Below are 72,089 nucleotides of genomic sequence, written 5' to 3'. Positions count from 1 at the left end.
TTATTTACAGAAAATGAGAAATGACTGAAATAACAAAAAAGATGCAGAGCTTTCAGACCTCAAATAATGCAAAGAAAACAAAAAGTTCATATTCATAAAGTTTTAAGAGTTCAGAAATCAATATTTGGTGGAATAACCCTGATGGTTTTTAATCACAGTTTGTTTTCATGCATCTTGGCATCATGTTCTCCTCCACCAGTCTTACACACTGCTTTTGGATAACTTTATGCTGCTTTACTCCTGGTGCAAAAATTCAAGCAGTTCAGTTGGTTTTGATGACTAAAGAGGTTTTTAATTTGGTAAATCAAAGAAACTTATCATTTTAAATGGTCTCTTATTTTTTACCATATTTCTTTGTATCCTCAGAAAAACAATTGATTTATTGTTTATTGTTTTATATGTATGGTTTGTATTAGACTTTACTGTACATTAAATACTGTATATATTAGGGGAGTGCTATATCGTATCGTACGCAATAGTATCACCAACATTTTTTAATATGGTAAAGGATATTATACCCTGAAATATGGTATCATATCACCCACCCCTAAGTATCACATCAGGATTCTACTTTTTTTGCTATTTTTAGCACAATTTTTTTAACACTGTTTTCATTTCTCATTATATATCTACTAGAGACAGATTATATCTGTCCAGTATCATTTATTTTACTTTAATCCTGGATATATGGAGATATTTGGAGTGCATTATTAATAGTATCATCACATTCTAGATCATTGACTTCTGTTACCAATCTGATAAAATTCTTGTATTTTTTAAATATCTTAGTTAGGGGTGTGCCCTATTTCATATCATATGCAATAATAAAATGTAATTTTCATTTTGTTGCAGTAGTGTATCCTTGAAATAATTTTTTAATTCAGTGTTTTGTCGTATCGCCAAGAGTATCGTTATCGCAAAAATAACATGAAATATCGTGATATTATTTTAGGGCCATATCGCCCACCCCTAGAATGTATATATTGTTTGTATTCTATTCTGATCTCCTGTTTAAAAAGTATTGATAATAATTATTATTATTATTATATGTGCGTAACATCTATCTATCCTTTAATACAACCTTTAATACATGAACGTTGATTCAATGTCAGAATTTTAACACTAACTGATGATGAGCAGTGTTGAATGAAGCTTGTCTAAAGGTTGATTTTCCATCATTAACATTAAAAGAAGATCAAAAGCAGATACTGTATGTATCTATCTATCTGCTGCTTTTTTCTAATTCCCCTTGCCTGTAATAGTATATTGCCTTGTAAAAAAAAAAACCCTATTAATATGCTACTAAGATATTCTCACACTTGCAGACATCCCCTTCTGGCTCCTCTTGCACTTTTTCCAAGAACACTTTCAAAAGCGAAGATCTGCTGGGTTTTATCTCTTAAGGTCACTGCAGGATATAGGAAATCCTGTTAATTAGTGATGGTATTTAATAAATGTAGGTTATGTGTGTAGCATTCGATTCTGTCCCCTGATGTGAGAAATGAATTAGTATAAAATATGTAGTAGAGTCTAATGCAGGCTGGATCCCACGGCTTATGAAAAGTTGATGTATTTTAATATATCCGTGTCTCAGTTAATTCCCAATTTCAGATCAGCATGAGTTTTATTTATTTTATTATTTTTTTATTTTTTTTGGGCTCTGGTTAAAGCTGCTAAAGCGGCTAATGCTAAAGGAGTAAACTGCTAACCTTCTGTTATTACAGCAGCAGAAGGTACACGGTACAATTAACCAGCCACTCAGCCGTGGATCTCTGAGAATCCGCACACAGCTTTAATATAAACCTATATTGTGCAGCAGCATCTGCTGAACCAGGCCTTCACTTCTTTATAGACCCTGTAGATTATTTTAGTGTGTAGAGCTTAAGAATAGCAATTACATGCGCCAAGTGGTCCAGCGCTCTAAATCGCTGCCATTATGAGCAGGAGGTCGCAGGTTCGAAGCAAAATTTGCCCTGCTCCCTCCGGGTGGGTAGATGGCGCTCTCTCCTCACATCACTCCTAGGGTGATGTCTGCAGCACAGGGCGTCTGTGAGCTGATGTATCAGAACCAAGTCGCTGCGCTTTCCTCCGAGTGTTAGCGCTGTGATGCTACTCGGCAATGCTACAGCATCAGCAGCAGCTCGAAAAGAAGCGGTGGCTGACTTCACATGTATCAGAGGAAGCATGTGTTAGTCTTCACCCTCCTGGTGTGTTGGAGCATCACTAGTGATAGGGGGAGTCCTAATGAGTGGGTTGGGTAATTGGCCGTGTAAATTGGGGAGAAAATGGTAAAAATCAGGACTGTGTTTTAGTCAGGACAACTAATATTATTAAGTTGAGTAAACTTACCGGTCAGTACAACTCAACAAAATGAGTTCAGAGAAATTCAACCTGAAAACTTGCCAGTGAAAAAATGTGTGATTTGAATCAACTTTTAGTAAAGTACACTCAGTGTCAATGCTCTTTCTACAGTGTTGGATCATACAGCTTTCCCATAGGCTCCTGGCCACATATATGTGCATATTGGGCGTGGCCTCTACCTTACTTAAGCTACCTTATCCTGGGCGTGCAGTATTATAGAATATGTTTTGGTTGCCAGGCCTCAGTGTTGTAGGCTGTAAGAGCAAGTTACCTTTATTCTGTGTTACTTCTGCTCACAGTATGTTGGCTTATATATATACTAAATAAACTAAATTATTTAAGCCCACAGAACTTGAAAAAACTATTATCATCTAGCTTTGACTCAGTTAAGTTGAAAGAACTTAAAATTCTATGTATTTCTATGTAACTATGTAACTCAACTGAGTCAAATCTAAATGATAACTTGACTGAGTTAAGTTGAGCCAATGAATGTTTTTTAAAAAGCAGTGTTTTGAGCCATTCAGCGCTTTTCTTTTTATCTTTTACCCCCGATGAGGCAAAAGAGCGCCATCTACCCACCCACACTGTAAACCCAGCAAAGTTGAATTTACTTTAAAAAATTGAGGAAACGGTCGCCTTAAAAAAGTGAAGTAATGGGTAATGAAAACTTAAGTAAGCATAACTTAGAACATCAAGTTATTACAACTAAAGAGGAAGTTGATTTAACTTTTTTATTTGTGTTATACTGTAAGATCAGATAAGTTGAGTTTAATTAACTTTTTTAAGGCAAATTTAATATGCTGAATTTTTTAGGTAATGGGGAACAAAAACTTGAGTTAGCAGAAATCAAAACATCAATTTATTACAACTAAAGAGGAAGTTGATTTATCTGTAAGGTAGCCCAGGGGGAATCACTACACACTGATGGTGAGTGTTAGTCAGAAACTGTTGGACACACCCAGTATGCAAATAGATTGTGACAGAAGCCAATGGGAAAGAAGCTGCCAATGGCAACAGACTAAACTAAAAGTATATGTGCCCACAAATGTTTAACGAACTCAAAATAGAGTATTGTTTAGAAATATCCAATTTTATGTAAAACTGACTTAAATCATTTGAGTTCAAACAAGGTATGGGTTTACAGTGCAGAGAAACCAAGGCCAATTGTGCTCTCTCAGGCCTCCTGCAGCTGATGGCGATCATAGTGGCAGCGTTTTAGACCGCTGGACCACTCGGAGCTGCATATAGTAATTTACTAATACAAAAGCAAAGCAGCAGCTGGGATAAGAGATTAAAAATAAAGTTAAGGGTAAAAATGATGAGCTTATTGACCCACAGAAAAGTCATTAGTGAACCTCAGGGGCTAAACAAACTGGGCTATGGGACCAGTGTGGGTTTTTATAGTTTTAATGTCGTAATTTGACCTACAAATGGAGGTAGAGTGGAAATAAAGTGTTTAGCGTTGGCATTGCCTTGTGCATCAAATGAGATTAAAGCTTCATGTGTTTGAAAGCATTTCTTAGGTCAGAAAATGAGACGTATTATTCTAATACCACATTTTCTGTTAGATAAAGTACATTTTGTGCCCTAGATTAACATTGTTCTGCCCTAAATTCACCACACTTGACTGTAAATATGTCACAGACAGCATTTAATACCATTACCACCCACTGTGGACAGTGATAATTACAAGTCCCTGTAAGAGCAGATAAGGGTTATTTGAACGTAATATTTTTACATTTCCATCAAATTACTGTAGAGTACTGTTTATAATGAAGACTGAAGCTTCATGTATCTGAAAGCTGGAGACTGGTAACTCTTGATAAACGTATCCTGTACAACAGAGGAAACCCGGTCCTGATGAGTGCCAGTTTCACCATTATAACATTTTAGATGTTTGTGGTGACTGCACTTGAGGATACTTTCAAAGTTCCTGATATGGCACATCCCTTAATTGTAATATTTTTATATTTCCAACAAATTACTGTAGCATAGCTCTGCTCTGTTTTTAAAATGGAGACTGAGGAAACTCTTACTCTTTTATCCTTTCCTGGGGCGGTCCTGATGAGTGCCAGTTTCACCATTATAACGTTTTAGATGTTTGTGGTGACTGCACTTTGTTTGTAGCTTCGCCCCCTTGTTAGGTCCCAGGTGTTTCCCATTTCCTGTCCTTGTCTGTGTGTATAAATAAATAAATAAAAAAGTCCTGCTTGTTCCTCTGGTATTTGTCTGTGGTTGTGCGTTTTTACGTCAGTCAGGATCTCGGGTTTCTTCGTTTCCGTAGTCCACAGTATTTTCGGATTTGCTTAGGTTGTTTGTGTCTTTGTTTGTTTAGTTCCTCGTTTCTTAATTTGTGTTCCTTCAATAAATCTACTCACATCCCTAACTGTAATATTTTTATATTTCCATTAAATCACCGTAGCATAGCTCAGCTCTGTTTATAAAAGAGACTAAGGAAACTCTTTGTTTGCGGAGACTGCACTTGAGGATACTTTCAAAGTTCTTGAAATTCTTCTTTTTGGATTGACTGACCTTCACTTCTTTTTAAAGTACATTAAAAGAACATTACTCAAATAGAGCTATTCACTGTATTCAATTGTGTACAAATTAACGTAGCATAGCTCAGCTCTGTTTATATAATAGAGGGGCCGAAGCTTCATTTATCTGAAAGCTGTTTTTTTTTTTAGGTCACCTGGGTCTGGAAATGAGGCCCTATTGGCCCTGTTGCTCACCTGTACGTTTGTAGCTCCGCCCCCTTGTTAGGTCCCAGGTGTTTCCCATTTCCTGTCCTTGTCTGTGTGCATAAATTAAAAAGTCCTGCTTATTCCTCTGTTATTTTCCATGGTTGTGCGTTTTTACGTGAGTCAGGATCTCAGGTTTCTTTGTTTCCATAATGGAGGCCGAAGCTTCATGTATCTGAAAGCTGTTTTTTATTTTTTAGGTCACCTGGGTCTGGAAATGAGGCCGGAATCAGGAGACGGATCTGTCGGGTTCTAATAAGAATAAGACATTTTCAGCAGGATGAAAATTTTGTCCTCTAGATCAACATTTAACAAAAAATGCCCTGTCCTACATTCACCGCAGCCGACGGGATTTTTAGCAGCGCGGCGGCGGCGGCTGGTCCCACTTGTCCGTGGCGTCCATAAATTACCTGAGCTGTAAGAGAGTTGGACGTGGAGGGAAGCTTTGTTTGGTGATGGCGATATTGCAGCCGGCGTGTAATGAGGTCATTCATCGTCCTTTGAAGCGCTGGAGCGGGGCGGCTCGGGAACAAAAGGTGGCCGGCAGCGAACCTGACTCATAACGACTGAACAGACAGAGTCGTCCGGGCTAATGGCAGCCTGTCACGCTTCTGATGATTTCTGCACCTCCATTTCGCCGGTTCTGTCCCTGAGCAGTTTGCCTGCATGATGAAGTGCGGATTGAATTCCAGATAGATTGAAGGAGCTTTCTGAATAACGTGGTGTGAAGTGAAAGAATGAGTTTTCGTCAGGCTGGCCGTGACGTGCGGTACATGGCGCGAGGGTTTCACCGCCGCGTGTGGCACGGTTTTGATGGTATTATGTAAATATCGCTGTATTATTACATAATTATCAGTGTTCGCCTGCGTCGCCTCGCTGGGGAGCAGCTGAAATGAAGTACAGCAGATTTATTACATCATGTTTGTTTGGGGCTGACAACACTTCCACACACTTCCTCACACTTTCTCACTTCCTCACACTTCCTCAGGGTCCTACAACAGTAATATGACACTTTGCTCACATTCATCCTGAACTGTAACTCATTTTAGAGAGTGGCCTACACATAAAAACAATATTTTCACTTTTCTGTGAGGCTTGAGATCAATCACTGTAGAAAACATGGAAGCTTTGGCTCCATTCTCTTCTGTTCTGTAGAAATTAAGCCAAAAATCGTCCGCCATGTTGGCAAATTCACAACCAGATTACAACCAGAGCAGTAGAGAGCAGAAACAGAGGCGGAGCCAGAATCACCTACTTATTTAATAGCTCCACCCCCTTATCCCAATCCAAGAATGAAAAAAAAAATTATTACATACAGACATTTTATCTTTTTAATCTATAATATCTGAAAACGCTCCTCATTTCTAAAGTGTTTATCAATTAGAAACATCTGGTCCATGAGGTTGTTTGAACTGTAGTGAACGATAATGAAATAAATAAATAAATAAATAAAATGCTTCTCTGGTGAGCTTTTGTTTATATTTCTCCCCTGTCTCTCTCTCTCTCTCTCTCTCTCTCTGTTCTCGGGCTCCCCATCTCCTTATAAGGGCGTTTTTTTCACGGCTGTGTCCCAATTCCAAAGTTATCCAAAAGCAGTGTGTAAGACTGGTGGAGGAGAATATGATGCCAAGATGCATGAAAAACTGTGATTAAAAACCATCAGGGTTATTCCACCAAATATTGATTTCTGAACTCTTAAAACTTTATGAAAATGAACTTGTTTTCTTTGCTTTATTATGTAAGGTCTGAAAGCTCTATGAATGCTCTAAATTACAATATTTTTATTTGTAATTTGGGAGAAATGTTGTCTGTAGTTTATAGAATAAAACAACAATGTTTATTTTACTCAAACATAAACATAACTGAACGTTATATACACATGCTGGCTGAGGAGCATCCAGGAGAAATCTGGAATCTCTACGCTTTGTTCTACTTGCCTGAAAATGAGAAATTCTTGTAACTTTTTACTGTATTTATGTTTATTTGCATCTGTTTAAATCATGTGTGGTGCTTTTTGTCAGGCAAGAACACTAATAATGCTGAGATAAATGGATTTAAAAAGTGTAATTTGCTTAGGTGCCTAAAATGTTTGCACAGTACTGTACATATGAAAGATCTAAAGTTCATATTCAGCAAGCGAGGCCGTGTTGTAAAACAACCAGCTGCCCAAAAGATCAAATCCAGCTCCCTGCAAACTGTGAGACATATGCTGCAGAGGAACCAGGACTCGGTCTGGGCCCGGTAACTGCTGTTGTGTTGTTCCAGAGGGACGGGGATGACCCCCGCGCCGCGCTACAGCTTCATTACGCCCCGCTTCTAAATAAAGCCTGAATAACTCGCCTTTACTTTATTTATTTAACTCCTACAAAAGATCGGGATCTGCTGCAGGTGTTGTTTAATAAATCATGGCTTTCTGAAACTCGCTTCAAGTGCTGAGAGAGACTCTGCAGCCCTGCCAAATCCATCTGCTTCCATCCAGCCGCCGCCGACACCATATCAACCATCTGAACCATCTCAACCTCACACCTATTAAATTACCCTAATCTGAGGTTAGGGTGAGATTAGCCTGAACCCTCCATCTCCTAATGGAGACATGCTCAAATAAACAAAGCTCTTCATGCAGAGAGAGAAGAGGATTTTTGCATTATTATTATTATTATTATTATTATTATTATTATTATTATTATTATTATTATTAGAATAATTATTGTCAGTTACAGTTCAGTCAATTCTTCTTTGAAGCATATGTGTTTCAGATTTTATCCCAGTTAAAATCATCTTAACATTTTTTCCACGTTTGTCTCAGACAGCCTTCTGAAGTTGTTTGAGTGAATTGGATTTGTATCTGTTTTAATGTTGTTTGATCAATCAGAATTGTATCTGTTATAAATGTGTCTCAGACCTCCTTTATAAAGGGTTTGACTGGTTTGATTTGTACCTGTTTGAATGCGTCTCAGACCATCTCCTGAAGTGGTATGAGTATCAGATTTGTACCTGTTTTAATGCGTCTCAGACCATCTCCTGATGCTGTTTGATTTAATTGATTTGTTTCTGTTTGAAGTGCATCTCAGACCATCTGATGAAGTGGTAGTCTACCCTCACACTACCTCCATCTACCTTACTCTACCTCACTTTACCTCACTCTGTGAGGCATAGTTTTATTATATTATATATATTATATATACATTTTATTATATCAGAACTGTGTATATTTAATAAGAACGAAGTAAAAGACTTTGAGGCGTTGGCTGTGCACCTCGTCCCTCATGTGGACGGGATGGGATATATTTGCATTGTGATTGTTGTAAGTATTCTGTGCAGAATCCAAATATCATACGTTTTAAATTGGACAGCCCTGAACCAGCATCACAGAGCAGATGCAATTATATCAGAGAATAAACGTTCTGTAGAGCGAAAACCCAAAACCACGTAAATCCTACTGATGATCTGCATCACCGCCGCCGCCACTGCCGCCGTCGTTCACACACAGAGAACCTGCAGACGTCTCCAGTCCTGCTCTCAGAACAGCTTCAGCAAACCAGAAGGAATTGATTTCCCTTTTCTCTCAGCCAGACTGATTAAAATAAATGGCAGGATCAAAAAGCTAAGTTTGATTAAAGCCGCACTTTGATGTAGTCGTTTGCCACCTGCGGCTGGGCGTCTATACCCGAGAGGTTCAGGAGACAATCAGGAGCCTGGTGATCCCTTTGAAGCGTCCGCTTAACCCACAGCACATATACAGTATATAAATATATTATAACACAACTGTGCTGCGAAACAAAAGGAAGGTTACCTTTATACTGATTAGGTGTGGACGATATGGGTCTAAAATTATATCAAGACATTTTTTGTGATAACGATATTCTTGACTATATGCCAGTTTATTAGCCAATAAAAGAAAACGAACAAAAAAAACGAGCCAATCAAGAAAAAACACCAAGTGTGTTCAGGTACATTTCTGGAGTTTTGCTTGTTTATCTTGGTAACAGAAAACACAGGAGCTCCACTGACTGAATAAAACCTAGACAGACGCCAACAGTCAGATGTTCATCGCTATCTCGGTAACACCGGCGCTGCACCGAGCCGAGCATACACCCCCACTTATTACACACACATGAACACACAGCAGCACAAACCCAACTTTTACATCAACAATAAACAGAATAGTAAATAAAATAACATTGCTGTTCCCGTAAATGAGCTGCTGGAGCTCCTTCACAGCGTCAACCAGCAGCTCAGTTTCCTCTGCTGAGAAGAGTTTGTTGGACACGTCCAGGTAGCTGCACCGTTACAATAGAGTTTTGCCAGGAAGTGCCAGGAAAAGCAAGGCTACTTTAAATGCACAAACTAGCATTTAGCCTGCAATTAGCCTGAACTCTACTTAATGATGCACTTAATCAACAGCCCATAAAAATGTCCAGAAGAATATAACTCTTCTTCTCAACCGTTCCTCAACAAACCTTACATTAAAAACGGGCTGTTCCTAAAAGTTCCTAGAAATTCCTAGAAATGCCAAAAGCCGGGTCAGTTCTTACCAGAGACTGTAAAAAAAGATGGACGCCGTGTCTCTGTTCCCATTCATTCAATGAAAATGAAGCCAAAATCTTCCTCCATGTTGGCGATCCTGATACCCGAGTCTGCGCAGTAGAGACCAGAGGAGGGAGAAAGACTGTGGAGAGCAGTCTCATTTAAATAACCCCGCCCCTGAGGACTGCCTCGAGGTCACAGGCTGCAGAGCGGAGCAGAGGTCCCGCACATAACTAGCCCTTTTACAATAACCACACCGTTTTTGAATAGAGCTGAGTAACGTTTTAAAAACCGAATTCTGTGGGGATATAAAAATGTAACAATATAAGCAGAGGTTACACTAGCTGCTGCATTTAAATAAAGGAGGTAGAATTACAGTATATTAGAAAAAAACGTGATTGAAAGTTGTTCTGTTTTGCCATTGAAACCTATGGGGATGGGTGGGGTTACACAGCTTTCTGCAACCGAACAGCAGGGGGCGCCCGACCTGTGGTGGCTTCACTTTAGAGAGACGATGCTCTGTCCAGCTATACACAGTCTATGGTTCTTACAGTTTTTACACAGCAAAATTGACGATGTTAAATTAACTATTTAAAAGTTGAATTTAACATTGTTCTAGATAACATATGGTCCCACTCACTATAGTGTTAGAATAACTCTACCACAAGATATAATAAAAAAATTATAAATATAATTCAACACTGCATGGAGTCATACATTAACTCTATTTAACTCTTATCAGTGTGAACACATTCTACCCCACAGGGTAAAAAAAACAACTCTCAAACTTGCTAATTACACATTTATTTTTGTATATATTGTATATATTGTATATATTCACCTTACAAAATGTGAGCTGTACCATGGAATAAATTATTTTTTTATCCTATCTAAGCTGTATTTAGAACAAGAGAGACTGTCAAAAACTGCAAACAAAGCAGTGGTTCTTCCATTATAACACAATAACTCTTGGGTGGAGACACTTATCTACCATCCAACCCAAACCACCACAACTAAATCCTATTTACTTACAAACACATATAAAACACACACACAAACACACTTCTCCCTATAGGCCTGATCTGATGAATAGATCAGTTAAATATGGCCAAAGAGAGCAGACTATATGGAGATGGAAGGTTTCCTTTAGTAAAGAGACCCAAAAGACCAGGGTAAGACCTACCAGCGGCTACAGAACTAAATAAACATGATAAGCGGTTAGCTTACGCTAACTCACGCTGCTGTAGGGCTCGTCAGCCAATCCCTGTAGAGCAGCGCTTTCTAATTAATAAAAAAAAAACATCATTTTTACAGAGGTTTGGTCAAGAAAACGAAAAACAAGACTTTAAAGAACTGCTTAAATTCTGCAACACATCAGTATTGCGACAAATGTCATTATTTTCTTTTTGTAAATTTGGGACGCTGTGTATGTAAATGTACATAGAAACAGAATTCAATGAAAAAAAAAAATTAAAGAAAAAAAAATAATATATATATATATATATATGTATACATAGACATACATACATATTGGGCCTTATTTTAGTGATCTACTGTATAGGTGAGCCATTTACTCATGCACAGTTTAGCTTGATTTATAAAAAACATACAGCTCTCGACAGTAGAAACAGTTACTCCAACAAAAGCAGAATAAACTCTTTTTAATTCCTTTAAATTTAGAGTAAACAATAAATAAGCAGGTGTTTTAAAGCTATTATCCATATAATATAGCTTGTTGTTGTAGTAAAGTATCCTAAAGCTGTCCTCCACTAAAAACAAAAGAAATATATCTGGGGTTGCCAGATTCTACAGGTTCCTCTCACCCATCTCCCTATTTCTATTAGATTTAGGGTGACAGCTATGCAAACTATGCAGAACGAAGTTAATTTACTTACTCACACAGTCTGCCCGGCGGCTCCGACAGCCAATCACAGCGCAGAGAAAGAGGAACAGCTCTATCAACAATGAACCCTAAAGCCCATTTCACTCCTGCTGAATTATGGAGCTGCTGTAACGTAAAGTCGACAGGCAGATGCAGTTAGCATTTTTAATATAAGCAAAGCTTTACAGAGATTTTACCACCATTACTGCAGTTCAGGAGTTCCTATAGCAGCGCTCGCTCGTTTATATACGGCTGTTTAGTCAGTTTAATTGGATCTGAACAGGCTCTGAATCCAGTTGAGTTAAAAGACCCAAAATACCCACAGCTGCACCCAACTTTAATACAACACATGAGAAACGAAAGGTCAAAGATTATTCAAAAAGGCCTAAAACCGGGACTTCCTATTGGCTAGCTGGGCCATGCTAAAGGCTATCGATGGACAAGCTTGGCCACCGGAATGCTAACACTGTGGTAGTGATGTTGGATGATGTTGGATGAGCTTAGTAGCTCGTGTGCTAACGATGCAGTAGCCTCATTGGACAAGGCTGATTTTATCACATGGGAAAAGGCCCATATCTCGATCTGGGACAAGGTCGGTATCTAGCATAGAAATAAAGTTCTACTAGGAGACTCCAGAAGTGAGCATACGAAAAAAGGACTTTTAATCTAGAACAAATCTTTACAGTTAAATTAAATATTTAGATTTGAAGTAAAAGTATTTTATTTGAAGTTAGTATACACAAAAATACCATAGGAATTGTGTATTTGTGGGTTTTTTTTACATTAAAAACATATAAAAACATAAGAACAACATTTTCTTAAATAATTTTAAGACTATACTATTGCAACACTTCATTCAGTGTAAATATAGCAGTGTTATACGTTCAGTAGAAACAAAAAATATCTATAAAACTCACCAAGAGCCTGATTTGGTATGTATTAATAATAAGTGTAACAAAATAAAAATATATAACAAAAATATGCGGTTTATAAACTGCAAACAAACATTTTAAAGCAAATACAGTAAATATCTAAACAAATAAACAAAAAAATTGTATTGTGTAAAAACAGTCAGCGTAACATTTATCAGTTAATTTGAAGTAAAATCTTTGTTTTAAAATATATTTTTAATTTTAATTAGAAGTCTTTGATTTAAAGTAAAATATTTTTATTTGACGTAAAATCCTTTGAAGTAACTGTCATGAAAATATAGTTCTACCAGGAGACAAGAAGGACTTTAAACATGGAAGGACGTTTTAACAGTTTGATCAGAAATGATCTAAAGTAAAATTCTTCTCAGTCAGGTTTTTATTTGGTTTATTTGACTTTTTAGACTGTAACCATGTTCTGTATCATTGTGTGTTCAGTCAATTCATTAGGAAAAACCTGTGGCTGCGACAGGAATCTTATAATCGTATTTTATTATTACTGAAACAGAGAATATGTAACAGTCTGAACAGTCGATTTTAAGCTCTGTTACCTCGGTTTTCCTCCACTGAAGCCCTTACTCACCACTACTTTCCATTTCCTCTTATACTCAAGAGGGATTTTTTACTGTACACACTGTCTTCTTTACTTTTTCTTTACGTTTCAATCAAAGTCATATGAATTCTGATTTTCTTGTCACTTTGCCCTAAATACCACAAATTAAAATGTCCCAGTTTGGAATTGAGAATGTCTGATTGAATATGTTTTTTCTGTTTTCACAAAAACACAAACGACCCATATGAAAATGTTTTCATAGGACAGACGAAAGTCCAAGAACTAAAGTGAACAGGGATAAAAAAGGGATTCTTCAAAGGAATTCTGAGAAATTCAATATATTTGTAGAGTAAAGCATTTCTCCTCCTCCACCAACAACTTTATGAAGCATAACCCAAAACTCTGAACTTTTACTCCATGTCATCCTCTGAGAAACAGAATTAATCACATGACCTATTGGAGGGTGGAAAGTCCGAACAGAAGGGCGTGGAAATGAGAAGGTCTGACATTTATTCTTATTTCCTTTCGATTCCTCCGGAGGATTGATGCTGCAGATATACAGTCGTGGGTTTGAAGCCGTTTGCTTGAAATCTCACAACCAGCATCGCTCAAACCACAGCTTCCAAAAACCGTCCATAAATATTAACACTGCTGTTTCTGCTGAGATGTTCTGTGTCCTTCAGACGGAGGAGAACTCTGAGGAACCTTTCAGGAGAAACAAGGTTTCTGCAGACTTGTGAAGATCCCTGTTAAACTCTGTTTAAAGCAGCATTATGCAGCATTTTTATCTCAAAATTTTAATTTAAATCCAATTTAAACTCAGTATTAATACAACATCATATTTATGGAATCTGAGTAAATATAAAGTTGACTTTTTATCCAATCAGAACAGTGGGATCTTACAGCAGCATACAGCACAGTAACTAGTGGGCGGGGCTTAGACACCAATCTTTACATGTAAACTAATAGTTAAAATCTATAATAACTAAAAATCTTAGTTTCAGGATTTTTGTAATTTAGTAATAATGTAAAAAAAAAAACCTTAAGATGGTTTTCAAATTTTTCCATCAACATTTGAATTTTGTAAGAAAAGTAGGTGGAATTCTAACATCAGATTTGTGTTACAAGATGCAAAAAGGAAAATTCTATAGTTTTCCTGACATCTTGAAGGTGAGGGGCAGAAATGGAAAGCTAAAAATTTGTACAAATTGATGAAAACCCATTTATTTTTTACTATTCTAAAATAGAAGAAGTGAAATAATGAGGTTTTACAAGCGATCAGAAAATTGGTGATAAGGCGCAACCTTCTTCATGTAATAATATAATCATTATAGGTCTAATAATTAATATACTGAATTAATTAATTAAAACTAACCCAGAATAAGACTTAAGTCTAAACCCCAGTCTTTACGCCGCCGCAGCGCCCCCTGCCTCCCGCTGGGAAGGTGTTAATGAGCTTATAAAGGATTGTTATGCTGCTTTATAGCGCTGCTGCTGGAGATACGTGTCAGTCTGGAGTAATAAAGCTGCTGTTAGGATGATAACATGCGCCGCTGAGGATATTACTCCAGAAACGCTACCGGAGGTATACTAACACTGCGGGAACGCAGGGCCGTAACGCGCAGGAACGACCTCGACTGTCACCATAAACCACAGCGCCGGATCCTGCCGTCAGTCAGGGCTGAGTTCTGAGTTCTGAGGAAAGATTAGTGCCGTAACAGAACGAGCCGAAAAGATCACAGAGACAGATCACGCCGACCGGAAACGGATCACGCCGACCGGAAATGGATCACACCGACTGGAGGCGGATCACACCGACCGGAGACGGATCACACCGACCGAAACCGGACCACACCGACCGGAGACGGATCACATCGACTGGAGACGGATCACACCGACTGGAGGCGGATCACACCGACCGGAGACGGATCACACCGACCGAAACCAGACCACACCGACCGGAGACGGATCACATCGACTGGAGACGGATCACACCGACTGGAGGCGGATCACACCGACCGGAGACGGATCACACCGACCGAAACCAGACCACACCGACCGGAGACGGATCACATCGACTGGAGACGGATCACACCGACTGGAGGCGGATCACGCCGTCCGGAGACGGATCACGCCGACCGGAAATGGATCACACCGACCGGAGACGGATCACACCGACCGGAGACGGATCACACCGACTGGAGACGGATCACACCGACCGGAGACGGATCACACCGACTGGAGACGGATCACACCGACCGGAGACGGATCAATTTTTGGTGGAATAACGCTGGTTTTTAATCACAGTTTTTTCATGCATCTTGGCATCATGTTCTCCTCCACCAGTCTTACACACTGCTTTTGGATAACTTCATGCTGCTTTACTCCTGGTGAAAAATTCAAGCAGTTCAGTTTGGTTTGATGGTTTGTGATCATCCATCTTCCTCTTGATTATATTCCAGAGGTTTTCAATTTGGTAAAATCAAAGAAAATCTTTTCTCTTATTTTTTTCCAGAGCTGTATATATATATATATATATACACATGTAGTTGAGCTTCCCTCCAGCCGCTGCTGCTGTTCAGGAGCTCCTACAGTTCCTGCTTCACACCAGTCTTGTCCCTCCTGCCGCCTCCAATCTGCATTTGATTATCCCGGCGCAGTAATCTCGCTCATCCTCCGGCCCGGTGCTCTGCTGGTACTCCGGTATTGTTTGGAATAATGGTTCTGGGACTTACAGGGATTTACACCTGATTATTTTCCCACAAGGCGAATCCTCGTGGACTGACCTTTCAGATCACGCTGCAGCAGCTACAGCAGCTTTCCTCCTCCACCCGACACTGTGTAACCCAGACTCACCCCACCTCTCCCTCTCTCTCTCTCTCTCTTTACTCATTTTTTTGCTCTCTCTCTTTCTGCTCATCCTTTCCCCTTTCTCTGCTTTTCCCCTCTCTCTCTGTCCTGGGACATGATCTCATTCTATCTCTATCTTTGCTCATTTACTTTACTACTAGGCCTCATCTCTCTCTCTCTCTCTCTTTCTATCTCTCTCTCTCTCTCTCTCTTTTCTTTCCTCTTGACTTCATCTCTCTATTTCTCTCACTGTCTTACTACCTATATTCTCATTAAATGGGTTTCCATCCAGATGTTTTTCCCACATAACAAAACCCCAGATCTCTGTGCCACCTGAATTACATCCTCCATATATCTGGGAGTCCAAACACACCAAGCAGTGCAGAGCAATTGATATATATATATATATATATATATATATATATATATATATATATATATATATATAGAGAGAGAGAGAGAGAGAGAATCCTATAGGGAAGTATAGGGGAGTATAAGGGAGTATAGGGATTTTAGGGCAGTATAGAGAATAAGTATATGGTATTAGGCAGTACAGAGAGTATACAGTAGACACCTATACGACCTACAATACCCTATACCCAATGGCAATTATCATATCAAGTGACATAGGTCATTGATGACTATCCTAGTAAAGGAAGTATAGGGTAGTGTAGTGTATAGTGTGTAGTATAGTGAGGAAAAGGGTGGTATTACGTAGTAAAAGAAGTAAAATGTAGTTTATGGGTAGTTTATTCGGCAGAATAAGGTAGTATATGGGTGTTTAGGAAGTAAAGGATAGTATAGGGCAGTAAAGAGTAGTGTATGGGAGTGCATAGTAGTACAGGGGCCTTAGTTCAGTAAAGGGAAGTATGGGAGAGTATGGGGAGAATAGGGGAGTATAGAGTAATGTAGGGGAGTATAGGGACCCTAGTGCAGTATAGGAACATATAGGGAACTGGAGGAGAGTATGGGGGAGTATAGGGAGGGAACATAGGTAAGTATAGGGGACTATGATGGAGTATAGGGCACTATGGGTTGTATAAAGGAGTATGGGGGAGTATAGGGGAATATAGGTAAGTATAGGGGACTATGATGAAGTATAGGGGACTATGGGGGACTATGGGTTGTATAAGGGAGTATGGGGGAGTATAGGGGAATATAGGTAAGTATAGGGGACAATGATGGAGTATAGGGGACTATGGGGGACTATGGGTTGTATAAGGGAGTATGGGGGAGTATAGGGGAATATAGGTAAGTATAGGGGACAATGATGGAGTATAGGGGACTATGGGGGTGTAGAAGGGAGTATGGGGAGAAAAAATGGGCCTTTTTGCATATTTTCTCTATTCTCACATTGCTCCTTTCTTTCTTTCTTTCTTTCTTTCTTTCTTTCTTTCTTTCTTTCTCTCCACTTTGATGATCCCTCCTCTCTCTTTCCCATCTGCTCACCCTTTTCTTATCCTTCCTCATCTCTCTCTCTCACATTCCACCCATTTCCTGTTTTCCATCTCACTCCCGCTCTCTTCCCTTCATCCATCTCTCTGTTTCTCTGCTCATGCTCCTCCTCTTACCCTCCTTTTAGCTTCTCATTAATCATCCTCTCTTTCTCTCTCTCTTTACTTAACACCTTTCTTTTATGATTTCTAGGTTCTCTCTTTCCTTCTCTAATTGTCTATCACTCTCTTTTACCCATTTTCTTTTTTCTCTGCCTTCCATTTCTTCACCACTCCCTCTCTCTCCATTTCTTTTAATCTTTTTCATTTTCTTTCTTCACCTATATATCTCTATTATTCCTCCTTCTCTTCTGTTTTCTCTTTCCTTTTGCCCATTCCTTTCATTTACCTCTGTCTCTTTTTCTTCCATTTTCCCCTTTCCTCTTCTGTCTCTCTCTGCACTCGCTCATACTTTTTTCATCATGTCTTTCTTGTCTCTTTCCCCCAAAATATTTTCTCCTTCTCTTCTATCCCCTTTTTTCTGTGCTTCCCATTACCTTTCTCTCTCTCTTTCTCTCTCTACTTTTTTCCTCTATCTTTATTTTTCTCTCTAATCATTCCTCCCTCTTGTCTTCCCTCTTCTCTCTTTCCTCTTTTTCCCATTCCCCGTCTCTATCTCTTTTTTTACATTCCTTTTCTCCCAATCTGATTACCCCTTTTCTGACTACTAATTCTATCTTTCCTTTCTTATGTCCTCCTTCTCTCTTACCCCCCTAATTCCCAAGTTCCTCCTTCGCTTCTTTCCTCTTTCCTTTACTTCCCATTCCCTCACTCTCTTCATCTCACTCTGTTTACCTCCTTCTCTCTCTCAGTTTGTTTTTTGGGTCCTCCTTCTTTATTGTCCTCTCTAATCATTTCTCCTTCTTTTCTTCCCCCTTTTCTTTTTCCACTTCTATTCATCCCTCCCTCTATCACTTTATTCCTTTTCTCCCCCCCTCTGATCACCCCTTTTCTGTCTACTAATTTCATCTTTCCTTTCTTATGTCCTCCTTTTCTCTTACCCTCTCTAATCATTTCTCCTTCTCTTCTACCCCCCCTCTTTTTCTCTCTCTCTCTCTCTCTCTCTCTCAGCTGGCTCTTGTTTATCGTCGCTGCCTATTTACTTCCCTGACTCATCCGTTTGTCACATCGCAGCTCGGGCCTGGTTTTGACGAGTGCTGCGTTTTGCATAAAAGCCTGGCATTAATCACCTCGCCCTGACAGAGTGGCAGCGGAGCGGAGACGGGCATTACTGACAAAAGTCTCCATTTGCCCCCATGGATATGACATGCCTGCACTGCTGCTGCCTCCCTTTTTCTCTCTCTCTCTTTTTCTCTCTCTTTCCCTCTCTCTCTCTTCACTGCAGTCACTCTGACGAACGGCAGACTTGAATTTCATTAGTCACATTGGCCCTGTTTTGAGCATTGTGCTGCCTCTCTCTCTCTCTCTCTCTCTGTCTCTCTCTCTCTTTCCCTCTCTCGTTCTCTCTCTCTCTCTGTCTGTGCCTGGCAATCTTCAGCACCCTCCGTCCCACCTCCTCTCTTGCGCTCTCTCTCTATCTCTCTTTCACTCTCTCTCTCGCTCTCTCTTCTCCATCCCTCCCTCCACCATCTCTCGATCTCAATGCGCCGCAGCTCCTCCCTCCACCTTGCACAGCCGCGACCCCTCCCTCTCCATCTTCCTTCCTTCCTCAGCCTCCCTCCCTCCCTCTCATCTTCTCTCCCTCACTCTCTCTCGCGCTCTCTCTCGCGCTCTCTCCCGCTCTGCTGGGTACAGCATGTATTTGAGGCACGGGGAGCCGCACCGCTCCTGTTTACATGGCTGCCCGCATCTGGGGCAGGGGCTCGAGTGTAGTGGAGACCGCCGCCAGTCTCCTGCCCTGTGAGCGCCAGCCAGCTTTCAGGAATTGTGTTTTTCAGCCCGACTTTCTTCAAAGGCCTCCTCGGCGCCTCCCCGCCACCCCAGCCCCGTTCGGATCTAAGCGGCGCCCCAGCAGAATGGACCTGCCAAAATTAGACTTCGCTGCATGACGTTTCTGGTAAGGGCACTGCTGCTTCCTTCACCGCGCTCGATGCTGCAATGCCATACTCTGGTAGACGGGTGCAGGGATGCCCTAGCTTTAGTGCACTGTTTGCTTTTAATTTGCATTATTATTTATGGCGAGCCGGCCAGGAGGGGATTATGCTGATATGGGGTCTGGAACAATCAGGGAGAAATATATGTAAATATATATAAATATATAAATAGTATAGGCAAGTATAGGCACATACTATATGTACATACTGTGTATGTATGTGTAGCTATGTATAAATACTGTTATATATGGTCACAAAATTCTTAATTCTTCATTTTAATTACAAGCATGATAGAAATGAAGGCTTGTCCAATTCTATCTATTGGATTACTGGATCTACTCCACATAATCCATCTATTCTTTTGAACTTTTTAATCTTCCTATATATATAAAAAAAGATATGAAGGATATATGTAAAGATATATGTGCCTCTGTAAGTGTGTGTGTGTTTTAGCAACAAAAAAAGAAAAGATATAGAGAGAGTGAGAGAGAGATATATTTATATAAAGAGAGAAAAAACAGAGAGAGAGAGTGAGAAAGCAAAAAAAAGAGAGATAGGGAGAGGTAGAGGGGCTGCATATTCCATTCCATGAATCCATGAATGCATGAATTTGATTTGATACTGTATCGTGGATTGGGATTGGCAGATCAGCATGGATTATCTTGTCCAGGGGAAGATTAATTATCAATCATTGTGTTAATCATCATCCGCCCAGTGCAATATATTGCATAGTCATATTTAGAGTATTTGAATCTTTTTATAAGGAGATTTATATATATAAAAGTATGTTTTTGGGTGCATATATACATGCATATATATATATATATATATATATATATATATATATATATATATATATATATATATATATATATATATATGTGTGTGTGTGTGTGTGTGTGTGTACATATATAGCAAGTATGGTCACCAAATGTAGTTTATGACAAAAATGTGCTAGTCATGATGAAAGAAGATGAGCCTTCTTAATTCTAATATTGTATTAATTGCAGGAATGACAGAAACTAAGGCTTATATATTTGTGTTGACTGGAATATTGTATCTATTGGATCCACCCTTAAACCATCAATTCTTTGAACTTTTGCGTCTTTCTTTATAGAGATATCCATGAAAGGTGATCGTCACATTCTGTTTATGTCAGTATAGCTCAAGTCAGGACAGGAATTAAGGCTTATCCCATGTATCCAATAGTGTTTATTGGATTATTGGATCTACTGTATCAGATCTGCTCTCCCATCATTGTTTTTTTTCATATATGTCATATATGTACAGTATGTGCATATATGCATAAACACTATATATCATACTGTATGTCCATCCATGCTATTGTAGCTATATTTATGGACTCAGCATGAAGGATATATTAATTTCTTTATATGCACAATGTAACAATATGTCCTAGTCATTGCAGTTGAGTCTTCTTAATGCTGGATTGTTTGATTTATTGACAGTAATGGCAGTAATTAAGACTCATCCAATGGTGTGAACTGGATTATTGGATCTAAGATGTTCTTTGAACGTTTCAGTCTTTCTATACTGAGATATAAATGGAATAGATGGATATTCATGAAATACTCTATATTAGTAGAGTATGATTTTTATTGTATACATACATGGAAAAAGCATCCTATTAAGGCATATCCAATGGTGTCAACTGGATTATTGGATATATTTTATTGAATCCACCCTCCATCCCTCTATTCTTTGAACTTTTAAGTCTTTCTATAAAGAGATCTATAAAATGTGTACATCACATACTAAAAAGTATGTTTAAAGCATGTGTACATATATATTACACAATATATAATACTGTGTGTCCATCCATGCTATTGTAGCTATATTTATGGACGCAGAAGGAGGATATTCATTTCTCCATGTGCACAGAAGGTTGATATATAATGAAAATAAGTCATTGCAGTTGAGTCTGCTGAATGCTGGATTGTCTGTATTATTGACATAAATGTCAGAAATTGAGTCTCATCCAATGGTGTCAACTATTCTTTGAACTTTTCAGTCTTTCTATACAGAGATATCCACGAAATGTGCTCATCACATTCTGTTTATATCAGTGCAGCACAAGTTTGAGTGTGTGTATATATATATATATATGGAAAATCATGTTTTCAGGACAGGAATTAAGAATGATCTAGTATATCCAATGGTATTTATTGGATTATTGGACCTACTGTATCAGATCTACTGTTCCATCTTTAATATTTACACTTTTCAGTCTTTCTATATAGAGATATCTCTTTTCAGTGTGTATGTCACATCGATTATGTACTGTATGTCTATCTACAGGACATGTATGTGCATATACACTATATATTTTACTGTATGTCTATCTATAATGAAAACAAGTCCAAGTCATTGCTGAATTGTTTGTATTATTTACAGTTATTACAGGAATATAGGCATATCTAGTTGTGTCAATTGGAATATTGGATATATATTTTATTGGATCCACCTTCTATCCCTCTATTCTCTGAATTTATGATTCTGATTTAGAATGAAAGATATATATTTCTTCATATGCACAGAAAGCATATAGGTAAAAATCAATAGTCATTGCAGGAGAGTCTTCTTAATTCTGGATTTTTTTTAAATATCATTGATATTAACGGCAGGAATTGAGGCTCGTCCAATGGTGTCAACTGGATTATTAGAGAAATATATATATATATATATATATTCTCTATATATTATATAGAGAAATCCATAAAATGTACAGTATCTGCATCCACACTATGTATATATACATATATGTGTGTGTATGTGTCCTTCCATGCCAGTGTAGCTATATTTATGGCCATGAAATATAGCCATAATATTAATTTCTCCATATGGATCCTATTCAGGGCAGGATTTAAGGCTTATCCAGTGTATGGAATAGTGTTTATTGGATTTTTGTATCTACTATTACTATTTAGAAGATTTCAGCCTTACTATATGGAGATATTCATAAAATGTGTATGTTAAATCGGGTATATGAGCAAAATGCAGAAGTATTCATGCTAGTATTGGTATATTTATGGCTACAGAAGGTAGGATACATTAATTTCTTCATATATGGACAAAAAAACATTGCATTGCAGTCATTGCATTGAATCTATTGTACTGTAGTGTTTGAGTCATTTAGAGCATTTATTTACAGAAAACGAGAAATGGCTGAAATAACAAAAAAGATACAGAGCTTTCAGACCTCAAATTATGCAAAAAAATATATATTATAAATAGATTAAAAAAGTTTTAAGAGTTCAGAAATAATCAATATTTGATGGAATAACCCTGGTTTTTAATCACAGTTTTTTTTTCATGCATCTTGGCATCATGTTCTCCTCCACCAGTCTTACACACTGCTTTTGGATAACTTTATGCTGCTTTACTCCTGGTGCAAAAATTCAAGCAGTTCAGTTTGGTGGTTTGATAGCTTGTGATCATCCATCTTCCTCTTTATTATATTCCACTCATCATTTTTAACATGAGAGTGAGCTCTGGTGTTTTTTTTCCAGAGCTGTATATATGTGACCTATTGCATTAAAATGTCAGAGCCCCTAAATGGCCTAAAATGGTAGGAAGAACATGTTTTGTAGAGAACATAGACCTATTTTTCTATTCTAACTTGTGTAAAAAGAGATATATTATGTCAACTTTAAGGCTGATATGTGTCCACCTATGACTATATTTAATATATTAATCTCATTACATGTACAGAAACCATACAGTATATGTAAAACCATGCTATTCAGAACAGGAATTAAGGTTTATCCAGTGTATCCAGTTGTGTCTGTTGGATTATTGGATGTTTCTACTGTATCTGATCTATTCTCCCATCCTTCTTCTATTATTTAGAATGTTTTAGTCCTTCTGTATAGAGACGTCCATGTCTCTATGCTAGTGTTGCTATATTTATAACCAAAGAAAGCAGGAGACATTCCACAGAAAACATATATGGACAAATATGTGTGTGGACAAAGATATAGCATTGCAGTAATTGCATTGAATCTGCTGTAAAGCATTGATGTCTACCTGTGTACGTGTATAATTACAGTATATGTACAGTATGTGCATATATACACCATGCCTATTGTGGTACGCCCCTGGGGTTAGGGGCGTGACCACCGTGACCCGGAAGGAGGAAGCACACAGAGATACACAGACACGGGGAGTAAATTAACTCAAAACATACCTTTATTGGCTTTTAACGCCCTCCACCACACCCAAAAACAACTCAAAAGAACATACTATGGCCCAATGGGGCTCTAGAGTTTCATAGTCTCTTTTTAAAGTGCTGACTACGAGTCCGCGCAGCCTCAGCCCTCCGCTCCCCAGTCAAAGTCCCCAAATGATGGCGGAGGCTGAGTATATATGCCTGTCTCAACTGGCGGCTCAATCAGCCCTCATGCGGGCCAGCTGAGACAGGCATAGCTTTGCGCTCTGGCGTGGGGCGGACCCACAACTCCCCCGCCTCCTCACGCCACACTATATAAATATATGTGTGTGTCCGTCCGTGTTCGTATTGCTATTTTCATTAGCCACCGAATGTAAGATATTTATGTTTCCATATGCACAGACAGCTAGTCATTGCAGAGTAGCCTTAATTCATTGTTTTAATTACATTAAATAAAAATTATTAAGGCTGATCTAGTGTTGTTTACTGGATTTTTGGAACTACTATGTTGGATCTGCTGTATTATATCTACTATATTTCTCCCACCTATAATTTATCTAATATTTTAAACCTTTCAGTCGTTCAATATAGATATATTTATAAAATATGTGTTCTACATTATGTGGAGGAATGGCAGAAATTAAATGGGATATATTTAGCAAAATTCACTTTTTGGGTCACTGGGTGACTGCCCCTATAAACTGGTTGAGAACCTCAGACCGTACAGAGCAGGATAAGCCAGCAGACTTCGTTTGAGGGAGGGATCTATCTAGATGAGGAAGATGTAAGAACTTTCAAAAGATGAATTTTGTGCTTCCATCGCAGTTAAACATGAACTAGCTCGTTCTTGTTTCACATTATGTGCAACGTGTCAACAGCTTATTTGCATAAAAGTGACAGAGAGTGACTGCCCCTAGACTGAAGCCCAGACAGTACAGAGCAGGATTAGCCAACAGACTTCGTCTGAGGGAGGAATCTATATAGATTAGTAAAATGTAAGGTTGAATTTTGTACTTCTATCACAGTTAAGCATGAACTAGCTTGTTCGTGTTTCACGTTCAGCACAAGCTAACTATAGGGTGTGGCCTGCAGCATCTTATTTGCATAAAAGTGACAGAGCCCTTAAATGGCTTGTTCTAAAAGGGACTGAAACTGGTATGAATAGACTGTTTTGTATAGAATATAAACCTATTTTTCTATTATATCTTTGCAAAAATGGTATTTATTGGATATTTGGATTATCTCCCGCCCTCCCTTTATGTATATTTACATGATAGTGTTGTTATATTGATATGTATGATATATTATTTTAATTTCTTTGCATGCACAGAAAACACACGTGAGAAAGAATAGCCTAGTCATTGTAGAGGAGTCTTCTTAATTCATCGTATTAATTACAGTAATGGCAGGAGTTAAGGCTCATCCGATAGTGTGGATTGGATTATTGGATCTTCTGTAATGGATTTACTGTATCTCCCCTCCCCCCCTCTGTTCTGGCGGAGAGTTAGCAGAGCGAGGAAAGCTAGCTGAGCTCCTCCTGTGGCTGAAAAGCACTTTATAGCTCACTCTTGGCCGACCACCAAAAGTGAATTAAGGCAGGAATGCTTTGGCCATCCAGGACTCGTAGACATGCTTCCGCTCTCGCTCTTTAATGGTGTTGTTTTCCATTAGAACGTCCATATTTCATTACCTGCACCCTTTAGCCTCAACATCTCTACAACATGTGTTCACATACAGGGAATTCCAGTTATATAGGGGATATTATATGTATATATCTTTGTATACTGCACAAGGCACATTGTGACGCTCATTGCTATCTTACACCCCGCTAACAGTCTATTTTCACACCTGCCTGGTTTAAATAGCAGCAGAGCTTCTGAATATATCTACACTGATGGGCGTGGTGTTCTGGAAATGAGGTGTATTCAGGTACATTTCTGGAGTTTTGCTTGTTTATCTCGGTAACAGAAAACACAGGAGCTCCACTGACTGAATACAACCTAGACAGACGCCAACAGTCAGACGTTCATCGCTATCTTGGCAATGCAGCAGTGCACAAACCCAACTTTTACATCAACAGTAAACAGAATAGTAAATAAAATAACATTGCTGTTCCCGTAAATGAGCTGCTGGAGCTCCTTCACAGCGTCAACCAGCAGCTCAGTTTCCTCTGCTGAGAAGAGTTTGTTGGACACGTCCAGGTAGCTGCACCGTTAAAATAGCAATCCACCAAAGTCAGAGCTCACCTGATCTACTCTTAAAGAGAATGATGAGCAAGAGGCACTCTGATTGGTTTATTTATTTATACGTTACGTCCAAAATTAACTACACCCATTATTAATGAAGATAATTAGTACATGCCGTTTCTGCACAAGGTGTACTTTTCCCGTCGTTACGATAACAAAGACATAGTGACACAGATTTTACTCATATATTTTATCATATATATTTTACTCATATTAAGCATTATTCTATAAAACAAACCAAATTATCTAGTAATGGATTAACATTTCATGCAGTAAAATGACGTTAAACAAGTAAAAATATTAAGGAATAGATGGAATGATGGTGTAATGAGATATATTACGTATATTTTTAAGATTTAAGATGATTTTACGCCTCAGGACTCCATTTGTTTTGCTCGCTAGTCAAGCAAATGGCCCCTCACTGTTTGTGAATGACTGTAATTCAGATCCTCAGTAATCAGCATCCTGCTCCTCCCTCCCTCCCTTCTTCCCACTCCATCACTCCCATCACACTCCCATCACTTACAGCCCTCTCACCACTCTCACGTTTGTGAATGACTAGGTTTCAGACCCTCAGTGACCCTTCTTTCCCTTCGCAACCTTCCTGTGTGATACAATACCATACAGAATAGTATTATACAATATGATACGATATAATGTAATATAATATGATGTAATATGATATATTATAATATAACCGGATATGATATGGTACTATACAATAAGATATAATATAATACAACATTATATAATAAGATACTATATAATATAATATAATAAAATATGATACCTGTCTTGTCTATGTGCTTCTGCCCTCTGGTTTCATGTCTTGTGTTCCCAGTCACGTGCTTTTTTTAGCACATGGCCTTGTTATGTTACTGTCCTGTCTCCGCCCTAGCCATTAGTGTTATCACCTTGTGTCTTGTTTGTAACCCCGCCCCCTTGTTCACTGGTCCAGGTGTTCCTCACCTGTATATCTTGTATATAAGCGCCTCTGTTTCAGTGCTCCTCGTGTCTTTTGTGTGTTATTTTGCTATGTATGCATCAGGTTTGTTTTTGATTTGAGTATTATTATTAATATTGTTTTCTTAGTTTTGATTTTTTGTTTTTTTGTTCTGGTCTTAGTTATTTAGTTTCCCAGTGCATTTCCAGTGTTTGTTTTCTTTGTTTTTCTTTTGTTTTACTCGTTTCTTTATATTAAATTTATATTTCTGTATTTACATCCATCCTCACATCCTTCCTTTGTGGCAATACTTTACGATATCATATAATATGATAAGATGCAATATAATAAAATATGATTCGATACAATTTAAAGGTATAGAATAGGATATAATACAATATTATATAATATGATACAATGTGATACAATACAATGTGGATATATATATGATATTCTACAATAGAATAGAATATAATACGAAATGACACGATTTGATACAGCATGATATAATGTAATACAATATAATATATGATACAATACGGTACGATATAAAATGATACTGTACAGTATAATATTAAATAAAATTATACAATATGATATACAATTTATACAATTATATCATATATAATAAAATACAATACGATACGATATGATACAAAAAGATATAAGAAAATACAAAATGTTGCAATATCATACAATACAATACGATACAATATAATATACGAAAAGATATAATAAAACACGATACGATACGATATAATACGATATGATACAAAAAGACAATAATATACAATACGATATGTTATGAACAGATATAATAAAATACAATACGATACGATATGATACAAAAAGATATAATAAAATACACTGTGATACGATATGATACAGAACATTATGATGTGTTATGATGTGATAGTGGTTGGAGGATGATGTGATTCGGTGATGCTCAGGCAGGATGTGACAGATCTGCAGGCGATGTGTAAAAACAGTGTTTGGGTGGCAGTGCTGCTCCTCATCCTCCTCCTCCTCCTCTTCCTCCTGCAGCTGAAGATCTGCTGCTCTTCCTCTCAGCAAACCAACCAGCAGCTACACATATTGTAATATATGCAAATATGCAAATGAGCATATAAGCGTGTAGTGAGGAGGAACGCTGCTCAGCCACAAACAACTGCACTACTTACTGCACAGCTACAGCCACCCTGCTGCCACTGTTCCTGTCACAGGCAGGGGGCAGGAGCAGTAGCAGGAGCAGTGGCAGGAGCAGTGGCAGGAGCAGTGGCAGATGGAGTGACTGCAGTGCTTTAGACTGGACTAACAGTATCAGTGTCTGACAGTCGATGGTGATGCAATAAGGATGAATCAATAGGCTGAAATATGAGTTGGATAAGGAGGCGCTGGGCGAGCGAATCCTCCGCTGGTGGTAATAATGGACATTATGATAATGCAGCGCTCTGATAAGGAGATTCTGGATGAGATAAAGGGGCTGAGACGAGTCCGACAAGAGATCTACAGCTGAGAGGGTTCTGGCTTTTGCTCTGTGTTCACATGCATCACATTTGAGTTGATGTTACGCCTTAAAGTGCATCATATCTTCATTTTAGCTTCATGCATATTGTACTTTTTGATACAATTTTAATCTAGCAGCTGTTTTTTACGTTGCATTCACATTTCATTAAGAACGGACCAATAGAAATGCTCTAAAATGGAGAATTTGAAATTAATAAATAATTAAATATGTTTATATTGACCTAATTTATGAGTGAATACAAAATAAAATGATGCTCCACTTGAGTTGAATACATAATTGAGACACGCAGTGTTATTGATGAGCAGCACCAAAAGCAAATTGAGCATCCTCAATAGCGCCCCCTTGTGAATCTTCAGTTGCTAAACAGGAGCGATTGAGTGAGATGCAAGCATTTACAAGGTTCAGTGTTTTATATATAATCATTTAGTGAAGAACTTTTTTTTTACAGGTGAATACTAAACTAAACTACTAAAGTGATTCTTTAATTTAATTGGATAAATGTCCTTCTGAAAGTTAACTCTACTTTAAAGTTGTTTTGTGAAGCTATGTAGTTTTGCGTTGAGAAACCACAATATATTAAACTGCTGCTACATTAGTATATATATATATATATATATATATATATATATATATATATATATATATATAAGTGATGCTCTAATTCAGTTAAATACACAATAAATGTCCTTTAGAAAATGAGGTCACGCAGTGTCGTTGATGCACAGCATCAAAAGCAAATTAAGCACCAATAGCCTGCAGTGTTTTACAAGGTTAAGTGTTCCTAAAGTGCTACTAAACCCTTGAATTTAGAAAAGCTCCATTAATTAACACCTTTCTAAGCAAAAATGCAAAGAAATTGAAACAATTCAGTTGGATAGAAGTTCTTTTGAAGGTTAAGGTTTAGGTTTTTAAATGTTTTTGTTGAACCATGCTAATTCATTCGCACTGAAATGTAAACTGTCTTGTAACATGGTAATAGTATGTTGTCCCATGACTTCTTTCATATCCCATGGAAGCTAAAGCTAAAACCGCATTAACCTGTGGGATACAGTGGCTTGTAAAAGTATTCACACCCCAAATAGAGCACTGGTCACAGGATGGCCCATGGTCACTCTGGAGGAGCTGCAGAGATCCACAGCTCAGGTGGGAGAATCTCTGCAGCCCCTGTTGAAAGAAAGTGACAGTTCAAGTGACATAAATAATATATATATATATTTGCATGGACAACGAAATCTTAGCAGGTTAAATGTTCTAATTTTAAGGCATTAAATATTATTTCCTTCTCTGATAAGACATTTTTCCTTGCTAACTATTATAAGTGTTTACTGTGATTACTTTGCTTATTTTATAAATAATTATCTTAATCAGTCTTGCTAAGAATTTTCACCTTATTTTAACAAATTTAAACTAACTAAAATAAGATCAATAAGTCATTAATTAAGTTATTTTGATTCTTGTGTCCAAATTTAAAGTGATTTTTGCTTGATTTAATTCTTGGTTCACTTCTTTATAGACTTTAAGATGGCCTTTTATATATATATATATTTTAAAATCTTACTAATAAAAATTTGCTAACCCTATTGGCAGATTTTTTTGTTTAATATAAGTATACATGTCTTAATTTACTTAAACGAAGACAATGTATTTTGTCTTTGTTTTTGCCAGTGGATGTTTGCAGTGAATTTAAGCCAGAATCCACCGGTCATCATCATTATCTTATTACCGCTGTGTTTGCTGTTTAATCTGGTTGGTTATATCAGCATTTTATGTTGTGCTATCAGGCCTTAATCTAACTCCTTTATTCACAAGATAACACCTTACAACTTACACATGTGTAGGAGTTGCCTAAAGCCATTCCCTGTGGCAATATGTTATGATCAACGTACATACACTGCAAAAATACTTCGGAAAAATCTAAAAGTGAGCAAATTTGTGTTAGTAAGATTTCTTAAAGTAATCTATAATTTCATAAAATAAGCGAAGTTTGACTTAAATCAAGCAAAAATCGCAATTTTTTGGGCTTAAATTTGGGCACAATAATCAGAATAACTAGACATTTTACACTTTGTGCTCATTTTGAGTTAAATTTACGTGAATAAGACTGATTAAGATCATTATTCCTTAAATTAAGCAAAATAATGTCACACTTACACAATGCAGAGTAAGACAAACATTCATATTAGAGGAAAAAAAAGATTTATGGCTTTGAAATGAGATATATTCATATATAGTGTCAATGCTTTGCTGTCTAGTGACTTTTTTAATAGGTAATTTCACTCATATCCATCATTATTCTATGAAACGGGCAATATTATCTGCAAACGTATTAAGATTTCATGCAGTAAAATGAAATAAAACCAGTAAAAATGAGTGAAAACGAATAAAAACGTCTAGGAATAGATGGAATGATAATGTAATGAGATATATTACGTGTATTTTGCAGATTTAAGATGATTTTATGCCTCAGGACTCCATTTGTTTTGCTCGCTAGTCAAGCAAATGGCCCCTCACTGTTTGTGAATGACTGTAATTCAGATCCTCAGTAATCAGCATCCTGCTCCTCCCTCCCTCCCACCACATTACTCTCATCCCTCCATCTCTCCATCTCTCTTCCTCCTCCATCTCCATCTCTCTCCATCTCTCTGATAGCGTGATGTTGAGGTGCTGGGCGGGGCGAGGACAGATAGAGGAGTGTTAGTTAGTTAGTTCTGGTTGTAGAATGATGTGAAAATCAGCGCTGATCAGATTAATTCCTCGTTTCTGTCGCTAAAATCGAGGTGATGTTAAAAAGGCTCGAGTCCAGCCAAGCGAACGGCCAATCAGACGCCGCGTTCTCAATCCGGCCTCGCTCACAATGTATTCAGAAGGTCACGGAGTCGCTGCGCTGCAGCAGAATCTGCCATTAAAATTTAATCAGAACAGCTTTACGTCAAAAAAATCAGGCAGCAGAGAAGGACGAGCTGAAGCCCACTCTCCCGTCTTTAACCCCGTCTTTAACTTCCCCTTAACTGTTTATTTAAGAACATTTAGTGGAGTAACCGTGCTCTGTTAAGTTGAGTTTTAGTGATCTTTAGATGAGCTGTCAACCCTGCACTGTGTTAGTTTGTTTTTGCTGTCATAACCACAGGAAAAGTACACCTCAAAAATACACACAAGACATGTACTAATACTAACTAAAATCACTAACTAAATACAAAATTAATTAATACTAACTAAAATCACTAACTAAATACAAAATTAATTAATACTAACTAAAATCACTAACTAAAAACAAAATTAATGAATACTAACTAAAATCTCTAACTAAATACAAAATTAATTAATACTAATTAAATTTACTAACTAAATACAAAATTAATTAATACTGACTAAAATCACTAACTAAATACAAAATTAATTAATACTAATTAAATTTACTAACTAAATACAAAATTAATTAATACTAATTAAATTTACTAACTAAATACAAAATTAATTAATACTGACTAAAATCACTAACTAAATACAAAATGTATTAATACTAACTAAAATTACTAACTAAAAACACAATTTATTAATACTAACTAAAATCACTAACTAAAAACTAAAATATTAATACTAACTAAAATCACTAACTAAATACAAAATTAATTAATACTGACTAAAATCACTAACTAAATACAAAATGTATTAATACTAACTAAAATTACTAACTAAAAACACAATTTATTAATACTAACTAAAATCACTAACTAAATACAAAACTAATTAATACTAACTAAAATCACTAACTAAATACAAAATTAATTAATACTGACTAAAATCACTAACTAAATACAAAATGTATTAATACTAACTAAAATTACTAACTAAAAACACAATTTATTAATACTAACTAAAATCACTAACTAAAAACTAAAATATTAATACTAACTAAAATCACTAACTAAATACAAAATTAATTAATACTGACTAAAATCACTAACTAAATACAAAATGTATTAATACTAACTAAAATTACTAACTAAAAACACAATTTATTAATACTAACTAAAATCACTAACTAAAAACTAAAATATTAATACTAACTAAAATCACTAACTAAATACAAAATTAATTAATACTAACTAAAATCACTAACTAAATACAAAATTAATTAATACTAACTAAAATTACTAACTAAAAACACAATTAATTAATACTAACTAAAATCACTAACTAAAAACTAAAATATTAATACTGACTAAAATCACTAACTAAATACAAAATTAATTAATACTGACTAAAATCAGAACAAATACTTCAACTAGGTGTGGGACAACGGACTGTCAAACTCAGAGACGTTTACCAAATGTCATTCAATCAATCAATTAATCAATCAATCAATCAATCAATCAATGAATGTTCACTGAGAGCAAGTGCAGACCAGCACCCAAAACAAATTTCACCACAGGTTTCCGCTATTTATTTATAGTGATTATAGTGCCCCCAGTGGAGTAATGAAGCAGTAATTTTAAGTATTTTTAACTTAAGGGAGTTTAGAGCAGCTACGATATGTTTTTAAAAATGTCCATATTTGATGCTGCATGAAGCATGGTTGGCGGCTCACCTATAGATTGCCAAAATAGTTAACTTTGGACTAATTATGTATATTTTATTTTTCATTGGTTGATTTAGTTCCCACATGTGTGTGGAATTACATCTGTGCTGAGTGTTCTCACTGAGCGGTCACCGCCGTCGCCGTCGCCACCACCAGATCTGACCCGATGTTATCTCGCTCTCTCGCCGCCGTTGATGGGTTCGTTTGTTCCTTTGTGAAAGCGGAGAGGACGGGATCATCGATCATATCAAGCCGTGTAATAAAATTATTAGGCCGGGCTGGAGAGCCGGCCGCGGGAACAATGGCGGCATAATTCAGGAAGCTGGAGAGTGATTATCTGGAGGCTAATTTTGAGAGATAAGCTCCTTTCTAATAGAACTATTGATAAAGAACTCAGAACGAGTGGCTCGGCCAGAGCTAGATTGCTTTCAGGATTACACTCGTCCTATATTCTCTATTCTCTCTCCCCCTCCATTCCTCTCCTCCACTCCTCTTCTCCTCTTCTCCTCTTTCTTTTTTCTCTTTTTTTTCAATTAAAGCTGAAACAAAGAGGCCTGTGTGTAAAGGAGGGAGAGAGGTTGGAGTAATTACCAGCTTAGCCTCGCTGCTAGCGCTGAATTTCAAGTGAATCTCCAGAGCTTTAATGAGGAAAGAGGAACATTTTATGGAATTATTATTAACCATTGTCAGGCAACAGAGAGACGGACCGGTGTGGAACCACTTCCAATTAGATTCTGCAGCATGACAGGAAATTTGACAAGCTGCTGCAGCAGATGCTAATTCAGCAGGTCCGCGAGACGAGACGCCGGTATAACGTTTATAATGCAGCAGGAGAGACCCGGTACCCGATGACACCGGCACTGTAACGGATGTAGCTTATTAACAGTGTGTTGTGCTGTTAATACAACTGTTTTACACTCTTAAAGGAGACATATAACACCACGAAAAAAAAAAAAAACAGCTGAACGATTCCCACCAACTACATCAGTTGAAGATCCACTGATACATTTTCTGGATCCATCTTCTGATTAAGAACCTTAGACATTAGCCTACACAGCAGGATCATTCAGCAGACTTCTTCTGAGGGAGGGATCTGTACCTAATTAGTTGTGCTTCCATCACAATTAAGCATAAACTAGCTACACAAGCTAAAACTAACATGTGGTAAACTTGGGGCGTGGCCAGCAATAGTTTATTTGCATAAAAGTGACACAGTCTTTAAATTGTTCAGTTTAAAAGGGACTGAAATTTGTAAGAATGGAGCGAGATGAGAAGAGGAGATCGCTTTATTTTTATGTGAGAGTGATTTAGGTATAGACCATAGAATCATCTATTTATCTATTAATCTATCTATCTATCATTCCGTCTATCCATCCAACCATCTATTGATGTATCTATCTACTGCTGTTTAGACTCTTCTAGAATTGTATTCTATCTATCTTTCCATCCATCCATCTATCCATCTCATTTAAATTGCGGAATCATATTCTATCTATCTATCTATCTATCTATCTATCTATCTATCTATCTATCTATCTATCTATCTATCTATCTATCTATCTATCTATCTATTCATCCATCCATCCATCCATCCAAATATACAGAAAATAACTGAAGAACTATCATGGATGTTTACTGTAGACTCTCTATATAATGGAATCACTCAATGAACCATTTGGAGCTCTTTTATTTTTATAAGACAGTAATCTATGTTCGGGGCTGGAATCTGTAAATTATTCATTTTATTTCCAATAGTATTGAGTGAACCTGCAGATAAACCTGTAGTTTCTTCTTCAGTTTTCTGGTCTCCCCGCGGTCTGCAGGCTCTGGGGTTGTGTGTTCACTCTCCTGCCGTTTCATCTCCTGCTGGAATTGTATGGATTGAGCTCTGAGACGTTTGGTTTGTGTGTGATTTAGAGTAGAGAATAGAGTTCCTGGTATTCGGCTTCTCCTCGCCCAACTTTCCTCAGCCCTCCAAACCCTCGGCTTTGATCTGAATATTACGGTAGTCAAAAAACAAGATCAAAAGAGGGAAGCAATTGGAAGTCAAATGGAAGCGCAGCGCTGGAGGACGATGTCTTCTCGGAACGCCGCATCCGAGCCGCCGCCGATCCCACGTCCTGATTGGACGGCGGGCGGAGGCAGAGGGAAAGATGGATGCTGAGGGCAGAGCAGCTGATTATTGATCCGGCCGGCTCCTCCCTGATGAACTGCTGTTGTAAATACAGATAAAGACGTCGTCTCACGCCGGAGCGGACGGCGCTCCCTGGCTTCGCCGTCTTTAACGAGGCCGAGTTTATCACTTCAATTTGAAGCGCCTCTCGACGCATAAATCTCGCCGTGATCCGCTAACGGATTAACACTTCCTGAAGTGTTTGATCGGTCCGGCTGTTAACTGTTTAGCACTTCAGTTACCATTAGAGTGAAAATGAAAATGTAAAAATGTAATTTTTCTTTATTTTTTTGATGACCAGTGACCAGGCCATTAGAGATACTGTGTTAAAAAGGCGGCTGCAGTCACTGGTGACATCTAAAACACAGGGCTGTAAGATAAATCATATTTTAAATATACGTTTTTACGATAAAAACAATAAAACGAGCTGCAAAATCATAAATATCGTAAATAACTGCATTACCTGCTTACAGCAACAGAGGGAGCTCTTCACACTGCAGACTGTGCTCACATGATATAACTAGGCTGGAGTCAAAGTGAGGTAGTGTGAGGTAGAATGATCAAGAGATTGTCGGTTCGAATCCTGTTCTTGTAGCTTGCCATTAACAGCAGTTCGAAAAAAGAGTGTATCGGAGGAGGTGTGTGCTAGTTCTCACCCTCCCGGTGTTAAAGGGGCATCAGTAGTGATAGGGAGAGTACTAATGAGTAAGTTGGCTAATTGGCCAATTTGTAAATTAGGGAGAAATTGGGAAAAAATAGAAATAAAATTTAAAAACAGAAGCAGGATACTTAAGAGTAAGGTAGAGTGAGGTCACTTATAAAAATGAGGTGAAAATGTATTAAAATTTAAGTAAGTAAGATTGATTAAAATGTAAGAATTATTCCTAAAATAAGCCAAATGCTCTTACACTTACACAATGCTTAATGCAAGACATTAATAAACATAAAAAATGTATTGTTTTGAAATTAGTTCATTTCACTTTAGTTAAAAAAAGACGTTTTCTGCAGTGTACAGCTGTGAACAGCCTTAAAAACTGACTGATTTTACAAAGCAAATAAAGTAACTCTGTCACAAATATATATATATATATATATATATATATATATATATATATTTTTTTTTATATATATATTCTACATTTTTTGTTAATTTTCCTTTTCTAGTAGGCAGAGCAGTGACCAAGCCATTAGAGATACTGTATGAAAAATTGGACTGTGGTCACCAGTGCTATCACTAAGTAGAAAATAGCATTAGCATTGTCATGCATGTCAGGCAGGAACTGGTAGACAACCCTTTCTAATCAGTTAAGTGAGAACTGCAGATATTTAGGCATTGTGAATGTATAAAACTGACCAGCAAATGCACTTCCTGTTAGTCCTCTGCAATGTGCTGAGAGCTGATAAAGAGAGAGAGAGGGAGAGAGAGAGTTAGGGGGCGGGGGCATGTTATGAATAAGTTTAATGGAAGGAATAAGATATACTTGCCTTTAGGCGAATAAAGGCTATTAGCTACTCAACATATTATCCAGTCTATCCCCTTTTCTCTCGGAGTGCCATTACATTATGAGCATCCGCAGACCGAGGCCAATGCTCCAGTGCTGAGTCATTGCTTTTAAAACGTTGATTAATCATCACTGGAGGAATCCTCCCTCCAAGAATATGAAGCCTAAACCCAAAATTCAACCTCACTTCCTGTAAATTACACAGTGAGAATTACAGTGATGGACTTTGTCAAGCATATCATATAGCGTATAGTTAGTAATTGAGGTTTAGAACGGGTTTATATTGTAAATTGTAAATATTTTCTGCCTGGTTTAAACAGCAGCAGAGCTTCTGAATATATCTACACTGATGGGCGTGGTGTTCTGGTTTATGAAATGAGGTGTGTTCAGGTACATTTCTGGAGTTTTGCTTGTTTATCTTGGCAACAGAAAACACAGGAGCTCCACTGACTGAATAAAACCTAGACAGATGCCAACAGTCAGATGTTCATTGCTATCTCGGCAGTGAATTGTCAACACAGGTGCATCAGGTCAGTTTCTTCTGCTGAGAAGCGTTGGACATGTCCAGGTAGATGCGCCGTTAACCGTTAGAACCCGAGGGACGGCTTTTACGTCCAACTTAATTACTCAGGAATGTCTTACCGCATCAGTGTAAATCATATATGGTTAGAAAGGGCGGAATGTATTTGCTTAAAAATAGGGGTAAAGCATCTTGCAAGATATCCACTGGGAAAAACACCTTAAAAATAAGATCTCCGTCCAATTTCCTTGGTTTATTCTTCCAATATAACTATATTTATTTGCTCAAAACTCATATACACTCTAGTTTAACCATTTTTGAAAATATATCTTATTTGTTAATATATTTGAAGTCTATACATTCAAAAATTCAAAAACAGGCGCTTGGTAAAATTTTGACCAAAACATGATCAGTTCCAAGGAAAATATAACAATTCTGCTTCCTTTTACATTTTAAATGATGATATATTTGAGCAGCCGTATGTCTTCTGGAGTAAAAGAGATCAGGGCATGTGTCTGTCTGATATAATTACTGTGTTATAAGACCTGAAACTGAAAACAAAAACTGAGAAAAAACACATTAATTCTATCTAAAAATAGACAAATGTAGCAGTGAAACTGTGATTCTTTGATATACCATGGGAGTATATAGGCAGAGTTGAACACTAAATGTATTTGATTAAAAATAGAATGATTTAAAAAGGTAACTGTGGCCCAAATGTGCATATATTGTGTATAGTGTATGGTTAGCATAAGCTAAGCTAACGTTTTAACTAGCATCTGTTTGTTTTTCCGGTGTAAATTTCACTCACGCTAGGCTTAAGTAGCAACTGCTTAACTACATTAGTGATTAGAATAGCACTGCTGAGGTATCACTGTGGCTAAATGTATGGCTATTATTGATTACAGTAGCACCGCTGAGGTAAATGTATTGTGCTTTGTTGCTGTGTCAATGTTCGATATCTGGCCGAACGTTCCGTTTTGTTTGTTTTGTAAAGAAACTTTTGATTTTGGTGGATCCCCAGGTTTGTTCTGTGCAGTTCAGTTGCAGTATATTTATATATTTATATATTTATTCCAGAAGCAGACAGTGATCTATCTGCCCGAGCTCTGCTTCTCCCACTGAGAGATATTACCCACCAGCTTCAGCTCACAACCTGCTCCATCTTTCCCTGCTGTAACTGCAGTGCTGCAAATTAAACCCCGCCCCCTAGATGTTGCATGCATCACAAGGGACCTGTGGACACGCCCATTTTGTGCAGACCTTTGATTGCATTCTTCTGTCATTTATTACCTAATTTTTAAACAATTGCACATAAGACAAGATAAATAAATAAATTTTTTTGTGACTTTTCTATCCCATTAGGTTTTATGGGAAATGAGACATAAAATTTACAATGGCTGCAGTAAAGCACAGAGGCGGAACTAGCCTTACTTACTTATTTAGTAGCCTCCCCCCCTTACCCCACAACAATCATGTCTCAGACCACCTTCATTGAGTTTAGAGTGCAGCTTAAAGTACTAGAAGCAGAGCAGATCTTAACTCTTGAGAGGGGTATCTGGTTAGTGTTCTGATTATTCTCACTGTACTGGGCTGAATGATGGTTAATTTTTCTTAGTTTAGTTTTTTTTTTTTTTAGTTTTTGTTTTTGGCTGAGTTTACCCTTTTGCCCATTTACCCTTTTTATTTCATTTATTTCATATATTTTATTTTCTGTTTTATTTTATTTATATCATTTGCCTTCTTTATAATCCTGGTGTTATGTGTAGCAATGTAATTATTTAATCCTCTGTTTTATTATTTGTGTTTGTTGTCTTTTATTATTTTATTGCTTTGGAATTTATGAATTATTTTATTTCTTTTTAATTAAATACTTATATTGTTTGCTTGGTTTTCAAATGCTTTTACCTTATTACCTAATTTTTAGGTAATTGTCTTTATGATGTTCCTTATTTTATCTTACCTGATTAAATACTTGTTTTTAATTGTAATTAAAACAAAATTAGTCCCTATAAGTTGTAAATGCTCGGCTGTTTTAATGATGCTCACTCTACTGGACTGATTTATAAAACCCTTGAGAGGGTTATCCGGTTAGTGTTCTTATGATGCTCACTGTATTGGACTGTATTATAAACTCTTGAGAGTGGAATCTGGTTAGTGTTCTGATGATGCTTACTCTACTCGATTAATTTATGAACTATTGAAATGGGGTCAATGGTTAGTGTCCTGATGATGCATACTCTACTGGACTTATTTATGAGTTCTTGAGATGGGTTTCCGGTTAGTGTTCTGATTATTCCAGTGTTCTGGGCTGAGTGAAGTTCTCTCGAGAGGGATATCAGGTTATTTATTGATTTTTTCTATTGTTTATGTAAATGTAGTCTGATTGACTATGTTTACACTGTCTTAGAATGATAAAAATCAATGTAAATTCCCTTTTCCCTGCGTTTTCTATAAAGTATCTACAGCTGCAACACTTGAGCGTAATTATTTGGCCGTACTGTAAACAGCCCTAGTGTTACAGGCCGGTCAGCAGGGCTAATAGCTTCATTAACGTGAACTGTATGTCCAACAACAGCAGGCTATCTCCTGGGGTCACAGTGACCTCAATTTGTAATTGCTTGGCCATGTGAACCATGTTGGCTCGAGCAGGACTTGCCAAACACTGGAAGGATATTTCGTCATTATGTTGGAAGGTCGTAGCTCACTCATTTAGCCAGCTGCTAATAGCTAGCGCTGCTGTTCTGTTATACAAGACTGTTACACATATTCTCACATACTGTATATCCGCCGAATCTGTGCCGTTTCTGTTCCTAGGAAATTACATGTATAATTGTACACACAAAATAAATTTAAAATACATTTTATTATTAAACATAGTGTCTTGTACATTGACTTGATGGTAAAAGTAAGATATGTAATTAAATACATTACTAAAAACTACTTAGTACACTGAAAAAATAGCATTTTTTACCTGTCCCCAGTCTTTAACTATAAACTTTACCATTAAATATACTTATTTATTATTTTTTTGCATTGCTGTGTGACTCCAAATCCAACAAGTTCCATCTATGCTTTAAAAATATATATTTTTTTCATAATAAATCCATAATATTTAGGTCAAAATATACATTTTAGTTTTTTATCTCTTGTGTTCTTTGGTTTCACTCAGTCCTGTTACTGTAACACATTATCCTGATCATCTGAACCATCTGGAACATTCTACAACAGGAAGTTACAGTAACAGGAATGAGTGCCAGTAACAGCATTGTGTTCAGTAACAGGAATGAGTGCCAGTAACAGGATTTGAGTTCCAGTAACTAGATTGAGTTCAGTAACAGAAATGAGTGCCAGTAACGTGATTGAGTTCAGTAAAAGGAATGAGTGCCAGTAACAGGATTGAGCTCCAGTAACAGGAATGAGTGCCAGTATCAAGTTTGAGTTCAGTAACAGGAATGAGTGCCAGTAACAGGATTGAGTTCAGTAACAGGAATGAGTGCCATTAACGGGACTAGGTTCCAGTTACAGGAATGAGTGCCAGTAACAGGAGTGTGTGCCAGTAACGGGATTGAGCTCCAGTAACAGGAATGAGTGCCAGTAACAGGAATGAGTGCCAGTAACAGGAGTGAGTTCCAGTAACAGGAATGTGTGCCAGTAACAAGACTGAGTTCCAGTAACAGGAATGAGTGCCAGTAACAGGAATGAGTGCCAGTAACAAGACTGAGTTCCAGTAACAGGAGTGTGTGCCAGTAACGTTATTGAGCTCCAGTAACAGGATTGAGCTCCAGTAACAGGAATGAGTTCCAGTAACAGGAATGAGTGCCAGTAACAGGAATGAGTGCCAGTAATGGGATTGAGCTCCAGTAACAGAAGTGTGTGCTAGTAATGGGATTGAGCTCCAGTAACAGGAATGAGTGCCAGTAATGGGATTGAGCTCCAGTAACAGGAATGAGTGCCAGTAATGGGATTGAGCTCCAGTAACAGGAATGAGTGCCAGTAACGGGATTGTGTTTAGTAACAGGAGTGTGTTCCAGTAACAGAAGTGATTTTTTTGTCAATCATTGTCAATTATTTGAACAATTATTTGATGCAGTCTATAACCATTTTTTAAATAAAGACTTTCTTGAGAGAAAATCAAAGGAATTACTGAACTTGCTTTTTAAACATTGCTTGAGTTTTGTAAACATCTTCAGATTAGAAACCTTGTTAAAAATTAAGTAAAGCTGCCTAAGTTTGACCAGTACATGTTTTAAATAGTAAAAAACATGTGTTATTAGATTCAGAGTTGGAAAAAGATAAAAATATGTTAAATTTGGAAGAGTTACAACAAGCAAATGGCACTGATTTGGTAAATTGGCTCATGTTTATTAGTGTATATTAATATTTTCTGATGTTTTTCACTCTTAGGCAGCTGGAATGTGCATGTGGGTCAGTTTTCTGTGTCTTGTTTAGTTCAGCAGGTTTTCACAGGCGAGGTCAGGGTGGAAAACACTGTGTTTAGAGCAGAGAAACTGAGGAGGCTGAAGAAACGTTCAGAGTGATATTTTTCCCCCTTCTCAAGGTTATCACTGGGAAGAAACGGGGGACGGATGGAGAGCGAGGAGGAGAAATGGGCCATCGGGTTGAATTACAGTCGTACACTGAGAGCAGCGGCAGGAAATCGTCTAAATACAGCTGGAATAAATGAACACGGTGGCAAAAAGAGATAAAAATCAATTTATCTAATGCAAATCTTCTGTACTGTTGGTAGCAGTGAAGGAGAGCATGCTTAGACTGACTCATCTTATTTATCACCATCCAAAACCGTTTTTTTTTTTTTTTTGATTTTAGTTTTTTTAAAATATTTGGTATGTTTTAGTTTTTATTTTATTATTATTTATTTTTTTTGCTTGTTTTAGCTGTTTTCTTTCACATTTCTAGTGTTTTTAGTTATTGCTTATTTATATTTTACTCTTTTGTTTGTTTAGTTAGGATAGTGTTTTTATGGTACGCACTTGACTGGACTGATTTATGAACTCTTGAAAGTGGTATCTGGTTAGTGTTTTGATGATGCTCTCTTTACTGCTCTGATTTATGAATTCTTGAGAGGGGTATCCGGTTAGTGTTTTGATGATGCTCACTCTACTGGACTGCTTTATGTACTCTTGAGAGGGGAATCTGGTTAGTGTTTTGATGATGCTCACGCTACTGGACTGCTTTATGAACTCTTGAGAGGGGTCGCTGGTTAGTGTTTTGATGAGGCTCACGCTAAATTTATTTTTATTTTAATTTTGGCCTGAACTCTTAAGAGGGGTATCCAGTGACAATGACAGGGTGACAGTTTTTGCAAAAAGTGGAATTTGGTGGAAACGTGATTGATCTAGAGCTGCAGACCATTAGATTTTCTAAAATTATTAGTAAGCTTTATTTACTTTACTTACTCTGTGAGCTAAGACAGTATAAAAATTAAGCTTTCAGCTTAATCACTTTTTATTTTTTATGGCAAGATGCATGACAGGGTGGACAATTTTGGTTTATTTAAGGAAAGTAATTTAAATTACCATGATATTTTACTGCGTCAGGGTGAACTCAAGCTTAAGCTTTACCTCCTAAAGCTTAATATAGAGAAATATTTAATAAAAGTAATGTAATTAATTGCTGAACATGCAGTACAGGGACTTCACGTCTTTCTAGCCAGGTGATTTATCAAGATTAGAAACATCTATGAGAAACGTTCTTCTGCTGATGAAGTTAAATGATCACACTTTTCTGAGCTTCTCTGAGCTTAACCCATTACTCATCAATGGTGCGACGGTCCGGAGGCCCACCACGGACCTAAATTGATAAATAAAGTGGTTTCCCTCTGTTGGTGGTGGAATTGATTTATCACACTGGGGTGACTGATGGCCCTGGATGTGACAAATCGAGAGGAAGACAACAAATCTCCAAAGGACCACGCCTATGAACTTCCTGAGTGCTGAGAACACGGTAATCTAGGAGAAATCTATTTCTCCATTAGGCTGGAGAAGACAATGCACAAAACGGACAGACCATGACAGAAGAAAGCCTCTCTCTCTCTCTTTCTTTCTCTCTCACTCTATCAATCTCCTGCAATCAACAGATAATTGAAGTGTGAGGTTGCAAAGACTCACACATTAGCATCAAGCTAATGAGCACATGTCAGCGTGGCTGCTCGTTTCTGATTGACCTTGACGGGTCAGTGGGCCTTGGCCATGGCGCCGCCTGCACCAGTTCACACTGGGGAGATATTCAGACTGAAGAGATGTGGACAAAAAGAGACATATTATACCTGTTTTTACCCAAGTTAGAATAGAGAATAGGTCTATGTTCTACACAAAACATGTTCATAAAGTTCTTTACACTAAGTCACTCTCACATAAAGATAAAATGATCTCAGCAGCTCTGGAGTTTGATTCCAAATCAAGTCCTTCGTTTGAATCCAAGTTGAGTATTAAGTGTAGGGGTCTGGGTCTGAGTTGAGTCTTGGGTCTTTGGTCTCGAGTCTTTAGTTTCTTGGTTGTGAGTTTTAGTCTAATCTTGAGTTTCTGGAGTTTGAAACCGAGTCAAAGTCTTGAGACTTTGTGGTTTGAGTCTGAGACGAGTCTTTAGTTTCTTGTATGTGAGTTAAGTCTTGAGTTTCTGGAGTTTGAGTCCAAGTCTATTCTTGAGTCTTTGAATCTAAATTGAGTCTTGAGTCTTAGGTGTGTGAGTCTGAGTCGAGTGTTGAGTTTATAGAATTTGAATCCAAGTTGAGTCTTACGTCTTTGGGGTGTGAGTCTGAATTGAGATTTAAGTATCTTAATTGTGAGTCTGAGTCGAGTCATGGGTTTTTAGAATTTGAGTCTAAGTCTTGAGTCTAAGTATCCTGATTGTGAGTCTGAGTTGAGTCTTGAGTTTCTAGAGTTTGAGTCAGAGTCGAGATTTAAGTATCTTAACTGTGAGTCTTAGTCTAGAGTCTTTGGGGTGTGAGTCAGAGTCAAATCTTTTGTTTCTTGGTTGTGAGTCTGAGTCCAATCTTGAATTTCTAGAACTGATTCAAATTTTAGACTTTGCAGAGTGAGTCTGAATCAAGTCCTGAGACTCTGTACATGTCCACAGGAATTCTGGTTTAATTACAGTTTTGAAGACCATCAAAAACGTTATGATGAAACTGGCACTCATTAGGACCACCCCAATTTATATTCACATTAATGTAAGAAAATACGGACATTTATTACTGGACATATTTATGTCTGAATTTTATCTGGAACAAATGCCATATTAAGTGGTGTATAAATGAATAAGCAAACATTCACATGCATGCTGTTTCAGGGACAGATTTGTTTGCATTATACCCAGATAAAAAATACAGTGATTTAATTCAATTTTATACAATTAATTATTGAGTTATTGTACATGTTAATGAGGCTGGTCGTTTCTGATTGACCTTGACGGGTCATCAGGCCATAGCTGTGAATTCCTGCACCAGTTCAGAGTGAGGAAATGATGAAATGTGGAAACGGCGGTTTGTTGAATTACAGGAGACGAGAGGAAAGTGTAGAAATGTTAAAATGTAGGACATCCCATCAGAGAACGGAGAACACTGGAGGCTCCTGATGTTAAAATAAACCTGTGATGGCCACTTGGTTTCCTTGCCTTAAGCTAATATAAAGGCTTGAATGAGTACAACCTCTTACTGAGCCGGGAAAGGCAATGGAGGGTTTATGGGGGGTTTATGGGTGGTGTATTGTGGGGGGGGGGGGTAATTTCTTCTGTACGGTTCTGAAGGAAACTAACGATTCAGAACAAAACCAAGGTTATAAAGCAGCTCTGGAGCTGCAGTAAAGCAGGAAGTGAAGGTTAGTGATGATTTCTTGTTTTCTCTGTAATGTGATGGCTGTTTTTGCCATATTAGTGTTTACTTTGATATATATGATAGTTAAACATGTTTTAAGTGCGTTGCAAAGGACAATAGGGTACACGTCTACCGCTAATGGGCGATTTATACCTCTATGAATTGTTGAATCAGTGCAGAGTTTATGCTGTGCAAGCTAGATTTGAGTCACGAGTCTTTAAACTTGGAGTTTTGAGTCTTTTTATTTGGATAATTCTAATAATAATTACGCTAAAAAACATAGTGAAGATTGTGCATAGCCCTGTCACGATAACATTACTTGTGGACGATATATTGTCCCAGAAATTATTGTGAAACTCAATATTTTTGTCATTTTAAGACTATTAAATGCCACTGACATAGCATTAAAAGCAATTATACAATTTTTTTTAGCCCTAGCCATGGTTAGCAGCAGCGCTAGCCACGGTTAGCATCTATCAGCTAGTGGTTTGTCCCACGTAGGTTGTTTTAACATGGTAAATGTGCAGACTACAGTCTGATATACTCACCTCGGAACAGTGAAAGAGCTAGCTTTGCGGTTAGCAGCTAATGCTAATACTGCTCCATCCTTAGTGCTGGAGAAACTTTACTGAAAACTCCTGTATAACTCTGTACTTCAGCGGAGTGGCTTTACTGCTCCTTAATACCTTAATACTTAGACTGGTTGAATTCATACATTAGGAGCACTGCATTATAAGGAGCACTGATGATTTTTTGGAAAATTAAAAGATTTTAGGTGCACTTTATAGTGTGAAAAATAATTTTTTAGCTTTTGTTTCAGATTTTTTTCTTTATTGACCCATTTTTTTTGTTTACTGTTTATCCCTTTAGGTCTGCATATTTGGCTCTGATGTTTGGGTTAGGCTTGTCTCTGTTTTTATCTTTGCTTTTACTTTGACTACATTTGTTGTTTCAGCCTCGTTGACTAAAATTACTTCCAAATTTTACTTTTAGCATCTCACTTGCCTCACAGTCTGTGGCATCACACAGTTTAGAAAATGTTCTAACCAGAAATTGTTGGCTGGGATGTTAAATCCTCCCAAGCCTCCTCTGATGCTTCACACAAAACACTGTTAAAAAATGTAAAACCTCCTGATTTCACTGCGTTTTTATCGCTCGCATCTTCTCCTCTCGGAACGATAACATCTATAAAACTCCACAGCATCGTTTAGTATTCATGAAAACTCTCTACAGGATGCTGCACAATGTGGAGCTCAGGAACCTGTTTCTATCTCTCTGCACATCTGATCTACAGCCAATCAGAGGAGGCTACAGAATTTAAACTGCTAAACAGGAAGTGAACAACACCACCATGTCTACAGGTACACCTCAGTTCACCAGAATTTCAGAGAGAAATTCCCACAAACCATTAAAAAATCATTCCTGCATAATTTATTTGTTAAAATAAACTAATTTAAATTCACTCATTTAAAGACTTGGAGTTGAGAGACCTGGTGTTCTACAAAAACATCAAATTAAAACCAATTAAGGGAACTTTTACTGTAAGTCTCCAGGTTATACATTTAAGTTAGACATTTAAAAACGCTTTATTATAAAATAAATACAGAACTTAGAAACCATTAAAGAGCAGATATTACTATTATTATTTGGGTGGTGGGTAGCAATAATTTCTGGGATTATATATATCGTCCACAAAAAAAAGTGTGTCAGTATGTCTTTGCTATCATAACGACAGGAAAAGTACACCTTGCGCGGCTCGAAACGAAGTGCCAAAAAGCCTTCTTATTCATTGTTTTTATCTTTAATTGTTTTTCCTACATTTATTTAAATGTAAATTGTGGCGGTCCTGATAAGTGCCAGTTTCATCATTCTAACGTTTTTGATGGTCTTTGCGGTGACTGCACTTAAGGATACTTTCAAGCTTTTGAAATTTTTCGTATTGACTGACCTTAATTTCCGAAAGTCATTAATTTCCTTGAAGCAGTGTGCTCACTGCCAAGATAGCAATGAATGTCTGACTGTTGGCAAAAACAAGACTACCTTTATAAAGGATTTACGAATGGTTATTAATTAGGTTGCAAATACTTTAAACCCATTAATAAGCAGTTAATTAATATATAACACATAAATAGAAATGGCAACAGTGATTCCACACTCATTTCTACTGTCAAACCTCTATTTATCTACATCTAGATACTGATTGTACCTTATTTTTTGTGTTTTCCATCAATCAGCATTAAAACTGTCATATTAATATATATTAATATATAGTATGTTTAACTATTTACCATAAATTAAATGACTAAGTTGCCACTGTTGCTTTCTTATTTTAATTGATGTGTTTCTGCACTTTTAAAGGTTTTTAGTAAAAAAAAAAAACACTAAACCGCACAAAAAAATGCACAACTGAGTCACTCTGGCCTAAGTGCTGCATTTCCATACTACAAAGAAAGGCGTGTTTATCTGAAGAGCTGCGGTAAAATAAAGAATAAAGTCTCACGCAGATGTTTTTGTAAGGGTTTGAGTTATTGACTGCTTGACTGAGCGCAGTTTATTGAGAGCTGCACGGCTGCAGTATCCCGCAGTGAAACGCAGCAGCGCAGCAGATCTCAGTCCTCCTCATGCGTAATTCATGGTCACCTGACACACTCGTGATTTGTATGTTTACAGAGCCGAAAGCTTCCTGAGCAATGATTTAATCTTTTAATTGGATAATAAATCCAGCGCTCTGAGTAACGGCCTTTTGCTGTGGCATCAGCTGACCACCGAGACCAAATCAGCATTAATGCGCTCGTTCACTTTCCCCAACATCTGGAGCGTTTCATACAAATCAATTAATGCCATCAATTAGAGCAGGGGTGTTCAAACTACTGCCCGTGGGTCATTTGCGGCCCGTTTCCTTTTTTGGAGCGGCCCGCGAGGTATTTTAGAAATAGAATGAAAGTTGGCCCGCTGTTAAGCAGGTTTTTATAATGTGAGATTCAAAGTTTGAACGCATTTCTAGCGCAGAAAAACGGGCCAAAGAGTCTAAAAGCGGAGAGGGTGCGCATTTCTAGCGCAGAAAAACGGGCCAAAGAGTCTAAAAGTGGAGAGGGTGCGCATTTCTAGCACAGAAAAACGGGCCAAAGAGTCTAAAAGTTGCCGTAATTAAGGAGTTTAATATTAAGAGACATCATGAAATGAAACATCAATTTGAAAAATCTAAGTTTACACAACACTGTCAAAGATAAAGATAGTAAGTCAAGTGTTTATGAAAGTAATGGTGTTTAAATGAAATAATCAGGAAAAAGTATTATTTAAAGTGGTATATTTTATTATTTGTTTTATTACAGAGTCTGTGGCCCGTGACTTCAAATATATTTCTCCTTCTGGCCCCCAACAAAAAAAGTTTGGACACTCCTGAATTAGAGAGTTTAATTCATATAGAGATTAATTACACACTCGCTGTTATTGTGTGTATTTCTCATATATTTAAAGGACCACTATGTAACTAATTTTCAGTAGTAAATTATAAAATGATCAGGATGTATCATCAGATATTAAGGAAACATGTTGAGTGAAAGTACTGGCAGCTCTTGTCAGCAGGGCTTCAGCAGTACGTTCCTATTTTAAGTTCCCCAAGTTCCTCAACACTAACTCCGCCCACCGAGGTTGCCAGCACGTAACACTACACTATAGCGATCGGTGCTGCAGCATGGAAGCTAGCAAGCAGGGCTGCTTCAGTTAAACCTCAGCTGCTACACAGCTTAAAAAGCCTCAAAAAGTCTCAAAAAAGCTCAGTGAGTAAAGAAGGAATATAACAAGAGTGAATATTGGCAGTGAGTTTGAAAGTTGGAGACAAGACCGACTATAGAGCTGCTGCTTTTCTCCTGAACAGGTAACTAAGCTAACTGGCTATAGCTAATTCAGTCAGGTACTTTATCACCACCACTAGACATGCTTACTTGGGACTAGAGCTGTCTCTCACACGGGGCACTAACTATTCTGACTTACTACTTTACTTTAATAGGGATGTTTTCTAATGCCAATCTCAGCTAACAATTTTTGCTTAATAGAATGTTTAATGAATGTTATAGTTGACATTCCTAGAATGTTCAATCTGCCCAGTTTACTGGATATTCTTAGAATGTTTTTATTTAAATAATAAAAACATTATAATAATGCAACATTGCAAATAATGCAAAGAAAACAAGTTCATATTCATAAAGTTTTAATGTTCAGAAATCAATATTTGGTGGAATAACTCTGGTTTTTAATCAGTTTTTTAACTATGCATCTTGGCATCATGTTCTCCTCCACCAGTCTTACACACTGCTTTTGGATAACTTTATGCTGCTTTACTCCTGGTGCAAAGGTTCAAGCAGTTCAGTTTGGTGGTTTGATGGTTTGTGATCATCCATCTTCCTCTTGATTATATTCCAGAGGTTTTCAATTTGGTCAAATCTAAGAAACTCATCATTTTTAAGTGCTCTCTTATTTATTTCTAGAGCTGTACAGTGTATATATATATATAATTGTTCTGCATTAAAAAGCTAAATTTCCTTTTTCTTTTCGTTTCACCTCTCAGTGACTTGTAAAACGAGAAGCGAAGAAACAGCAGCACAGTTTACAATTAGCTTGTAATCAGAGGTAAAGCAGGTAGCCCCAGAGCTTCTTATTACCGTCACAATGAACTGGAGTGGAAATGTTGATTTGGGACGTCCGGGTTAGTTTTAATTAGTGCATTTTATATTGCTCTGGAAAGAGAAGACGTTGCCCACACTCGTTTTTGGAGTGATTTTCCGTCCCGGTCTTCTTTTCTCGACAATTAATTGAACTCAACTTCACAAACAACACAAATAGGCCTCAGATAATCTCTTTAAATCCTAGAGCTGTTTCTCTTAATTCTAAAATAATAAAGAGTATTTGGAAAGCATCCAATCCCATTACGATCAATTGAACAGAAATATCCTTTTAGCTTAGGGCTTTACCAAATTCCTTTAAAGTGGGCTTATTATATCTGTTTTTTTTTTACAGAAGTTAGAATAGAAGAATAGGTTTATACTCTAAACAAAACATGTTAATTAAGTTCTTTAAATAAAATCACTCTTATTTAAAGATAAAGATAAATATCTCACCTTTATTCTTATCAGTTTCAGCCCCTTTCAGAATGAGCAGTTTAAGGGCTCTGTCACTTTTATGCAAATAAGCTTGTGCTAAATGGCAAAAGGTACAGATCCCTCCCTCAGAAGAAGTCTGCTGACTAATCCTGCTTTGTACTGTCTGACTGAAATGGCATATGTTTCATCAACTGATCTAGTGTTTTGGGTTCTGTTTTTGTTCTGTATTTTACTGTTAAAACAGTTTTTCCAATGCTATTAGCATACCCAAAGCTAGTTTGGGTAGCTTTAGCATTATTTCCATGTAATGCACCGTGATGTACATTTATGTACAGTTATTGAAAATAGACTATTTACCAATTACCAATAAATATATATAAATAAACAATTTATTTCAAATTGTATTTGTTTTCTCTCCAATTTGGGAGGTAGTTTACATGCGTCCAGCTTCCACCAATGGTGCATTACTAGATAAGGAGAGAGAGCGCCACCTACTGTACCCACCCAGAGAGAAACAGCATGATCTACTGTACTCTCTCTCTCTCAGACTCCGGATGCTGATGCTGAAACAGCATGGTCTGAGATTAAAACTAGTGATCCTCAGATTATAATGACAGTGCCTTGCTCTACTGGTCCACTTGTTATTCTATTATTATTATTTGTATTATTATTATAGTTATTATTCTGTCTTTATGCAGTTTACAGTGTATATATGTAATATATCTTGGGTCTCTACCTGCGGTTGGCGTGAGGTACAGGGCGCAGTGTGCCGAGTCAGATCAGCAGTAAATACAGTGTGATTAAGAGGCGTGTTTATGGTGGATCCGTTTACGTCATGACCTTCACCTTCCCCTCCCATCGCTGCTATTTCTGGAGCTTAATCAATGCTGTAATTCTCAGGCTCTACCCTGCCTCTACTCCCGCCCTAACACCACCTCACCACCGCCTCACCACCGCCTCACTACCGCCTCACTGCCTCACCACGGCCAGACCACACCGGGCATGCAGATCACACTGAGCAGAAACACGACCAAGCTCCCTCACCTCTTTTTCACTCTACTTCACTCTACTCTATACTACCTCACTCTATCTCTCTCTACTCTAAACTATCTCACCCTGCCTCATTCTGCCTCACTATATCTCACTCTACTTCACTCTACTCTATACTACCTCACTCTATCTCTCTCTACTCTAAACTATCTCACCCTGCCTCATTCTGCCTCGCTATACCTCACTCTACTTCACTCTACTCTATACTACCTCACTCTATCTCTCTCTACTCTAAACTATCTCACCCTGCCTCATTCTGCCTCGCTATACCTCACTCTACTTCACTCTACTCTATACTACCTCACTCTATCTCTCTCTACTCTAAACTATCTCACCCTGCCTCATTCTGCCTCGCTATACCTCACTCTACTTCACTCTATACTACCTCATTCCATCTTATTCTACCTTACTTTTACCTACTTTACCTTGCACTACCTTACTGTACTTTTCTCTGCCTTACGCTACCTCACTGTACTTAGCTCTACTCTATGCTACCTCACTCTACCTCATTCTACCTCGCTATACATCACTCTCATTTATACACCTCATTCTACATCGCTATACTTATTCTACTCTATTCTACCTCACTATACCTCACTTACTATATGCTACTTTACTATGCCTCACTCTACTCTATACTGCCTCATTTTACCTTATTCTAACTCACCCTACTTTACTCTACTCTATACTGCCTCACTCTACCTCATTCTACTTTTACTTACTCTACCTCGCTCTACCTTACTGTACCTTACTCTGCCTCACTCTACTTCACTCTACCCCTCTTTTCCTCTCTATATCTTATTCTACCTCATTCTACTCTATACTACCTTACTCTACTTCATACTACTGTATACTACCTTATTCTACCTCACAATACATCACTCTACTCTATACTACCTCACTCTACCTCATTCTACCTCACTATACATCACTCTACTTCACTCTACTCTATACTAGCTCACTCTGGCTGACTCCACCTTACTCCTTCTCTGCCTCATTCTGCCTTGCTCTGTTTTGTTTCACTCTAACAATCCTACGCACTCTACCTAATTTTTCCTTACTAAAACTAACTACTTCACTCTACTAGATACTACCTCACTCTACCACACACTCTACTACCTTATTCTACCTCGCTATAACTTACTCTACTCTATATTACTCTATAGTACCTCACTCTACCTCACTCTACCTCGCCTTACCTCACTCTACCTGACTTTACTCTATACTACCTCACTCTAACCTCATTCTACTTTTACTTACTCTCCCTCGCGCTACCTTCTTGTACCTTACTCTGCCTCACTCTTCATCACTCTGCCCCTCTTTTCCTCACTATACCTCATTCTACCTTGCAATACCTCACTCTACCTCACTCTACTCAATACTACTGCACTCCACCTTATTCTACCTCACTTTACCTCACTCTACTCTATGCCACCTCTCTCTACCTTATTGTACCTTACTCTGCCTCTCTCTACCTCCCTCTACCCCTCACAGTCTCACTGTACCTTGCTTTTCCCTTAACACTGTAGCAACCACCTAGCAACACCTTAGCAACCAACACATACTGTATATCACAGCCAAACTGCTGAGCTATGACAGCAACACCTTTGCAACCAACACTTACACCAGAGCAACACCTCAGAAGCCACCTAGCCAACTGACACCTTACCAACAGTAACACCTACAGTATATAATATATAAACACAGAAAATCTGCTGAGCTGCATTAAGACTCGCTCAGTTTTCAGGAAACTCACTGTCTAGTTTTAACTCTGCTGTCTAATGACTTTAGGCATGTCGGTGTGTATCCCTTTTTAAACTTATTTCCACGCTGAGTAGTAAGTTTGCTGAGTTTTGATTGTATGAATAGAGCATGAACATCGGTGTGATAGGCGTTTCACAAATCACATTAGAGGCAGGAAACGGCTGCTAGGCTTCTGTTGTTTATGTAAATATTTCACCAGGCCTGCACTGCACTGAGGATAGATCTTTATTTTATTTTAAAGCCGAGAGAAGAAGTAAACGGGGCTCTGTGATCGATTTTGGGAAACAGAGCTTGAAGGCTTTTCCACATTAAAACACCCCTGAGTCAGAGTCAGGCAGGCTTTAATAGCCCCCCGGTCCCTGCCTCGCTCCGTACCGTATATATTCCCCTCCCGCGCCTCTCTGTGTACTTTAATTTCAAGGTTGCATTGACAGATATTGGATGTATGCACCAGCAGTTGGAAGCAGAAATAATGATGGGACCAGTGTGGATAGAATGAACCTCTGGGGTGTTATTTATGTGTTTGGAATAAAAGGCAGTACAGTGAGGTATGACTATGAGCAATATCAGCCCACGTACGCTAATATTTACTCTAGAGTGTTCGAAAGTCTGTATAGAAAAGTTGGAATCCTAAACAAATCCCCCTGGATTACGTCCAATAAATCATTACGAGCGGAAAGAAAAAGAAGAACTGAAGGTATTATGGGTCTCGTATTTATAATAATACCTAATGAGTGTCTAATATTTCCCTTCTGGTGAAATATTACCACATTTACTATACAGACAAAAGTACTGGAACACATGATTATTCAGTATTTTTATTTACTGAATCAGAATAAAAAATACATGTTAATTCCACATTAATTAGAACCAACCAAAAACCAACATGAAGAATCAAACTGATCTCAGCTGATGACTCAACATCAATCATGCAAAATTTGGCCAAATGTGGTTTATAATCAGAAAGCAGAGAGTTGGTACAAGTTTTGGCCAATTTCTGTATTATACCTGGCAACCGGGGTGTTGGCACATGTGGCTCAGGAAGAATCCCATTATATACAAAGCAACAGGGGTATTGACACATGCAGTTCAGGCTGATTGTCATTTATACTGGGCAACCGGGGTGTTGGCACATGAGGTTCAGGTCAATTGTCATAATATATTTGGCAAACAGGGTGTTGGCACATGCAGTTCAGGTCAATTATCATATTATACTCAGCAACCGCAGTGTTGGCACATGTGGCTCAGGCAGATTCCCTATATATATATTAAGCAACAGGGATAATTGCACAAGCTTGGGCCAATTCCTGTATTATACTCAGCAACCGGAGTGTTGGGACATGAATTTTAGGTCGATTGTCATATAATACTTGGCAACCAGGGTATTGGCACATGAGGTTCAGGTCAATTGTTATATTATATTTGGCAACCGGGTTGTTGGCACATGCAGTTAAGATTGATTCCCATATTATTCTCTGCAACCATAGTGTTGGCATGTGAGTCAGGCAGATTCCCATTATATACTAAGCAACAGGGGTATTGACAAAAGCTTGCGCCGATTCCGATATTTGTACTCAGAAACCAGAGTGTTGGCACTAAAGGTTTGGGCCGATTCACGTATTATACTTAGAACATGTATTATGCTTGGTTTCACGTTTATTGCTGTATTATATTCAGCAACTGGGGTATTGACACGTGGCATGGGCCAATTTTCGTATTCCACTCAGCAACCGTGTTGGCCCATGAGATTCAGGTCGATTGTCATATTATACTTGGCAACCTGGGTGTTGTCACATGTGGCTCAGGCAGAATCCCATTTTATTCCATGCAATAGGGCTATTGGCACAAGCTTGGGTCAGTTCTTGTGTTATACTTGGCAACCAGTGTATTGACACATATGGCTTGGGCCAAATCCTGTACTATACTCGGAAACCAGAGTGTTGGCACATGAGGTTCAAATAGATTGTCATATTATACTCGGCAACCGGAGTGTTGGCACTAGAGGTTTAGGCCGATTCACGTATTATACTCGGAACATTTACTATACTTGTTTTTTTGTTGATTGTTGTATTATACTCAGCAACCGGGGTGTTGGCACATGTGGCTTGGGTCAATTTCCATATTCCACTCAGCAACCAGGATGTTGGTACATTCAGTTCAGGCTGTTTCGTATATTATTTTCTGCAACTGGGGTATTGACACATATCCATAATCCCTTTTATATCCATAGCTTCCATTTACAGTCAAAACCCTGCATTCCCATCTCTGCAGTAACTCTGTACCACACTGCCGCAGTTTTAATTTGAAGAGTAATTTTTACTGGCAGATAATCACAGCCCACACACACTAGTATAGCCTACTATAGACACATACAGAAGCTTCAGGAGCTCTGAGACAATTTAGAGTCAGTACTGGAATGAATTTCCATTATATATATCCATAAAATCCGTATTTTTCTCTGCAAAAATGGTTGCTTTGGAGCAATAAACCTGGATTAGGGCTTCATACCCCTCGTTAGGCCTGTATATTTGGAAATATAGTGTATAAAATGACAGTTACGTTCAAACTTGTACATTCATAAGGTTAGAGGTAAGAGGTTAAGTATTGCATTGATAATTTCTTTGTTCATTCAACATTGTTCTTAAGGTTTATGAGAGATGCTGATGATATTATTAATGCATTAAATCTGTGCTAGAGTATAGCAGGACATAATAATCACAATGCCATGTATTGCTAGTATTGCCATGATTTTAATTACAAAAAAATCTGGCCCCACTTTATAATAATTGCCTCTAATCACAGTCCATTCAATAACATGTAATTTCTAGCAAAGTATGCACTGTTACATATTAATAACAGTTATACAGGTTATATAATTACACATGTATCTTGTACATGTGTAATATTATTATGTGTAAATTATGATTTTTAGTATTAAACAAAACAATCACAGCCCTAATTACATAGAAAAGGAGCACTGCTAAAGATATAACATGGATTGTTAATGTGTTACAGTTATTCGAGTCATTTACTATAAATGGGACCAAAACCTTTAAACATTGTTTACTGTATTTTCGATTATTTCCTTATATTTTGCTCAATTTTGTCTGTTTTGTGGGAAATGAAAGTCTGGATATGAGATTTATCAGTATGTGTCTCCAGGCCTGTTCCTGCAGTGAGTGTGACGAAGTACCTCTGCTTTGTGTCTCAGCAGGTAACCAGCAGAATGGTGGCTGGCGAGGCGAGTGGGCACAGCTACTTGGTGGCATGCTGGCAGCCAATCCTCATCCTGATGCTGGGCACAGTGCTGTCGGGATCCGCCACCGGATGCCCGTCCCGCTGCGAGTGCAGCGCTCAGGAGCGCTCGGTTCAGTGCCACCGCAGGAAGCTGATAACCCTTCCCGAAGGAATACCCATCGAGACGCGACTGTTGGACCTGAGCAAAAACCGCCTGAAAGCCATCAACCCCGAGGAGTTCATCAACTACCCTCACCTGGAGGAGCTGCAGCTCAATGAGAACGTTATCTCGGTCATTGAACCCGGCGCCTTCAGCAACCTCTTCGGCTTACGGACGTTGGGACTGCGCAACAACAAGCTGAAGCTCATTCAGCTGGGCGTGTTCACCGGCTTGAGCAACCTCACGAGACTGGATATCAGTGAGAACAAAATAGTCATCCTGCTGGACTACGTGTTTCAGGACCTTTACAACCTAAAGGAGCTGGAGGTGGGCGATCACGACCTGGTCTTCATTTCCAGCAGAGCCTTCCACGGCCTCACCAGTCTAGAGCAGCTCACCATGGAGAGGTGCAATCTGACCACCGTGCCCACGGACGCTTTGAGCCATCTTCACAATTTGCTGGTACTCAAGCTGTGGAATTTCAATGTAAACGTCATTAAGGACTACTCCTTCAGGAGACTGTATCGCCTGAAGGTGCTGGAGGTCGCCGGTTGGCCCTTTCTTGAAGCCTTGACCGACAAGTCTCTTCACGGGCTCAACATTACAACCTTGAGCGTCACAAACTGCAACCTCACTGCCGTTCCGTACGTGGCCATCCAGCACCTTGGGCACCTTCGCTCTCTCAACCTGTCCTTCAATCCCATTGAGACTGTGGAGGGCAACAAAATGCACAATTTGATGAGGCTCCAGGTGTTTGACCTGGTAGGCGGTCGATTGGCCACTATTGAGCCTTACTCTTTCAGAGGACTCAACTACCTTAAAGTTCTCAACGTATCCAACAACAGACTGAGCACTTTAGAGGAGTCCGTCTTTCATTCCGTGGGAAACCTGGAGACCCTGGGCTTGTACAGCAATCGATTGGCCTGCGATTGCCGCCTGCGATGGGTCTTTCGGCGCCGCTTGAGGCTCAACTTCAACAAGCAGCAGCCGTCATGTGAGACGCCTGAGTTCGTTCAGGGGCAGGAGTTTAAAGACTTCTCTGACAATCTCCCCGCCAACCTCTTCGTTTGCCAGCCATCTAAGATACTGGACCACAAGGCTCTACATAGATTTGTGGACGAGGGAACTACGGTTAATTTCGTGTGCAAGGCGGAGGGGGATCCGGCCCCTGTGATCATGTGGCAGAACCCGAAGAAGCAATTCATCACCGTCAAAAGTGTTGGACGTCTCTCTGTGTCTCAGGACGGCACTCTGGAAGTGCGCTACGCCCAAATCCAAGACAATGGCACTTACACGTGTATAGCTACCAATGCAGGGGGTAATGACACCAAACTTGCCCATTTACACGTTCATAGTTACTCTCCAAACTGGCCTCATCAGCCTAACAAGACGTTTGCCTTCATTTCCAACCTGCCCAATGACAGTGGTGCCAATGGGACTGGTAGGTCAGTCCCGTTTCCATTTGATATGAAGACTCTAATCATTGCAACTACCATGGGATTTATCTCTTTTCTCGGAGTGGTGCTGTTTTGTCTTGTTCTGCTCTTCCTCTGGAGCCGGGGGAAGGGTAATGCCAAGCCAAACATCGAGATTGAATATGTGCCACGGAAAGTAGACGGGGAGACCAGTCCAACTGAGGAATCCCATAAGATCAGAATGAAAATGATGTAAAAGTTTGCAGTAAAAGTAAGTTACGGTGAACTGGGCTTCGTCTGAGAAATCCCTGGCTAGAGACTTTCTTGGAAGAGTGGAGGCGATGATTGTTTTCCTTATGGAATTGATGGAAGAATCAATGTTGAAGTAATGTTGAAGCCTTTTCCAAATATTTTTCTTTCTTTTTGCCAATCGCTACTCAGCACAGTCCATGGGGATTGCTTCTTCAAAGGAAAGTCAGTCAGGATTCCAAGAGACCTAAAATTCTTAAAAAGAAAATTAAAAAAAAGTTTTTATTTGGTAACTGTGAAGACGGAGCCTGTCTGATACGGATTATTATTATTACTGGCGAGCCAGCCAGGAGAGGGCCAGTTTTAAACCACACTTGTCTTTGTCTTTTACCTTTTCGTCATATTTCCTGTACATAATTCTTTCTGTGTACATAGGGCAATACAGTACAGTACAAAGGGTTGAGAAGTCATGAAATCAAATGTTCATGGGTTGTTGAGCATCTTGAAGTTATTGTGACGTGCTTAAACGAGTCAGATAAATGTAAATTGAATTACCTGTCTGATTTAAATCGCCAACTCTTTATAAGAGGTTTGTTTTTTTGGTTGAGATGAAATAACGATTATGCTTGACAATCATCCATATTGTAAAAGTCAAGTGTTAATCCTTAAATATGGTGTCCTTATATGGATGGTGTTCCTTTTCAGTTCATTCTGATGACAGATATAAGCCTAGTCTATAAATATATAAATATATATATATAAATATATAAAAAAAAGCCAAATGTAGCTTTGAAGTTGAAGCCATTTGGTGTTTCTGAATGTGTGGTGAAGCCAATCTGTTTGGGTATTCGCTCTGGAATATCTGACAGAAGCTTCACGAGACATCTCGGCAGATTGTTTTTTAAATCTGCTGCCGAAATTGTTTACATTTTTATTGGTTTACTTTTCTTCATCATACAGTTTATCATCTTTAATTTTCTGTACCTTACGATGAAACATCCGTAACACCCATAAGGCAGGGATTCCCTCGAAGGTAAATGTGATCATCAACCCTTGAAAAACCAGTAAACTCAGTATTGCCTCTGGAAAAATGGCAGACTGTAAAACATTAAAATGATAACCTTTTTTAATGCTGTGTCCTTTTTTTATTGCTCTCGTATTCCACGCTTCATGACTTCATGAAACCTACGAAGCTGTTCGAGATAACGGAAAGATTACTGGAATTATGGAAAAGCTCCTAAAATCCTCGAGATCCAATTCACTGTAGCTGCTGTTCAACATTTACAGAAGAAGGTCTTTCTTGTGCAAATGCTGGTTGTGATTTGAATGAGTCGAAGAGATCATAATGCTAATCATTATGAAATTTGAAATGTTGAATCAACCTTGGATTACAGTTTAGAGTTCAAACCCCATAAGTCAGACTCTGTGGAAAAGGATTACCATAAATGCATAATTTCATGCTCTGAGGAGAATGAAGCAACGGAAGCACAAAAGCCAGGTGAACGTTGCTCATGAATGGTGAACAGGGGCATTACTGGGTTACGAGGTGTCTGTGCATTACTGGGAGCTGTTGGGAAATAGAGAATGAGCGAGATTTACATTCTTCATGTTCATGAGTAAGAGATATTTCTGCTTGTAAGTTTAAAGAAGGTATAATTAATTTTTACTCTGAATCAAGGTAGGAATCACCAGAATAATCTGTTATACCCGTACTGCCGTGTGATGCACCTCCACGCCAAGGGAAGTCAGATTTCAGCACAACACCACTTCTTCTTCTTCTATTGAATATTGAATACATTGGTGAGTTGACTTTGTCATTGGGTGAAAACAAATTCAATCCAAACCAAACCAATCCCACCAAAACCAAATCAGACTGAAACAAAAGCAAACAAAACCATACCCAAGCAATATGAAACAACCCAATTTAAAGCCAACCAAGCCCAAAGTGAAGCAAAGCAACCCAACTCAACCAAACCAGACCAAACTCAAGGCAAAGCAAAGCAAATCAGAACAGACCAAACCATTAGATGATTTCCTTGGGTGAAAACAAATTCAACACAAACCAAACCAAACTAGACCCACCCAACCCAAATCAGACCTGACCAGACTAAACCAGGACAGACTAGAGAGAACCAAACCCAAAATGAACCAAACTAAACCCATCCAAACCTAATCAGACCTACCCAGGCTAAACCAGGACAGACTGGACCAAACCAATCCAAATCAAAAGTGAACCAAACTAAACCCACCCAAACGAAATCAGACCTGACCAGACTAAACCAGTACAGACTAGAGAGAACCAAACCCAAAGTGAACCAAACTAAACCCACCCAAGCCTAATTAGACCTACCCAGGCTAAACCAGTACAGACTGGACAGAACTAAACAAAATCCAATTCAATTCAAACCAAACCAAACCATTTTAATTTTTTCCTTGGTGTGAAAACAAATCTAATCCAGACCAAACCAGACCGACCCAAACCAAACACCACACCAAATCAGATCAAACCAAACCAAATCCAAAGTGAAGCAGACCAAAATAAACCACACCAAATCAGATCAAACCAAACCGAACCCAACGTGAAGCAAACCAAACCACACCAAATCAGAGCAAACAAAACCAAACCCAAAGTGAACCAAACCAAAACAACCCAACAACCCAAAGTGAAGCAAACCAAACCACACCAAATCAAATCAAACCAAACCAAACCAGATCATACCAAAGCAAACCCAAAGTGAACCAAACCAAACAAAATCGAACCAAACCAAACCCAAAGTGAACCAACCCAAATCAAATGAGCCAAACCAAATGAGATCAAACCAAAACAAATTAAATTAAACCAAACCAAATCAGATCAAACCAAACCTAAAGTGAACAAAATAAAATAAAATTGAACCAAACCAAATCAGACCAAACCATTTGAATTGTTCCTTAAGTGAAAACGAAATGAGATCAAACCAAAACAAATTAAATTAAACCAAACCAAATCAGATCAAACCAAACCTAAAGTGAACAAAATAAAATAAAATTGAACCAAACCAAATCAGACCAAACCATTTGAATTGTTCCTTAAGTGAAAACGAATGCATTCCAATCCACCCCACCCAAAGTGAAGCTAACCAAACCTAACTAACACAAAATGAATTGAACCAGACTGAGGTATAAACGCTCTATTTTATCTCCTTACTGATTTGGATCAGTGTAAACACACTACAGGGGTGAAAAGGCTCTATAGAGTGAATAGCGGTGTAGCATGGCTGAAAGAACTCTTTGTTGTAAGTAGAGTGTAGTGTAGAATTTAAGGTCGAGCGCATTACATTACTCTGCTCCTCACTAAAGGAAATGCATCTCAGTGTTCCTAATCGTTTCTCTACAGCTGTAGAAAAACTACATCCTCCAGAAACACAATAAATACTCTACTGACCTTTCCTCCCGCTGCCAGAGCGTCTGATCCCCTGAGAAAAGAGCCGCATGAGACGTAAGTGAGGCTGTATTATTGTAACACTTATGACAGAGCTATTATTATTATTATTATGGGATTGAATGAGTAATAGCAACAGATGAGTGTTAACAGTGCAGATTGGATGAGTTCTGGACCAAATAATGAAAAATAACCAGTGTATAAATGGATATACTAACAGGAGCAGAGCAGGAGGAAGCATAATTAGTACAGAAATCACAGGTTTAAGAGATTAAGAGTCAGATTAGTGTAGCTCTGAGTGGTTTAAGTGATTTTAAGGCGGTAAGACTGAAGCGGGTTGTGCCTGATCTGGTGGGATTAGTTAAAACACATATGAGATTTGATGAAATTAAATTCTGCATTTGCTCAGAGATTACCTAAAATATATTTAAAATAAATATATCTAAATAAAAATCTCCTTTCCATTGTGTGATGGTTCACTATCTCAGATTATCTCAGAGTCCAGTAGAGAAGTGGGCGGAGCTTTTGGACATTATTGTGAACATAAGGCTTCTTTTCTGCTCAGTAAATTTGTAAAGTTTAATATGTGAATATAACTCTTTATTGTAGTATTTAACCAAGGATTACAGTATATTGTATTTTTGTAATGTTTATGAGATAACACTTTCTATGAATTCCACCTCTATAAGACTCTATAAACATACTCACATAACACATTATAATGCATTCATAAGGCATCATAAACATGGCTATACATATCTATAAAAATGTATAATTCATCATATCCATGTTTATTATCCATCATGAACTGTGATTATAATGCATTAATAGCTGTGTTTTTAACATGTACTACGTCACTACGTCAATTGTATTATGACTAAAAAAGCTTCCAACTTATAAAAAACACCTTCAGTAATCCTATATTTTAACCACTCATGAACTATACTTGTCTTGAATATAATATTAGTTATAGTCAATTGTAATAATGTATTATAACATGTCTTTGTGCACTCCATGTAAAGTGACAGACTCATTGTGAAATTAGATTATTAACGATAGATGTAAACTATTTAAACATATATGTATATATATATATTATAAGCACAGCTTATAATGTATTATAATCACACGTCATAATGCTTAATAAACATGGTTATAATGGGTTATGCATTTTTATAAATATTTATAGCCATGTTTATAATGCCTTATGAATGCATTATGATATGTTATGAATGTGGTTATAGCGTCTAATAAAGATGACATTCATAGAAAGTGTTACCAAAAATATAATTAATCATAGCCATGGTTATTATCCATCATGAACTGTGATTATAATGCATTAATAGCTGTGTTTATAACATGTATTACATCACTACGTCAATTGTATCATGACCAAAAAAGTGACAGACTTTCATTGTGAAATTAGATTATTAACGATAGATGTAAACATATTATAAGCATAGCTTATAATGTATTATGATCACAAGTCATAATGCTTAATAAACATGGTTATAATGGGTTATGCATTTTTATAAATATTTATAGCCATGTTTATAATGGCTTATGAATGCATTATAACATGTTATGAATGTGATTATAGAGTCTAATAGAGATGACAATCATTGAAAGTGTTACCGATTATGATTGTATTTATTATGAGATGAGATTGGTCCGAACCAAATAATGAAAAATAACCAATGTGTGAATGGATATAATAACATGAGAAACCACAATTAGAACAAAAATCACATTTTAATAAAGTTTTAAGGTGGTAAGACTGAAGTAGGTGGGTTTAGTTAAGACACATAGGAGCTTTAAGGAAATTACTGATTTAAATTTGTATTAATAGATGAGAACAGAGTATTAAACTAAGTTAAAGTAGTATTCTTGGAAAAAATGGGTAATTTACCTTTTTTGTTGTTGATTGTGTTATATCAGTTGTTTCATGTGCCTTGACCCATTTTGCCACGTCCCATGCATGCTAACAAAATCGCAAATTCTCAAAATGATTTTTTTTTTGCCTTAACTTTGGACACAAGACTCAAAATAACTCGGTTAATGACTTTTTTTGTTTATTTTGAGTTCAAATTGCTTAAAATGAGGTGAATATTCTAAGTACTGACAGAAGAAAATAAGATTAACTGCCTTAAAATTAGAAAACATCACTTGCAAAGATTTTTTTTTGTGCAGTGTATTATCACATTACTTGCTTTATGAGGATATACTGATGGAAAGTAATGGGAGGTAATGCCATGAGTAGCTAAATAAACTAACATTCACATGACCCTACACACTGCAACAGGAGAGGATAGCTTCCACATCTGCAGTGAAAGCACAATAGAGTGTACCCTAGACCACAGATTTCAGAACAACCAGAGATCTGTGCTCTGGACTCCGGACTGAACTCTAAAACAGTTTTCACCAAACAAACTGTACCAAACTACCAAAGCAACCGTGCACTACCAGGTCCAGAAAAAAAAAACACTAGTGTGAAAATGACCTAAGCTACAAGAAGTGCTGTACCTGCCACGCTCCCTACTTCCTAAACTTCTCGATTTATGTGCTGAATTCAGCAACTTCACTCGAATTGCTTTCTCAGAACACTTTATTCGGGTTTTGAACCCTCCTGCAGTGCGTGACATGGATCCAAGAGCCTCTTTCAGCCTCAAGCAGGACCTGCCACGCTCCCTGCCACCTAAACTCCTGCCACGCCTTTCAATTTCAGTCCTTCACCACCAGCAGGTTCCTCACTGATACTCTGCAGAAACTTTAATCTTAGTTAAATAAGTTAAATCTTCTTAAATCTAGTTTAAACAATTAAAATATTCATCATTTAATATTTCTAATCAAATTATCCTTGCAGTATTTTAATGTCTTACTTCAGTGGCAGATATTTATGCTTGTTTTAAAACTAAATTGTATCTTATTTCCTGAATTAAGCTAAATTATATGACAATATAGTAAGATTTTAGCAAGGAGGAGATTCTACAAACAAACTAGTAGGAAGTTTATCAAGACTCTAAATTAAGTCACTAAACTGCATTGTAAAAACAAAACTAACCAGAATAAATGTACAGAATTTAATATAACAAACAAATCAACCCCAGTGAGGACTCTGCTCTACACTTTGAGATATAAAGAATTGTAGTCTGTTCTTTTCTATAATTATTTTAAATATAAAATGTTGGTGTTGTCAGCAGGATTCTATTGTATTGTATTGATATGTCCAGTTTCTATCACTGCATAAATTGCAGGTTGGCCCAAAAAAGAACTATTTATTAGTGTTTATATGTAAGGGTTAATCTACAGTTACAGTAGATACAGAATCACCAGCACCGCAATCTGTTGTATCCGTACTGCTCTGTAATTAATCTACAGTTACAGTAGATACAGAATCACCAGCACTGTAATCTGTTGTACCTGTACTGCTCTATAATTAATCTACAGTTACAGTAGATACAGAATCACCAGCACTGTAATCTGTTGTACCCGTACTGCTCTGTAATTAATCTACAGTTACAGTAGATACAGAATCACCAGCACTGTAATCTGTTGTACCCGTACTGCTCTGTAATTAATCTACAGTTACAGTAGATACAGAATCACCAGCACTTTAATCTGTTGTACCCATACTGCTCTGTAATTAATCTACAGTTACAGTAGATACAGAATCACCAGCACCGTAATCTGTTGTACCCGTACTGCTCTGTAATTAATCTACAGTTACAGTAGATACGGAATCACCAGCACCGTAATCTGTTGTACCCGTACTGCTCTGTAATTAATCTACAGTTACAGTAGATACAGAATCACCAGCGACGTAATCTGTTGTATCCGTACTGCTCTGTAGTTAATCTACAGCTACAGTAGATACAGAATCACCAGCACCGTAATCTGTTGTATCCGTACTGCTCTGTAATTAATCTACAGTTACAGTAGATACAGAATCACCAGCACTGTAATCTGTTCTACCCGTACTGCTCTGTAATTAATCTACAGTTACAGTAGATACAGAATCACCAGCACTGTAATCTGTTGTACCCGTACTGCTCTGTAATTAATCTACAGTTACAGTAGATACAGAATCACCAGGACTGTAATCTGTTGTACCCATACTGCTCTGTAATTAATCTACAGTTACAGTAGATACAGAATCACCAACACTGTAATCTGTTGTACCCATACTGCTCTGTAATTAATCTACAGTTACAGTAGATACAGAATCACCAGCACTGTAATCTGTTGTACCCGTACTGCTCTGTAATTAATCTACAGTTACAGTAGATACAGAATCACCAGCACTGTAATCTGTTGTACCCGTACTGCTCTGTAATTAATCTACAGTTACAGTAGATACAGAATCACCAGCACTGTAATCTGTTGTATCCGTACTGCTCTGTAATTAATCTACAGTTACAGTAGATACAGAATCACCAGCACTGCATAACATACCCGCACATCACAAAGAGGAGATGGATTTCGGCACAAAACTACTTCTTATTCTTCTTCTATTGTTTAATATAATCATATACTTCTCAGTTTACCTATTTTTTGTCTAGGTATTGTCTGCTATTGTCAGATCAAAACTCCATATATCCAGACCAAAGCAGGTAGGTGTGAAAAGTTTTCCTTTTTATTTCTCAGTTTTGGTCAAGTTCTTTACATTATACAGGCATCTGTAAACAACAAGATGAAAAAGATTTTAATCTGGCTTAGTTACAGAGTAAAACCATACCAAATAAGGACTTTGCATTATAATGCTCTCATACATTTTTTTTTTTTTTTTATTCCTAAAAAGGAGAGACAGAACTTGGCAAGTCTTTAAACTCAGACAAAAGTCTTACACCTCTAGACGGAGGTGTTGTTTACGCCTCAGCTGAAAATGCGGTTTCACTTTCTGAACACATTGATTTTTAACCATAAATGAGGTTCAGTGTTTTGTACACAAGAAGCGTCTGTGCTTCTGATAGATTTTCACATACTAAAGTTAGTTCTTTTATTTATATTTAAGGCATTTAGCAGATGTCCTCCTCCAGAGTGACTTACAAAAGTGCTTTCTTGTTTACTTTGAAAAAGTGTGAAAAATCGGTCACATAATAATATTATATTAATCACAACAATATTCTCTGATTAGTTATTATTAAAATCATGAGTCATTTTTTTAAATGGTGATATTTTCCTCTATGTTTGGGGAGGAGACAGTAATAATAGTTTAGAGTGGAAACGGAGCACTTTTGGTGGCGCTAACAATATAGAACTAATAGAAATCTGTTGACTTATTGGTTTATTCTATTTCATAGCTGTTTTTTTGTTGTTCTATAATATTTGTCTCTTTTGTGCTATATTTTACTTTTTTTCTCTCCCATTTCTGTTGTTTTCCCTTAGTTTTTTCCTAAGGCTTTCCTTTTTCTCACTTTGTTATTTTAATTATGTTATTATCTCTCTATTATATGCACAATGACCACAGAAACGCTTTATAACTCTTTATTAACAAAAATAAAATACTTAATTGGTCCTTCGAAGAGAATGGTAATGGCGGGCAAAAATAAAAAAATAAATATAAATAGAAGTGTTGTTCAATTTAGACCTGGCAGACTTAAGTTATTTATACTGTATTATAATATATCAGACTAGTTTTGATGCTTTTAAAATGAGAATATTGTATTTATTAGAATTCCTATTACAGAGTTTAACCAATGTAATGTTAGGAGTCTTGCCCAAGCACTCAGCTTTTCAAGGTGGAATATGGAGCTAGACTAGCCACTACCATTTCTTTCCTCTATTCACCTGTGGTTGTTGTGGTGCAGTGGATAACACTGCCGCCTGCCAATGAGCTAAAATGTGGGAGACTAGGGTTCAATTCCAGGTCTGGGTGACTATAGTGGTAATTCACTGGTAGGTGGTGGTGTTATCCCCTGCACCACACTAACCACAGAGAAATAGAGAAAATAAATGGTAGTGGCTAGTCTAGCTCCATATTCCACATTGGATCCCATTTTTTTGCATAGGCAGTGCTATACCCCTATCTCTAGCATTTTAATTCTGTTGGCAGCATCGGCTAAAAGCGAAGTATTTGGGAATGCTGGGGGAGAACGGAGGTGTTTGACAAAAGTTTAAAAAGGCTAATTTCCCACATTTCACATGGTTTTAACATTTGGGAAGGTGGTGGTTTGAATGAAAGCAGTAATGTGGAGGGTAGACGGTGGCGTGGACGGCGGTGCCAGCCTGGCGCCGGGCTCCGGGGGGCCGTGCCGTACTGCATCAGATGCAGGGGAGGCAGAATCACGAGCTGTATAAGATCAGCAGCCGTCCTGCCGCTTTCCTGAGAGATGACTCACAAACAGTTGGCCGAGCTGCAAGCTCCACTTTAATACCCAGCAAACAGCAGCGCTGAGGGGGGGGGGGGGGCTGGAGCTTAATGAGCCAGGAAGCAGAGCATCAAACTCCAGCCTGTGCTCACCCAGCCAATCAGCACACAGAGAGAGAAAGACCAAGAGAAGAAGAGAACGAGAGAACAGGGGGTTGATTTAACCTTATATTTAAAAAGTACAATGCTTAGACAGCTTAAAAGACAGCGCAGACCCCCAAAAACTAAACCAAAAATTCATTTTTGGTAAAATTAAGACAAGCACAGTTAGCAACTAGCATCTACAGCTCTGTAAAAAATGAAGAGACCATGTCAGTTTCTGAATCAGTTTCTCTGATTTTGCTATTTATAGGTTTATGTTTGAGTAAAATGAACATTGTTGTTTTATTCTATAAACTACAGACAACATTTCTCCCAAATTACAAATAAAAATATTCTCATTTAGAGCATTTATTTACAGAAAATGAGAAATGGCTGAAATAACAAAAAAGATGCAGAACTTGGTTGCTAGGCAGGTGCTAACATTTTCAAGTTGTTTGCTGAGGTGTTGCTAACTGGTTGCTAGGCAGTTGCTATCATTTCTAAAGTGGTTGCTAAGCTGTTACTAGGCAGCTGCTAACATGTACCAAGTGGTTGCAATACAGTTGCTAACGTTTTCCAGGTGATTGCTAAGCTGTTGCTAGGCAGTTGCTAATGTTTTCCAGGTGGTTGCTAAGGTGTTGCTATGTGGCTGCTAGGCAGCTGCTAACATATACCAGGAGGTACTAAGTGGTTGATATACAATTGCTAACTTTTCCAGGTGGTTGCTAAGGTGTTGCTAAGCTGTTGCTAGGCAGTTGCTAACATTTTCCAGGTGGTTGCTAATGTGTTGCTAAGTGGTTGCTAGGCAGTTGCTATCGTTTCTAAAGTAGTTGCTAAGCTGTTGCTAGGCAGCTGCTAACATGTACCAAGTGGTTGCAATACAGTTGCTAACGTTTTCCAGGTGATTGCTAAGCTGTTGCTAGGCAGTTGCTAATGTTTTCCAGGTGGTTGCTAAGGTGTTGCTATGTGGCTGCTAGGCAGCTGCTAACATATACCAGGAGGTACTAAGTGGTTGATATACAATTGCTAACTTTTCCAGGTGGTTGCTAAGGTGTTGCTAAGCTGTTGCTAGGCAGTTGCTAACATTTTCCAGGTGGTTGCTAATGTGTTGCTAAGTGGTTGCTAGGCAGTTGCTATCGTTTCTAAAGTAGTTGCTAAGCTGTTGCTAGGCAGCTGCTAACATGTACCAAGTGGTTGCAATACAGTTGCTAACGTTTTCCAGGTGATTGCTAAGCTGTTGCTAGGCAGTTGCTAATGTTTTCCAGGTGGTTGCTAAGGTGTTGCTATGTGGCTGCTAGGCAGCTGCTAACATATACCAGGAGGTACTAAGTGGTTGATATACAATTGCTAACTTTTCCAGGTGGTTGCTAAGGTGTTGCTAAGCTGTTGCTAGGCAGTTGCTAACATTTTCCAGGTGGTTGCTAATGTGTTGCTAAGTGGTTGCTAGGCAGTTGCTATCGTTTCTAAAGTAGTTGCTAAGCTGTTGCTAGGCAGCTGCTAACGTTTTCCAGGTGGTTGCTAAGGTAGGTGTTGCTAAGCGGTTGCTAGGCAGTTGCTAACGTTTTCCAGGTGGTTGCTAAGGTGTTGTTAACTGTTAACAGTTTAACAGTTTACAACACCTTAGCAACTAAGTTGAAATTAGCAAACAAGTTCATATTCATAAAGCCTTATTGAGACTGGACTGGTTTAATCTTGCAAGGTAAAATAACATATTTTTACTACAGAATGTCAGAAAAACATATAACCAATTCACTCAAGCCACTTTATTCTCAAACTTTTTTATTTTATTTTTAACAGTGGCTGTAAATCGCACTTTTAAAACGCACGGCTCCTCAGGAGGAGTAGTAGAGAACGTGTTTATTGACCAGTATTTCTTACAGCGCTCAGAGTGTTTAATACATTTGAATGCAGGATTTTAAAGCTCTACAGAGAAGCAGTCTGAAGATTAACTGCTTTGAAAGGACTCTGGGGGACTCTGTTTTGCAATGTGTCACTCTAGCATATCATGGACGAAGCATTAGCATGAAAGGGAACAGTGTGTGTGTGTGTGTGTGTGTGTGTGGGTATCTAGGGCATTTAGGAGTCTTAGTGGTTGCAGTACACAGAGAAAATTAGGAATTTTTTTTGCTGTTAAAAAGCTTTTTTTTTTGCAAAGTACATAAATGCACATGTATGTTTTTAGTCCTTGAGGTTAAAGGAAGAGCTGTGTTTGATGTAGCAATTAGCTATAGCACCAAACAACAGAAATAAGAGTGTATGTGTATAGTACGTGTATGGTGGACTATTCTCAGTTCATTGGTGACACTGAGGTGTTTAAAAACTCCAGCAGCACTGCAGTATCACTCGTGAAGCTCACATATATCTCAGATAGTCCACAAAACATTGGTTAAATGTAGAGAATGTAAGAGTTAACCCAGTGGGCGTGTAGTGTGGCATGTTGCCATCGTACACCCCATCAACAGTCTATTTTTACGCCTTGCTCACGTGTCCTGAAAATAGCAATGGACTTCTGGAATATATTAATGCTGATGGGCGTGGTGGTCTGGAAATGAAGTGTGTTCAGGTAAATGTCTGGCGTGTTTCTATCTTGGTGGCGGAAAGCCGCGTTGCGCGATTGATCCTGTGAAAGAACGTCGAAATTCAGCTGTCACTGGCGCGCAAAACTGAATCATGATCACCCTGCGCCCTGCGCTCCAAAATACCCCATACCATCACTTCCTTACCACAGTAAAAAAAAAAAAAACTTACCAAGAGCCTTCAGCAATTAACTATAAAAATAAAATATACTTAAATCTGCATTACAGTTATAAGGACTTATATTTATGTTCAGTACGCAGACTTAATAACTGTAACTTAATTTCAGCAGACACAGGCTTTCTGCTGTTTGAGAATTTTAACAGATGCTTATTCTCACTCAAATGCTGGAGTTTTAGAAATAAAAAATAAACATAATGGACAAATCGACTAAACATGATTTTTTTTTATTTCACTTCGCTATTATTTAACAAAAAATTCGCTTTTATTATAATTTTTTTTATATATCTGAAACATAAAGCACATTGTCACCCTGGCCTCTGGGGCTGTCCGTCAATTATATACAAGCTAAAACTTTTAAAATACACGGAAATATAAAGCTATATGTTAGCGTTCGTGAATCACCAGGTTATGCTTATCCCCAGGGCAATTTTATTTAAATATTAAATATATTAATTAATTAACAGTAAATCCAGTGCTCAAAAAAGACCGCAGGCGCGCGTAGGGGATTTGGCAGCGCGCGTGGCGCAGGATTACCTCTGTTTTCTTAAAAAAAGTATTTTAATAAATAAGGTCGTATCAAGTGTAGTAAAATTAATAGTATAAACTCACTATATTTACGGATAATTAATCAAAAGAAATCAGGCAATATGCGCTGCGCCTCTCTCTCTCTCTCTTTCTCTCTTCTGCGGCGCGGAGCTGAATTCAGTGCGAAATAATATAAACTCAGTTCAGTTAAATACAAAATAAGTAAGGACCTGTAAGTTAATCAAATATTTTCAAATATATAGGATAGGTTGAGGTTTTGATGAGCTGTTTCAATTATTTAAAACTGAAACTAACTGAAACTGAAACTTTTATTATTCTGCACACTATCACAAAGCCTGTGATTGTTTTAAATTATTTTTTTTATGAGTTTATATTTTATATAATTCATTCTTTTATTAATTGTAATTATTTTTTATTATTTTATTAATCAAATTGTTAAATATATATATAACCCAGTTTTTACATAAACAATAAACAGAATAAAGAATAAAATAACATTACTCTTCCCTAAGCTGCTGGTGTATCTTCACAGCGTGAAGCGCAGTTTCCTATGCGCTCTTAAAATAGGAATGAACAGAAGACAGAGCGCACCTGTCTCTTTAAGGTAATGACTACAGACACACTGATTGGTTTATTTCACGTTACGCCTTAAACACACCCATGAATAATTCAGGGAATTAAAACAAACACGCCCTTTGCGCCGTTGGAGCTGCAAAAGGCGTGTTTTTTTCGCGCCCTCAAGATACCAAAGACAGAGGACACGCCCCTAAATCCAACTGAGCAAAGTGCAATTACCTAGTGCGCTATAGATAAAATAGGGCCCAATATTATGAAGTAAAACTGGATAACATATCATCAGATCATGCTAAACATATTATTATTGTTTTAATCGAAGGTTATCAGTGATGGTTTGTTTGGAGAGTCATGTCTGTCATCTGCTGGTGTTGAACCACTGTGTTTTATTATCAAGTCTAAAGTCAGTGCAGTTTTATTTTCCCACAAAATCTTACAGCACTTCATATCTTACAGCTTCCCTCTG

The 72,089-nt window shown here is 37.8% G+C and overlaps 1 protein-coding gene across 2 annotated transcripts; it reads left to right on the top strand.

The window, feature by feature from the left end:
• The first annotated feature begins 18,795 nt into the window (after positions 1-18,795).
• Positions 18,796-59,008, top strand: lingo1b (leucine rich repeat and Ig domain containing 1b). 2 transcript variants are annotated; one of them, XM_022665263.2, is made up of 2 exons: positions 18,796-19,353; positions 56,032-59,008. In XM_022665263.2, the coding sequence occupies exons 1-2, from the start codon at positions 19,342-19,344 to the stop codon at positions 57,883-57,885; spliced, it is 1,866 nt and encodes a 621-aa protein (XP_022520984.1). In that variant the 5' UTR covers positions 18,796-19,341; the 3' UTR covers positions 57,886-59,008. The 2 variants fall into 2 exon arrangements, with proteins under 2 accessions (XP_022520984.1, XP_022520983.1); XM_022665262.2 differs by having other exon boundaries at positions 56,029-59,008.
• The last annotated feature ends 13,081 nt before the right edge of the window (positions 59,009-72,089 follow it).

The sequence above is a fragment of the Astyanax mexicanus genome, chromosome 23 (genome assembly GCF_023375975.1).
Source record: "Astyanax mexicanus isolate ESR-SI-001 chromosome 23, AstMex3_surface, whole genome shotgun sequence".
NCBI lineage: Eukaryota > Metazoa > Chordata > Actinopteri > Characiformes > Acestrorhamphidae > Astyanax > Astyanax mexicanus.
This window is presented reverse-complemented; position numbering and strand designations above follow the sequence as displayed.